Source organism: Triticum dicoccoides, chromosome 5A, assembly GCF_002162155.2.
Source record: "Triticum dicoccoides isolate Atlit2015 ecotype Zavitan chromosome 5A, WEW_v2.0, whole genome shotgun sequence".
Classification (NCBI taxonomy): Eukaryota; Viridiplantae; Streptophyta; class Magnoliopsida; order Poales; family Poaceae; genus Triticum; species Triticum dicoccoides.
This window is the reverse complement of record NC_041388.1, coordinates 26,793,999-26,866,087: the sequence shown is the minus strand read 5'-3', so window position 1 is coordinate 26,866,087 and position 72,089 is coordinate 26,793,999.

Below are 72,089 nucleotides of genomic sequence, written 5' to 3'. Positions count from 1 at the left end.
ATAGACGTGGATTGGGATTGAGTGAATCCATGACAGATGTGAGATTGTTAATTAATGGTTCAACTTAAGGTGGCAACTTTAATACACATCTAGGTGGATTGCTTGTCGGGCACCTAGAGAATCCAGTGTTGTCCTAGGATATCCCGGAGCACCCGTGTGATAATCCTACGGTCCGCCACCTAGGCTCAAAGGGAATTGAGATATTTCATGCTAGAAACTTCCATGTGCAGCCACAAGCTATTATGGGCTCTAGCATAGTTGAGTAAGTTGCGTGAAGCTCTTGAAGAGGTAGACTAGCAGGTAGTGGGTTGTAGGTGTTGGGGAACGTAGCAGAAATTCAAAAAATTTCCTACGTAACACCAAGATCTATCTATGGAGAGACCAGCAACGAGTAGAAAGGAGGAGAATTTGCATCTACATACCCTTGTAGATCGCTAAGCGGAAGCGTTCAAGTGAACGGGGTTGATGGAGTCGTACTCGTCGTGATTCAGATCACCGATGATCCTAGTGCCGAACGGACGGCACCTCCGCGTTCAACACACGTACAGCTCGACGATGTCTCCCACGCCTTGATCTAGCAAGGAGAGAGGGAGAGGTTGAGGAAGACTCCATCCAGCAGCAGCACAACGGCGTGGTGGTGATGGAGGAGCGTGGCAATCCTGCAGGGCTTCGCCAAGCACCTACGGGAGAGGAGGAGGTGTCACGGGAGGGAGGGAGGCGCCAAGGGCTCAGGTATGGATGCCCTCCCTCCCCTCCACTATATATAGGGGCAGGGGAGAGGGGGGAGGCGCAGCCTTGCCCCTTCCTCCAAGAAAGGGGTGCGGCTAAGAGAGGGGGGAGGAGTCCATCCTCCCCAAGGCACCTCGGAGGTGCCTTCCCCCTTTAGGACTCTCCCCTTTTTTCCTTTATCTTGGCGCATGGGCCTCTAGGGGCTGGTGCCCTTGGCCCATGTAGGCCAAGGCGCACCCCCTACAGCCCATGTGGCCCCCCGGGGCAGGTGGCCCCACCCGGTGGGCCCCCGGGACCCTTCCGGTGGTCCCGGTACAATACCGATGACCCCGAAACTTGTCCCGATGGCCGAAACAGGACTTCCTATATATAAATCTTTACCTCCGGACCATTCCGGAACTCCTCGTGACGTCCGGGATCTCATCCGGGACTCCGAACAACATTCGGTAACCACATACAAGCTTCCTTTATAACCCTAGCGTCATCGAACCTTAAGTGTGTAGACCCTACGGGTTCGGGAGACATGTAGACATGACCGAGACGTTCTCCGGTCAATAACCAACAGCGGGATCTGGATACCCATGTTGGCTCCCACATGTTCCACGATGATCTCATCGGATGAACCACGATGTCAAGGACTCAATCGATCCCGTATACAATTCCCTTTGTCTAGCGGTATGTTACTTGCCCGAGATTCGATCGTCGGTATCCAATACCTTGTTCAATCTCGTTACCGGCAAGTCACTTTACTCGTTCCGTAACACATCATCCCATGATCAACTCCTTGGTCACATTGCGCATATGATGATGTCCTACCGAGTGGGCCCAGAGATACCTCTCCGTTTACACGGAGTGACAAATCCCAGTCTCGATCCGCATAAAACAATAGATACTTTCGGAGATACCTGTAGTGCACCTTTATAGTCACCCAGTTACGTTGTGACGTTTGATACACTCAAAGCACTCCCACGGTATCCAGGAGTTACACGATCTCATGGTCAAAGGAAGAGATACTTGACATTGGCAAAGCTCTAGCAAATGAACTACACGATCTTTTGTGCTAGTCTTAGGATTGGGTCTTGTCCATCACATCATTCTCCTAATGATGTGATCCCGTTATCAACGACATCGAATGTCCATAGCCAGGAAACCATGACTATCTGTTGATCACAACGAGCTAGTCAACTAGAGGCTCACTAGGGACATATTGTGGTCTATGTATTCACACGTGTATTACGATTTCCAGATAATACAGTTATAGCATGAATAAAAGACAATTATCATGAACAAGGAAATATAATAATAATACTTTTATTATTGCCTCTAGGGCATATTTCCAACAGTCTCCCACTTGCACTAGAGTCAATAATCTAGTTCACATCGCCATGTGATTAACACTCACAGGTCACATCGCCATGTGACTAATACCCAAGAGTTTACTAGAGTCAGTAGTCTAGTTCACATCACTATGTGATTGACACTCAATGAGTTTTTATGTTTGATCATGTTGCTTGTGAGAGAGGTTTTAGTCAACGGGTCTGAACCTTTCAGATCCGTGTGTGCTTTACAAATCTCTATGTCATCTCCTAGATGCAGCTACCACGCTCTATTTGGAGCTATTCCAAATAACTGTTCTACTTGGAGCTATTCAAAATTGTTGCTCCATTATATGTATCCGGTCTCTCTACTCAGAGCTATCCGGATAGGTGTCAAGCTTGCATCGACGTAACCCTTTACGACGAACTCTTTTACCACCTCCATAATCGAGAAAATTCCTTAGTCCACTAGTTACTAAGGATAACTTTGACCGCTGTCCTGTGAGCCATTCTTGGATCACTCTTGTACCCCTTGACTTGACTCATGGCAAGGCACACTTCAGGTGCGGTACACGGCATAGCATACTAAAGAGCCTACGTTTTAAGCATAGGGGACGACCTTCGTCCTTTCTCTCTATTCTGCCGTGGTCGAGCTTTAAGTCTTAACTTCGTACCTTACAACTCAGGCAAGAACTTCTTCTTTGACTGATCTATCTTGAACACCTTCAAGATCATGTCAAGGTATGTGCTCATTTGAAAGTATTATTAAGCATTTTGATCTATCCTTATAGATCTTGATGCTCAATGTTCAAGTAGCTTAATCCAGGCTTTCCATTGAAAAACACTTTCAAAATAACCATATATGCTTTCCAGAAATTCTACGTCATTTCTGATCAACAATATGTCAACATCATATACTCATCAGAAATTCTATAGTGCTCCCACTCACTTCTTTGGAAATACAAGTTTCTCATAAACTTTGTACAAACCCAAAATCTTTGATCATCATCAAAGCATACATTCCAACTCCGAGATGCTTACTCCAGTCCTTAGAAGGATCGCTGGAGCTAGCATACCTTTTAGCATCCTTAGGATCGACAAAAAACTTTCTGATTGTATTACATACAACCTTTCCTCACGAAAACTGGTAAGGAAACTCGTTTTGATATCCATCTGCCAGATTTCATAAATACAGCTAATGCTAACATGAATTCGACGGACTTAAGCATCGCTACGGATGAGAAAATCTCATCGTAGTCAACTCCTTGAACTTGTGAAAAACTTTTTGCCACAAGTCGAGCTTCATGAATGGTGACATTACCATCCACGTCCGTCTTCCTTTTAAAGATCCATTTATCTTAATGGCTTGCCGATCATCGGGCAAGTCCATCAAAGTCCATGCTTTGTTCTGATATATGGATACTATCTCGGATTTCATGGCTTCTAACCATTTGTCGGAATTCGGGCCCACCATCGCTTCTCCATAGCTCGTAGGTTCATTGTTGTCTAGCAACATGACCTTCAAGACAGGATCACCTTACCACTCCGAAGTAGTACGTGTCCTTGTCGTCCTACGAGGTTCGGTAGTGACTTGATCCGAAGCTTCATGATCACTATCATAAGCTTCCACTTCAATTGGTGTAGGTGCCACAGGAACAACTTCCTGTGCCCTGCCACACACTAGTTGAAGAGACGGTTCAATAACCTCATCAAGTTTCCACCATCCTCCCACTCAATTCTTTCGAGAGAAACTTTTCCTCGAGAAAGGACCTGATTCTCGAAACAATCCCTTATTGCTTTCGGATCTGAGACAGGAGGTATACCCAACTGTTTTGGGTGTCCTATGAAGATGCATTTTATCCGCTTTGGGTTCGAGCTTAATCCTGAAACTTTTTCACATAAGCGTCGCAGCCCCAAACCTTTAAGAAACGACAACTTAGGTTTCTCTAAACCATAATTCATACGGTGTCATCTCATCGGAATTACGTGGTGCCCTATTTAAAGTGAATGTGGTTGTCTCTAATGCCTAACCCATGAACGATAGTGGTAATTCGATAAGAGACATCATGGTACGCACCATATCCAATAGGGTGCAACTATGATGTTCGGACACACCATCAAACTATGGTGTTCCAGGCGGTATTTAATTGTGAAACAATTTCCACAATGTCTTAATTGTGTGCCAAAACTCGTAACTCAGATATTCATCTCTATGATCATATCATAGACATTTTATCCTCTTGTCACAATGATCTTCTACTTCACTCTGAAATTACTTGAACCATTCAATAATTCAGACTTGTGTTTCATCAAGTAAATATTCTCAACATCTACTCGAATCATCTGTGAAGTAAGATCATAATGATATTCACTGCATGCCTCAGCACTCATTGGATTGGACACATCAAAATGTGTTACTTCCAACAAGTTGCTATCTTGTTCCATCTTACTGAAACCGAGGCTTTTCAGTCATCTTGCCCATGTGGTATGATTTGCATATCTCAAGTGATTCAAAATCAAGTGAGTTCAAACGGTCCATTTGCATGGAGTTTCTTCATGCATATATACCAATAGACATGGTTCGCATGTCTCAAACTTTTCAAAAATGAGTGAGTCCAAAGATCCATCAACATGGAGCTTCTTCATGCGTTTTATACCATTATGACTTACATGGCAGTGCCACAAGAAAGTGGTACTATCATTACTATCTTATATCTTTTGGCATGGAAATGTGTATCACTACGATCGAGATTCAATAAACCATTCAGGTTTAATACTAATCTTGATGGTAGAGGGAGCGTGCGATGTTTGATCACATCAAACATATATCGTCAGCTCACCTTTAGCTGGTCTCCGTTTATTCCGTAGCCTTTTATTTCGAGTTACTAACACTTAGCAACTGAACCGGTATCTTAATACCCTGGTGCTACTAGGAGTACTAGTAAAGTACACATTAACATAATGTATATCCAATATACTTCTATCGACCTTGCCAGCCTTCTCATCTACCAAGTATCTAGGGTAATCCTGCTCCAGTGGTTGTTCCCCTTATTACAGAAGCACTTAGTCTCGGGTTTGGGTTCAGCCTCGGGTTTCTTCATTGGTGCAGCAGCTGATTTGCCGTTTCATGAAGTATCCCTTCTTTCCCTTGCCCTTCTGGAAACTAGTGGTTTCACCAACCATCAACAATTGATGCTCCTTCTTGATTTCTACTTTCGCGGTGTCAAACATCGTGAATACCTCAAGGATCATCTTTTTTATCCCTGATATGTTATAGTTCATCACGAAGCTCTAGCAGCTCGGTGGCAATGACTTTGGGGAAACATCACTATCTCATCTGGAAGATCAACTCCCACTTGATTCAAGTGATTGTTGCACTCAGACAATCTGAGCACAAGCTCAACGATTGAGCTTTTCTCCCTTAGTTTGCAGGCTAAGAAAATCGCCGGAGGTCTCATACCTCTTGACGTGGGCACGAGCCTGAAATCCCAATTTCAGCCCTCAAAACATCTCATATGTTCCGCGACGTTTCGAAAACGTCTTTGGTGCCTCTACTTAAACCATTTAATTGAACTATCACGTAGTTATCTAAACGTGTATGTCCGATGTTCGCAACATCGACAAACGACGTTGGGGTTCAGCACACTGAGCGGTGCATTAAGGACATAAGCTTTCTACTGATCGCATAATCGCTACTATCAACTTTCAACTATAATTTTCTCTAGGAACATATCTAAACATTAGAACTATAGCGCGAGCTACGACATAATTTGCAAAAGGTCTTTTGACTATGTTCAGGATAATTAAGTTCATCTTATGAACTCCCACTCAGATAGACATCCCTCTAGTCATCTAAGTGATTACATGATCCGAGTCAACTAGGCCGTGTCCGATCATCACGTGAGACGGACTAGTTAACGTCGGTGAACATCTTCATGTTGATCGTATCTACTATACGACTCATGCTCGACCTTTCGGTCTCCGTGTTCCGAGGCCATGTCTGCACATGCTAGGCTCGTCAAGTTAACCCTAAGTGTTTTCGCTGTGTAAAACTGTCTTACACCCGTTGTATGTGAACGTAAGAATCCATCACACCCGATCATCACGTGGTGCTTAGAAGCGACGAACTGTAGCAATGGTGCACAGTTAGGGGAGAACACTTCTTGAAATTGTTGTAAGGGATCATCTTATTTACTACCGTCGTTCTAAGCAAACAAGATGCATAAACATGATAAACATCACATGCAATCAAATAGAGTAGTGACATGATATGGCCAATATCATATAGCTCCTTTGATCTTCATCTTCGGGGCTCCATGATCATCTTGTCACCGGCATGACACCATGATCTCCATCATCATGATCTCCATCATCGTGTCTTCATGAAGTTGTCACGCCAATGACTACTTCTACTTCTATGACTAACGCGTTTAGCAATAAAGTAAAGTAGTTTACATGGCGTTCTTCAATGACACGCAGGTCATACAATAAATAAAGACAACTCATATGGCTCCTGCCGGTTGTCATACTCATCGACATGCAAGTCGTGAATCCTATTACAAGAACATGATCAATCTCATACATCACATATATCATTCATCACATCCTTTTGGCCATATCACATCACATAGCATATCCTGCAAAAACAAGTTAGACGTCCTCTAATTGTTGTTTGCATGTTTTACGTGGCTGCTATGGGTTTCTAGCAAGAACGTTTCTTACCTACGCAAAACCACAACGTGATATGCCAATTGCTATTTACCCTTCATAAGGACCCTTTTCATCGAATCCGTTCCGACTAAAGTGGGAGAGACTGGCACCCGCTAGCCACCTTATGCACCAAGTGCATGTCAATCGGTGGAACCTGTCTCACGTAAGAGTACGTGTAAGGTCGGTCCGGGCCGCTTCATCCCACAATACCGTCGAAACAAGATTGGACTAGTAACGGTAAGCATATTGAACAACATCAACGCCCACAACTACTTTGTGTTCTACTCGTGCAAAGAATCTACGCAATAAACCTGGCTCTGATACCACTGTTGGGGAACGTAGCAGAAATTCAAAAATTTTCCTACGTAACACCAAGATCTATCTATGGAGAGACCAGCAACGAGTAGAAAGGAGGAGAGTTTGCATCTACATACCCTTGTAGATCGCTAAGCGGAAGCGTTCAAGTGAACGGGGTTGATGGAGTCGTACTCGTCGTGATTCAGATCACCGATGATCCTAGTGCCGAACGGACGGCACCTCCGCGTTCAACACACGTACAGCTCGACGATGTCTCCCACGCCTTGATCCAGCAAGGAGAGAGGGAGAGGTTGAGGAAGACTCCATCCAGCAGCAGCACAACGGCGTGGTGGTGATGGAGGAGCGTGGCAATCCTGCAGGGCTTCGCCAAGCACCTACGGGAGAGGAGGAGGTGTCACGGGAGGGAGGGAGGCGCCAAGGGCTCAGGTATGGATGCCCTCCCTCCCCTCCACTATATATAGGGGCAGGGGAGAGGGGGGAGGCGCAGCCTTGCCCCTTCCTCCAAGAAAGGGGTGCGGCTAAGAGAGGGGGGAGGAGTCCATCCTCCCCAAGGCACCTCGGAGGTGCCTTCCCCCTTTAGGACTCTCCCCTTTTTTCCTTTATCTTGGCGCATGGGCCTCTAGGGGCTGGTGCCCTTGGCCCATGTAGGCCAAGGCGCACCCCCTACAGCCCATGTGGCCCCCCGGGGCAGGTGGCCCCACCCGGTGGGCCCCCGGGACCCTTCCGGTGGTCCCGGTACAATACCGATGACCCCGAAACTTGTCCCGATGGCCGAAACAGGACTTCCTATATATAAATCTTTACCTCCGGACCATTCCGGAACTCCTCGTGACGTCCGGGATCTCATCCGGGACTCCGAACAACATTCGGTAACCACATACAAGCTTCCTTTATAACCCTAGCGTCATCGAACCTTAAGTGTGTAGACCCTACGGGTTCGGGAGACATGTAGACATGACCGAGACGTTCTCCGGTCAATAACCAACAGCGGGATCTGGATACCCATGTTGGCTCCCACATGTTCCACGATGATCTCATCGGATGAACCACGATGTCAAGGACTCAATCGATCCCGTATACAATTCCCTTTGTCTAGCGGTATGTTACTTGCCCGAGATTCGATCGTCGGTATCCAATACCTTGTTCAATCTCGTTACCGGCAAGTCACTTTACTCGTTCCGTAACACATCATCCCATGATCAACTCTTTGGTCACATTGCGCATATGATGATGTCCTACCGAGTGGGCCCAGAGATACCTCTCCGTTTACACGGAGTGACAAATCCCAGTCTCGATCCGCATAAAACAATAGATACTTTCGGAGATACCTGTAGTGCACCTTTATAGTCACCCAGTTACGTTGTGACGTTTGATACACTCAAAGCACTCCCACGGTATCCAGGAGTTACACGATCTCATGGTCAAAGGAAGAGATACTTGACATTGGCAAAGCTCTAGCAAATGAACTACACGATCTTTTGTGCTAGTCTTAGGATTGGGTCTTGTCCATCACATCATTCTCCTAATGATGTGATCCCGTTATCAACGACATCCAATGTCCATAGCCAGGAAACCATGACTATCTGTTGATCACAACGAGCTAGTCAACTAGAGGCTCACTAGGGACATATTGTGGTCTATGTATTCACACGTGTATTACGATTTACGGATAATACAGTTATAGCATGAATAAAAGACAATTATCATGAACAAGGAAATATAATAATAATACTTTTATTATTGCCTCTAGGGCATATTTCCAACAGTAGGTGGTATAGTCTATCCGGAGTAGAGAGTTAATACTTCTGAAAAACTGTGTCTCGGTCATCCGTTTCTCAAACATCATGTAGTGTGAGAAATCCAACGGAGGAGATCGAGTCTTGTGGGGAAAAGTGCGCAAACCTCTACAGAGTGTACAAACTAATAATGGTTAGCCGTGTCCCCGGTTATGGACATCTTGAGTATCTAGTACTTGGATTATCATAAGTATCTCATCACTCTAAATTAATATTGTTGGGTTGATAATTACTTTTAATTGGGATTGAGTTGGAGGAACCTTCTCAATGTTGTTTCAACTACCATGATAGTTAAATAAAATCTATTCCTTTGTTGTAGGGAAAAATTGGCTTTTCGCAAAACTTTAACCGTAGAGCTTTCCACTAGCCAAATATGCATATAGTGATAGCATTATTCTGTTCTTGCTCTACTGTGTTACATTGCCAGCATATTCCATGTGCTGACCCATTTCGAGCTGCAACGTATTATGTTGCAGACTTTTCAGACGAGGAGTAAGGTTCGTTAGATCGTTGTCGTGTAGCTCAGCAATGCCGTTGGAGTTGATGGACTCACTTTATCTTCCAAGCCTTCCGCTTTTATCATATTAGATGGCCTTCAGCCATATTTATTGTAATAAGTTCTCTTTTGAGACATTCGATGTAATAAGTGTGTGACTGCTACCTGATACGTCCATTTTGCATCATGCTTTTATATCGATATTTATTGCATTATGGGATGTTATTACACATTATGTCACAATACTTATGCCTAAGCTCTCTTATTTTACAAGGTTTACATGACGAGGGAGAATGCCGGCAGCTGGGATTCTGGGCTGGAAAAGGAGCAAATATTAGAGACCTATTCTGCACAGCTCCAAAAGTCCTGAAACTGCACGGAAGACGTTTTCAGAATATATAAAAAATACTCAGCGGAAGAGATTCACCAGGGGGGCCACACCCTGCCCACGAGGGTGCATCTTCTGCTATATGAAGTCTTTCGATGGAAAAAATAAGAAGCCATCTTCTCGGACGAAACTCCACCGCCACGAGGCGGAACCTTGACGGAACCAATCTAGGGCTCCGGTAGAGCCGTTCTGCCGGGGAAACTTCCCTCCCGGAGAGGGAAATCATCGCCATCGTCATCACCAATGGTCCTCTCATCAGGACAGGGCAATCTCCATCAACATCTTCATCAGCACCACCTCCTCTCAAAACCCTAGTTCATCTCTTGTATCCAATTCTTGTCTCCAAGTCCAGGATTAGTGCTAGTAGGTTGCTAGTAGTGTTAATTAGTCCTTGTAGTTGATGCTAGTAGGTTTATTTTGCGGAAGATCATATGTTCAGATCCTATATGCATATTAATACCCCTCTGATTATGAACATTCTTATGCTTTGTGAGTAATTACGTTTGTTCCTGAGGACATGGGAGAAGTCTTCATATTAGTAGTCATGTGAATTTGGTATTCGTTCGATATTTTGATGAGATGTATGTTGTCTCTCCTCTAGTGGTGTTATGTGAACGTCGACTACATGACACATCACCATTATTTGGGCCTAGAGGAGGGCATTGGGAAGTAATAAGTAGATGATGGGTTGCTAGAGTGACAGAAGATTAAACCCTAGTTTATGCGTTGCTTCGTAAGGGGCTGATTTGGATCCATATGTTTCATGCTATGGTTAGGTTTACCTTAATACTTTTGTTGTAGTTGCAGATGTTTGCAATAGAGGTTAATCATAAGTGGGATGCTTGTCCAAGTAAGGGAAGTACCCAAGCACCGGTCCACCCACATACCAAATTATCAAAGTACCGAACGCGAATCATATGAGCATGCTGAAAACTAGCTTGATGATATTCCCATGTGTACTCGGGAGCGCTTTTCTCTATATAAGAGTTTGTCTAGGCTTGTCCTTTCCTACAAAAAGGATTGGACCACCTTTCTGCACTTTATTTACTTTTGTTACTTGTTTCTCATTACAAATTATCCTATCACAAAACTATCTGTTACCACTTGTTTCAGTACTTGCAGAGAATACCTTGCTGGAAACCGCTTATCATTTCCTTCTGCTCCTTGTTGGATTCGACACTCTTACTTATCAAAGGACTACGATAGATACCCTATACTTGTGGGTCATCAAGACTCTTTTCTAGTGCTGTTGCCGGGGAGTGAAGCGCCTTTGGTAGGTGGAATTTGGTAAGGAAAAATTTATATAGTGTGCTGAAATTTACCGTCACTTGTTAAAGTAATCCTCTGAGGGGCTTGTTCGGGGTATCTTCACCCCGACCGGTAGAGCAAAGAGTTGCTCCTCAACCTACTGAACCTACTGAAAATGAAAATGTCTCCTTTGAAATTCCTTCGGGTATGATAGAAAACCTGCTAGCTAATCCCTTTTTAGGAGATGGAACAAAACATCCTGATGAACATCTAATATATGTGGATTAAGTTTGTGGATTATTTAAGCTTGCAGGTGTACCCCGAGATGTTGTTAAGAAGAAGGTCTTCCCTTTATCTTTGAAGGGAGATGCATCGACATGGTATAGGCTATGTGATGATATGGGGTCATGGAATTACAAACGATTGAAATTGGAATTTCATCAGAAGTTTTATCCTATGCATCTTGTTCATCGTGATCGCAATTATATATATAATTTTTGGCTTCGCGAAGGAGAAAGCATCGCTCAAGCTTGGGGGAGGCTTAAATCAATGTTATATTCATGCCCCAATCATGAGCTCTCAAGAGAAATGATTATTCAAAATTTTTATGCTCGGCTTTCTGATAGCAATCGCACCATGCTTGATAATTCTTGCGCTGGCTCTTTTATGATGAAGACTATTGAATTCAAATGGGATTTATTGGAAAGAATTAAATGAAACTCTGAAGATTGGGACCTCGACAAGGGTAAGGAGTCAGGTATGACACCTAGTTTTGATTGTGTTAAATCTTTTATGGATACCGGTGTTTTCCATAAATTTAGCACTAAATATGGACTTGACTCTAAGATAGTAGCTTCTTTCTGTGAATCTTTTGCTACTTATGTTGATCTCCCCAAGGAGAAGTGGTTTAAATATCATCCTCCCATAGAAGTAAAAGTAGCTGCACCTATTAAAGTTGAAGAAAAGATTATCACTTATAATGATCCAATTGTTCCTACTTCTTATGTTGAGAAACCACCTTTCCCTGTTAGGATAAAGGATCATGCTAAAGCTTCAACTGTGGTTCGTAAAAGCAATATTAAAACTTATACACCTTCTGAGCAAATAAAAGTTCAACCTGATATTGCTATTGTTAAAGATCTTTTGTCTGATAATATTGATGGGCATGTTATTTATTTCTGTGATGAAACTTCTAGAATTGCTAAACCTTGTGCTAAAGATAAACCTAGACCTGTGGTAGGCATGCCTGTTATTTCTGTTAAAATAGGAGATCATTGTTATCATGGCTTCTGTGATATGGGTGCTAGTGCTAGTGCAATACCTATTAGCCTATATAGAGAAATCATGCATGATATTGCACCTGTTGAGTTAGAGGATATTGATGTCACAATTAAACTTGCCAATAGAGATACTATTTCACCAATGGGAATTGTTAGAGATGTTGAAGTCTTGTGTGGGAAAACTAAATATCCTGCTGATTTTCTTGTTCTTGGTTCCCCACAAGATAGCTTTTGTCCCATTATATTTGGTAGATCCTTCTTGAACACTGTTAATGCTACCATAGATTGCAAAAGGGATGTTGTTACTATCGGTTTAGATGATATGACTCATGAATTTAATTTCTCTAAATTTAGTAGACAACACCGTGAAGAAGAATTATCTAGTAAGGATGAAATTATTGGTCTTTCTTCCATTTTCGTACCTCCTAGTGATCCCTTAGAACAATATTTTCTAGACCATGAAAATGATATGTTTATGAATGAAAGGAGGGAAATAGATGAAGTATTCTTTAAACAGGAACCTATTATGAAACACAATTTGCCTGTTGAAATCCTAGGGGATCCCCCTCCACCCAAGGGTGATCCCGTGTTCGAGCTTAAACCGTTGCCTGATACTCTGAAATATGCTTATCTTGATGAAAAGAAGATATATCTTGTTATTATTAGTGCTAACCTTTCAGAGCATGAAGAAGAGAGATTATTGAAAACTCTAAAGAAGCACCGTGCTGCTATTGGGTATACTCTTGATGATCTTAAGGGCATTAGTCCCACTCTATGTCAACATAAAATTAATTTGGAAGAAGATGCTAAACCAGTTCGTGATCATCAACAACGGGTGAATCCTAAAATGAAAGAAGTGGTAAGAAAGGAAATACTAAAACTCCTTGAGGCAGGTATAATCTATCTCGTTGCTGATAGTCAGTGGGTAAGTCCTGTCCATTGTGTCCCTAAGAAGGGAGGTATTACTGTCGTTCCAAATGATAAAGATGAATTGATTCCTCAAAGAATTATTACAGGTTATAGGATGGTAATTGATTTCCGCAAATTAATTAAGGCTACTAAAAAGGACCATTACCCCTTACCTTTTATCGATCAAATGCTAGAAAGACTATCCAAACATACACACTTTTGCTTTCTAGATGGTTATTCTGGTTTCTCTCAAATACCTGTGTCATCCAAAGATCAATCAATGACTACTTTTACTTGCCCTTTTGGTACTTTTGCTTATAGACGTATGCCTTTTGGTCTATGTAATGCACCTGCTACCTTTCAAAGATGCATGATGGCTATATTCTCTGACTTTTGTGAAAAGATTTGTGAGGTTTTGATGGACAATTTCTCCGTCTATGAATCTTCTTTTGATGATTGCTTGAGCAACCTTGATCGAGTTTTGCAGAGATGTGAAGAAACTAGTCTTGTCTTGAATTGGGAAAAGTGCCACTTTATGGTTAATGAAGGTATTGTCTTGGGGCACAAAGTTTCTGAAAGAGGTATTGAGGTTGATAAAGCCAAGGTTGATGCTACTGAGAATATGCCATGTCCCAAGGACATCAAAGGTATAAGAAGTTTCCTTGGTCATGCTGGATTTTATAGGAGGTTCATTAAGGACTTCTCAAAAATTTCTCCGCCTCTGACTAATTTATTTCAAAAAGATATACCATTTGTTTTTGATGATGATTGTGTAGAAGCATTTGAAATACTTAAGAAAGCATTAATCTCTGCACCTATTGTTCAGCCACCTGATTGGAATTTACCCTTTGAAATTATGTGTGATGCTAGTGATCATGCTGTAGGTGCTGTTCTAGAGCAAAGAGTTGATAAGAAATTAAATGTTATTCAATATGGTAGTAAAACCCGAGACAATGCTCAAAGAAATTATGCTACTACTGAAAAAGAATTTTTAGCAGTTGTATTTGCTTGTGATAAGTTTAGACCTTATATTGTTGATTCTAAAGTAACTATTCACACTGATCATGCTGCTATTAAATATCTCATGGAAAAGAAAGATGCTAAACCTAGACTTATTAGATGGGTTCTCTTGCTACAAGAATTTGACTTACATATTGTTGATAGAAAGGGAGCTGAGAACCCCGTTGCAGACAACTTGTCTAGGTTAGAAAATGTGCTTGATGACACACTTCCTATTGATGATAGCTTCCCTGATGAGCAATCTCTCCCAAATAATAAAGCACGGATTGAGTCTCCGGGTTCATCATCGCGGCACTTTTGCAGAAAAGCCCCTGCTGTTGTGGATATTGAACCCGTGCTCCCTTTTTAAGTGGCTAAGATGAAAAAAATTTCAATCTTGCAAAAAGACCATGTAGTTTTTTGGTATTCAACCCACACTCCTTTTTGAAGTGGCAGCACACACGAGCATATGCGTGCTCTCCTTGATGCATACAGGCGGCGCTGTCGTGGGCGCTCCTCGATCCATACGGGCGGTGCCGCCGCCACCTGCGATTGGTGTTCTTCTACAGCCATCTGCCGCCCTTCTCCCGTTCCCATTCGCTGCCCTCCTCTACCCTCCCGCCCCTAATCTTCTCTGGCACTACCCCCAGCCTCCTGCTGCCGTGCCTCGATCCATACGGGCATCACCGCCGGCGGGGGGTGGTCTTCTTCTCCGGCCATTCGCCGCCCTCCTCCCCTCCCCCTCCCTCCTAATCTTCTTCTTCTTCTCCGGCCATCCGTCGCCCTCCTCAAATCCCGCGGAGTTCGCGGGAGGAAGAACATCCGCCGTCCGAATGTGTTACACCAGAGGTATGTATCGGCTTTTCCCAAATTAGTTCAACGGTGTTGGATTTTGCTTGGATATTTTACTTGAATCAATATCAATTTGTGTAACCTGGGCGTGTACGAATGTTGCTACTTTTTTCCTCTTTAATCTGAGCGTTCAATCTCTGTAAGCTAGGTGCTGGGTGATGCCTGTACATGACATTAGTCCAATGTTTGCCAAACTATGACAAATTCCTGTGCCATGTGTGTTGGTTTAGATACTTCAAGTTTAATTTGAGACATCAGTAGTTAATCCACTGTTTATTTCCCTTTCTGGACCAGGGACAAATTGCTCAATCATAATTGTTTGTTCTTCTTTCTGTTACAGGGAAGCACCGGAAAGAGGATGTTTCTATGCAGCATAACCCAAAAGTTTAATTTGAGGTATTCCATCAAGCGTATGTTCCATAGCCTCCATCCTATAGTTTATTTCCTTTGATTTAGGTTGTATAGAGGATTTCCTTTGTTTCAGGTTGTACAGAGGAGCTCAGGGACAACTGAGGTGCTGCTAGAATTACATCAGCTACTAATTTACATACATATCAAAATAAACTGCAGCTTTAGCTCCATGTAGTAATTACTAAGTATATTCTAATGCTCATAGGGACTGATTACTATTTTTTACAGGTTAATTTAATCAATTCCTTGGCGTACTTTAGGAAATGAGGATATATTGGGTGGTCTCCGACAGCCCGACGACAATACAGAGTCGTCGTAGTTGGGTTGTGTTCATGTAACACTGAAACTTGACATAGTTAGTATAAGAAGGTTTGGTTTACTTCCACTACGTTACTATTCAGTCTATTTTATAAACATGTTGATTAGCCATTCTGGCAAAGAGGCATCTTCAATATTTCAGAAATCTCTTTTCTAGAAACTCCAATTCTCCTCATAGGAATTGAGATGCCCAATATTTCTCAATTTGCTGACAAGGTTGTAATATAATCATGTTTTGCTATCGACGTAATGCTATATTCCTTGACTGAAAGCAAACCCTTTAAATGCATCTGTACTAAGCATTCTTTCCGTCTATATCCTGTCATGATTTTTTACTAGCTGTAGTGGTGTTCTTATTATTGTTATTTTCCAGAATTATTGTCATTTCACATATGGTATAAACCTTGTTCACGGCTAACTTATAGAATAGCAAACCTGGTTCATGGCTAAATTATAGAATAGCAAACCTTGTTCATGGCTAACTTATACAATAGCAGTAACTGATTTGAAACCATCAATCTCAGGAACACTCTGACCATGTATTTGATTCTGTTAAAGACCCAATATGTCATGTGGTCCTGCATCTCCTGATGTTGGTATTTCCAGTAAATTTTATTGACAGGCACTTTGGTGTCTCAGCAACCAGGTTGCTGATACGTCTCCAACGTATCTATAATTTTTGATTGCTCCATGCTACTTTATCTACTGTTTTGGACTATATTGGGCTTTATTTTCCACTTTTATATTATTTTTGGGACTAACCTATTAACCGGAGGCCCAGCCCAGAATTGCTGTTTTTTGCCTATTTCGGTATTTCGAGGAAACAGAATATCAAACGGAGTCCAAATGGAATGAAACCTTCGGGAACGTAATCTTCTCACCGAACGTGATCCAGGAGACTTGGACCCTACTCCAAGAAGTTTCCGGGGAGGTCACGAGGGTGGAGGGCGCGCCCCCTGCCTCGTGGGCCCCTCGGAGCTCCACCGACGTGCTCCTTCCTCCTATATATACCTACGTACCCCCATTAGACCAAAGACGGAGCCAAAAACCTAATTCCACCGCCGCAACTTCCTGTATCCACGAGATCCCATCTTGGGGCCTGTTCTGGAGCTCCGCCGGAGAGGGCATCCATCACGGAGGGCTTCTACATCAACATCATAGCCCTTCCGATGAAGTGTGAGTAGTTTACTTCAGACCTTCGGGTCCATAGCTAGTATCTAGATGGCTTCTTCTCTCCTTTTGGATCTCAATACAATGTTCTCCCCCTCTCTCGTGGAGATCTATTCGATGTAATCTTCTTTTTGCGGTGTGTTTGTTGAGATCGATGAATTGTGTGTTTATGATCCAACTTATCTATGAATAATATTTGAATCTTCTCTGAATTCTTTTATGTATGATTGAGTTATCTTTGCAAGTCTCTTCGAATTATCCGTTTGGTTTGGCCAACTAGATTGGTAGTTCTTGCAATGGGAGAAGTGCTTAGCTTTGGGTTCAATCTTGCGGTGTCCTTACTCAGTGACAGAAAGAGTTGCAAGGCACGTATTGTATTGTTGCCATCGAGGATAACAAGATGGGGTATTTATCATATTGCATGAATTTATTCCTCTACATCATGTCATCTTGCTTAAGGCGTTACTCTGTTTTTAACTTAATACTCTAGATGCATGCTGGATAGCGGTCGATGAGTGGAGTAATAGTAGTAGATGCAGGCAGGAGTCGGTCTACTTGTCACAGACGTGATGCCTATATACATGATCATACCTAGATAATCTCATAATTATGCTCAATTCTATCAATTGCTCAACAGTAATTTGTTCACCCACCATAAAATATCTATGCTCTTGAGAGAAGCCACTAGTGAAACCTATGGCCCCCGGGTCTATTCTCATCATATCAATCTCCATTACTTTATTTTACTTGTTTTGCTTTTACTTTTCACTTTGCATCTTTATACCAAAAATACCAAAAATATTATCTCTATCAGATCTCACTCTCGTAAGTGACCGTGAAGGGATTGACAACCCCTAAGCGTTGGTTGCGAGTTGCTACCGTTTTGTGCAGGTACAAGGGACTTGCGCGTGACCTCCTACTGGATTGATACCTTGGTTCTCGAAAACTAAGGGAAATACTTACGCTACTGTGCTGCATCACCCCCTCCTCTTCGGGGAAAACCAACGCTAGCTCGAGACGTAGCAAGAAGGATTTCTGGCGCCGTTGCCAGGGAGGCCTACGCCAAGTCAAGTCAAGATTTACTCTCCCGTCAACGAGCCATTTCTGGCGCCATTGCCGGGGAAGCCTACGCAAAAGTCAACATACCAAGTACCCATCACAATCTCTATCTCTCGCATTACATTATTTGTCATTTGCCTCTCGTTTTCCTCTCCCCCACTTCACCCTTGCCGTTTTATTCGCCCTCTCTTTCCCTTTGCCTTTTGTTTGCTCGTGTGTTAGTTTTCTTGCTTGTCGTGATGGCCCAACATGCTACCAAATTGTGTGACTTCACCAATACCAATAACAATGATTTCTTTAGCACTCTGATTACTCCTCTTGCCAATACTGAATCTTGTGAAATCAATACTGCTTTGTTGAATCTTGTTATGAAAGATCAATTCGCCGGCCTTCCTAGTGAAGATGCCGCTACTCATCTAAATGGCTTTGTTGATTTATGTGATATGCAAAAGAAAAAGGATGTTGATAATGATGTCGTTAAATTGAAGCTATTTCCTTTTTCGCTTAGAGATCGTGCTAAAGCGTGGTTTTCATATTTTCCTAAAAATAGTATTGATTCTTGGAACAAGTGCAAAGATGCTTTTATCTCTAAGTATTTTCCTCCCGCTAAGATTATCTCTCTTAGGAATGATATTATGAATTTTAAGCAACTTGATCATGAACATGTTGCACAAGCTTGGGAGAGAATGAAATTAATGCTACGTAATTGTCCTACTCATGGTTTGAACTTATGGATGATTATACAAAAAAATTATGCTGGATTGAATTTTGCTTCTAGAAATCTTTTAGATTCGGCCGCGGGAGGAACTTTTATGGAAATCACTTTAGGAGATGCTACTAAACTCCTAGATAATATTATGGTCAATTATTCTCAATGGCATACTGAAAGATCTACTAATAAAAAAGTGCATGCTATAGAAGAAATCAATGTTTTGAGTGAAAAGATGGATGAACTTAGGAATTTATTTGTTAAGAGTGTTTCTTCTGATCCCAATAATATGCCTTTATCTACTTTGCTTGAGAATAATAATGAATCTATGGATGTGAATTTTGTTGGTAGGAATAGTTTTGGTAACATGGCATATAGAGGGAATTTTAATTCTAGGCCTTATCCTAGTAATCCTTCTAATAATTATGCAAATTCCTACAACAACTCTTATGGAAATTTTAATAAGATGCCCTCTGAATTTGAGAGTAGTGTTAAAGAATTTATGAATTCGCAAAAGAATTTCAATGCTTTGCTTGAAGAGAAGTTGCTTAAAGTTGATGATTTGGCTAGGAACGTTGATAGAATTTCTCTTGAGGTTGATTCTTTAAAGCTTAGATCTATTACTCCTAAGCATGATATCAATGAGTCTCTCAAAGCCATGAGAATTTCCATTGATGAGTGCAAAGAAAGAACCGCTAGGATGCGTGCTTACAAAGATGCCTTTATTAAAGCGTGTTCTTCTAAATCCTATGAAAATCAAGATGAAGATCTGAAAGTTATTGATGTGTCCCCTATTAAATCATTGTTTTGCAATGTGAATCTTGATGAATCTGATTATGATCTTCCCTTACCTAGAAGGCGTTCTAAGAATTCTGAGTTTTTAGATCCTGATGATGAAATTGATAAAAAAGGGATTGAAAGAAATAAAAATCTAGATATTGCTAAACCCACTATTTTGGATCTCAAGTAATTTAACTATGAAAATTGCTCTTTAATTGATTGTATTTCCTTGTTGCAATCCGTGTTAAATTCTCCTCATGCTTATAGTCGAAATAAGGCCTTTACCGAACACATTGTTGACGCCTTAATGCAATCTTATGAAGAAAAGCTTGAGTTGAAAGTTTCTATCCCTAGAAAACTCCATGATGAGTGGGAACCTCCAATTAAGATTAAAATTAAAAATTACGAGTTTCATGCTTTGTGTGATTTGGCTGTTAGTGTCTCTACTATCCCCAAAGCTTTGTGTGATTTGTTAGATTTCCGTGACTTTGATGATTGCTCTCTAAACTTGCATCTTGCGGATTCCACTATTAAAAAGCCTATGGGAAGAATTAATGATGTTCTTATTGTTGCAAATAGGAATTATGTGCCCGTATATTTTATCATTCTTGATATAGATTGCAATCCTTCATGTCCTATCATTCTTGGTAGACCTTTCCTTAGAACGATTGGTGCAATTATTGATATGAAGGAAGGGAATATTAAATTCCAATTTTCCTTAAATAAGGGCATGGAACACTTTCCTATAAAGAAAATAAAATTACCATATGAATCTATCATGAGAGCCACTTATGGATTGCCTACCAAAGATGGCAATACCTAGATCTATCCTTGCTTTTATGCCTAGCTAGGGGCGTTAAACGATAGCGCTTGTTGGGAGGCAACCCAATTTTATTTTGTGTTTTTTGTTTTTGGTTCTGTTTAGGAATAAATAATCCATCTAGATTCTGTTTAGATGTGGTTTTATCTTTTAATTAGTGTTTGTGCCAAGTTAAACCTATTAGATCTTCTTGGAAGATAGTTATTTGATCTTGCTGTAATTTCCAGAATCTTTGCGCTCAGTTCCCGAATTTTCAAAAATCACCAGAATGAGATAAAATAGTGATTCCAATTGCTTCTGATCAATAAGAAAATTTCCCAGGTCGTCTAATTTTGGTAGAATTGTTTGGGTTCCAGAAGTTTGCGTTAGTAACAGATTACTACAGACTGTTCTGTTTTTGACAGATTCTGTTTTGCGTGTGTTGTTTGCTTATTTTGATGAATCTATGGCTAGTAAAATAGTTTATAAACCATAGAGAAGTTGGAATACATTAGGTTTAACACCAATACAAATAAAGAACAAGTTAACTACAGTACCTTAAAGTAGTCTTTTGTTTTCTTTCTCTAACGGAGCTCACGAGATTTCTATTGAGTTTTGTGTTGTGAAGTTTTCAAGTTTTGGGTGAATTCTTTTGATGGATTATGGAACAAGGAGTGGCAAGAGCCTAATCTTGGGGATGCCCATGGTACCCCCAAGATAATCCAAGGACACCAAAAAGTCAAAGCTTGGGGATGCCCCGGAAGGCATCCCCTCTTTCGTCCACTTCCATCGGTAATTTACTTGGAGCTATATTTTTATTCAGCACATGATATGTGTTTTGCTTGGAGCGTCTTGTATTATTTGTGTCTTTGCTTGTTAGTCTACCACAATCATCCTTGCTGTACACACCTTTTGAGAGAGCCATGTATGAATTGAAATTTGTTAGAATACTCTATGTGCTTCACTTATATCTTTTGAGCTTGATAGTTTACTATATGTGCTTCACTTATATCTTTTTGAGCGTGACAATTTTTGCTCTAGTGCTTCACTTAGATCTTTTAGAGCACGGTGGTGGTTTGTTTTAAATAAACTTGATCTCTCATGCTTCACTTAGATTATTTTGAGAGTCGTTAATAGCATGGTAATTTGCTTAATGTTAATATACTTGGTATTCAAGATATGCGAAACTTTCTTTTTAGTGGGTTGAATACTAAGATAAGTTTGATGCTTAATAATTGTTTTGAGATATGGAGGTGATAATATCATAGTCGTGCTAGTTGAGTAGTTGTGAATTTGAGAAATACTTGTGTTGAAGTTAGCAAGTCCCGTAGCATGCACGTATGGTTAAAGTTGTGTAACAAATTTGAAGCATGAAGTGTACCTGGCTTGTGCATCCTTATGAGTGGCGGTCGGGGATGAGCGATGGTCTTTTCCTACCAATCTATCCCCCTAGGAGCATGCGCGTAGTACTTGATTTTTGATGACTTCTAAATTTTTGCAATAAGTATATGAGTTCTTTTGACTAATGTTGAGTCCATGGATTATACGCACTTTTACCTTTCCGCCATTTGCTAGCATCTTCGGTACCGTGCATTGCCCTTTCTCACATTGAGAGTTGGTGCAAACTTCACCGGTGCATCCAAACCCCGTGATATGATACGCTCTTTCACACATAAACCTCTCTATATCTTCCTCAAAACAGCCACCATACCTACCTATCATGGCATTTCCATAGCCATTCCGAGATATATTGCCATGCAACTTCCACCACCATCATCATCATCATCATCATCATCATCATCATCATCATCATCATCATCATCATGACATGCTTTACTTTTGTCATATTGCCATTGCATGATCTTGTAGTTGACATCGTATTTGTGGAAGATGTTTCAAGAGTTGTTCAGTATGTTTTTTCTTTGGATCCTTTGCCTTTGAAGTTTTGACATTCTATTCTTATTATCTCCAGCTGACCAAGATGCTATCTAGTACATATGTGGAGAGCTTGGAAACTGCTGATTGCTCATGTGTAGTCCCCAAGTCATCATGGGATGTGTGAGAGAAGATTGATGAGCACCAATACTATATAATGCATCTTACTTTTATATATTTGTCACTAAAAATACTTTATTCCTTTTTGAGTTTTATATATTTGTCACTAAAAATATAGTATCTTATTTTGTTGACATACTATTTTTAACATTTTGGGGCTAGGTTAAAAAACATAACATGTAGTGATGTCTTAAGCACGTGATGTGTTGTTTTTACTGCTAAGAGATCATTTGCGCTGTAAACTTGCCTCTATCATTAGCTCGGGTAGTCCCCGTTTCAGGTGTTTCAAATAATTGACTCATTTACAATCTTTTTTGTAACGACGTTGTTATATCTGCAATAATAATTGTACGTTTTTGAATTATTACGCCCCATGATATTTTATTTTTTCCCGTTGCAACGCACGGGCATTTTTGATAGTTAAATGTCATAAATGCTTCTCATACTGCTCCATGGTATGCTGATTATGCTAATTACATTGTTGCTAAATTTATACCACCTAGTTTCACATACCAGGAAAATAAAATGTTCTTCTATGATTTGAGGCATTACTTTTGGGATGACCCACATCTTTATAAAGAAGGAGTAGATGGTGTTATTAGACGTTGTGTACCTGAGCATGAACAAGAACAGATCCTACGCAAGTGTCACTCTAAAGCTTATGGAGGACACCATGCTGGTGATAGAACTGCATATAAGGTATTGCAATCTGGTTTTTATTGGCCTACTCTCTTCAAGGATGCCCGTAAGTTTGTCTTATCTTGTGATGAATGTCAAAGAATTGGTAATATTAGTAGACGTCAAGAAATGCCTATGAACTATTCACTTGTTATTGAACCATTTGACATTTGGGGCTTTGACTATATGGGACCTTTTCCCTCCTCTAATGGATATACACATATTTTAGTTGCTGTTGATTACATTACTAAGTGGGTAGAAGCTATTCCAACTAGTAGTGCTGATCATAACACTTATATTAAAATGCTTAAAGAAGTTATTTTTCCAAGATTTGGAGTCCCTAGATATTTAATGACTGATGGTGGTTCACATTTTATTCATGGTGCTTTCCGTAAAATGCTTGCTAAATATGATGTTAATCATAGAATTGCATCTCCTTATCACCCACAGTCTAGTGGTCAAGTAGAATTGAGTAATAGAGAGCTCAAATTAATTTTGCAAAAGACTGTTAATAGATCTAGAAAGAATTGGTCCAAGAAACTTGATGATGCATTATGGGCTTATAGAACTGCATATAAAAATCCTATGGGTATGTCTCCGTATAAAATGGTTTATGGAAAAGCATGTCACTTACCTCTCGAACTAGAACACAAGGCATATTGGGCTATTAAAGAACTCAATTATGATTCCAAACTTGCCGGTGAGAAGAGGTTATTTGATATTAGCTCACTTGATGAATGGAGAACCCAAGCCTATGAAAATGCCAAGTTGTTTAAAGAAAAAGTTAAAAGATGGCATGACAAAAGGATACAAAAGCGTGAGTTTAATGTAGGTGACTATGTATTGCTATACAACTCTCGTTTAAGATTTTTTGCAGGAAAACTTCTCTCTAAATGGGAAGGTCATTACGTTATCGAGGAGGTCTATCGTTCCGGTGCCATAAAAATCAACAACTTCGAAGGCATAAATCCGAAGGTGGTGAACGGTCAAAGAATCAAACATTATATCTCAGGTAATCCCATAAATGTTGAAACCAATATTATTGAAACCGTAACCCCGGAGGAATACATAAGGGACACTTTCCGGAACATTTCAGACTCCGAAAAGGAATAGGTATGTGGTACGGTAAGTAATCCGACTCCAAAACAGTTTTAAGGCAATATTTCTCCGTTTTGGAATATTTAGAAAAATAGAAAAATAAGAAGCAGTCCGGGAAGGACATGAGGCTCCACGAGGGTGGAGGGCGCGCCCTACCCCCATGGGCGCGCCCCCCTACCTCGTGGGCACCTCGTGTGCTCTCTGGACTCCGTTTTCGTACACACACGTATTTTGGTCGGTAAAAATTCATTATATAATCTCCCAAGGGTTTTGACTCCCGTATCACGCAAAAATCTCCTGTTTTTGTTTCGAGCTGTTTTTCTGACAGATCCAGGTCGTCATGTCGTCTTCAAGCGCCCCCAAGGACCAGTTCTTCAAGAAGGTCATCAACCCCTACCTCGCAGAAGTGCTGCAACACCCTCAAACCATTGAGATGCGTGAGGGGTTGTTGCACAGCCGTGATGCTGAGGGACCAAGGAAGACCGGAAGCACGGAGGCAAGGCTCGAGGCATTGGAGCAAGAAGTTTTCAAGTGCCAGGAGATGGTGGAGCGTGGACTCGATTCCAATCACATTATGATCATGGAGTTCACTAACAACCACAAGCTGGACGTCAAGGACATTGGGGAGGCCATCTTCAAACTTCATGAGAAAAACGAGCACCTCCAAGCCCAGATCTATGACCTGCAAAATCAAAACTGTGAGTATGAATATAGATTCAAGAGGATGAGTTTGGCTGCAGATTTGAGGTTTCAGGAGACTCGATCATCCTTCTGTGATGGTGAGCCCATGCCATGGAATAAGGATGACAAGCCTACGCCATCAACAAAACCATCACCTTATCCACCAACAAAGAAGAACTGAGTATATGGTATGGGCACTCCCCTTGGCAACTGCAAAGCTTGGGGCAGTGCCCCGGTATATTATCACCATCACCTTTATCTTTACCGTTTTTCTTAGTTCGATCCTTTTGGTAATATCTTGATCTAGTAGAATAAAAGTCTTAGTATGATCTAGTTGTGAGTTTTGCTTTATAATTCCTCTATGTAATCGAGTTCGTGAGCTATATAATAGTGTTGAGTCAAGGGCTTGATTATTTTTCCATGATCCTAAGGGAATAAAAGGAAAGAGAAAGAAATAAAAAGAAACAAAGAGATCATGTGAGTCTTATGGAGAGTAATGAGATCACATAGAAAAAGGTATGATGAATAAAAGTTGTTGAGGGTTGAAAAACATAGTTTTGGTCATCCTTGCAATTAATAGGAAGTAATAAAGAAAGAGAGGTCTTCACATATAAATATACTATCTTGGACATCTTTTATGATTGTGAGCACTCATTAAAATATGACATGCTAAAGAGTTGACGTTGGATAAGGAAGACAACGTAATGGGTTATGTTTTCTTACATCTGAGATAAATTATATTGTCATGGATCATCCAACATGGTTGAGCTTGCCTTTCCCCCTCATGCTAGCCAAATTCATCGCACCAAGTAGAGATACTACTTGTGCTTCCAAATACCCTTCAACCAGTATTGCCATGAGAGTCCACCATACCTGCCTATGGATTGAGTAAGATCCTCCAAGTAAGTTGTCATCGGTGCAAGCAATAAAAATTGCTTCCTAAATATGTATGACTTATTAGTGTGGGAGAAATAAGCTTTATACGATCGTTTGATATGGAAGAAATAAAAGCGACAAATTGCATAATAAAGGTCCATATCACAAGTGGCAATATAAAGTGACATTCTTTCGCATTAAGATTTTGTGCATCCAACTATAAAAGCACATGACAACCTCTGCTTCCCTCTGCGAAGGGATTATCTTTTACTTTTATCTCCTACATTGCATAAGAGTCATGGTGACCTTCACCCTTCCTTTTTACATTTTATCCTTTGGCAAGCACAGTATGTTGGAAAGATCCTGGTATATATGGCTGATTGGATGTGAGTTTTCATGAACTATTATTGTTGACATTACCCTTGAGGTAAAACATTGGGAGGCAAAACTGTAAGCCCCTATCTTTCTCTGTGTCCGATTAAAACTCCATACACATAAGTATTGCGTGACTGTCAGCAATTGTGAAAGACTATATGATACTTGAGTATGTGGACTTGCTGAAAAGCTCTTATACATTGACCCTTTCCTATGTTATGATAAACTGCAATTGCTCCAATGACTGAGATTATAGTTTGTTAGTTTTCAATGAAGTTTACGATTCATACTTGAAATTGTGATCGAATTATTACTCTAGCATAAGAAATCATATGACAAGAATTATATAAGTTGTTGTTCTAAGAATGATCATGATGCCCTCATGTCCGTATTTTATTTTTATCGACACCTCTATCTCTAAACAGGTGGACATATTTTTCGATTTCGGCTTTTCGCTTGAGGACAAGCGAGGTCTAAGCTTGGGGGAGTTGATACGTCCATTTTGCATCATGCTTTTTTATCGATATTTATTGCATTATGGGCTATTATTACACATTATGTCACAATACTTATGCATATTCTCTCTTATTTTACAAGGTTTACATGAAGAGGGAGAATGCCGGCAGCTGGGATTCTGGGCTGGAAAAGGAGCAAATATTAGAGACCTATTCTGCACAGCTCCAAAAGTCCTGAAACTTCATGGAAGATGTTTTAAGAATATATAAAAAATACTCAGCAGAAGAGATTCACCAGGGGGGCCACACCCTTCCCATGAGGGTGGGGGCGCGCCCTACCCCCTGGGCGCGCCCCCTACCTCGTGGGCCCCCTGGTGGCCTTCCAGTGGCCATCTTCTGCTATATGAAGTCTTTCGATGGAAAAAAATAAGAAGCCATCTTCTCGGACGAAACTCCGCCGCCACGAGGCGGAACCTTGGCGGAACCAATCTAGGGCTCCGTCAGAGCCGTTCTGCCGGGGAAACTTCCCTCCTGGAGGGGGAAATAATCGCCATCGTCATCACCAACGCCCCTCTCATCGGGAGAGGGCAATCTCCATAAACATCTTCATCAGCACCACCTCCTCTCAAAACCCTAGTTCATCTCTTGTATCCAATTCTTGTCTCCAAGTCCGGGATTAGTGCTAGTAGGTTGCTAGTAGTGTTAATTACTCCTTGTAGTTGATGCTAGTAGGTTTATTTGGTGGAAGATCATATGTTCAGATCCTATATGCATATTAATACCCCTCTGATTATGAACATGTTTATGCTTTGTGAGTAATTACGTTTGTTCCTGAGGACATGGGAGAAGTCTTGTTATTAGTAGTCATGTGAATTTGGTATTCGTTCGATATTTTGATGAGATGTATGTTGTCTCTCCTCTAGTGGTGTTATGTGAACGTCGACTACATGACACTTCACCATTATTTGGGCCTAGAGGAGGGCATTGGGAAGTAATAAGTAGATGATGGGTTGCTAGAGTGACAGAAGCTTAAACCCTAGTTTATGCGTTGCTTCATAAGGGGCTGATTTGGATCCATATGTTTCATGCTATGGTTAGGTTTACCTTAATACTTTTGTTGTAGTTGCGGATGCTTGCAATAGAGGTTAATCATAAGTGGGATGATTGTCCAAGTAAGGACAGTACCCAAGCACCGGTCCACCCACATACCAAATTATCAAAGTACCGAACGCGAATCATATGAGCGTGATGAAAACTAGCTTGATAATATTCCCATGTGTCCTCGGGAGCGCTTTTCTCCATATAAGAGTTTGTCTAGGCTTGTCCTTTCCTACAAAAAGGATTGGGCCACCTTGCTGCACTTTATTTACTTTTGTTACTTGTTGCTCGTTACAAATTATCCTATCACAAAACTATCTGTTACCACTTGTTTCAGTACTTGCAGAGAATACCTTGCTGGAAACCGCTTATCATTTCCTTCTGCTCCTCGTTGGGTTCGACACTCTTACTTATCGAAAGTACTACGATATATCCCTTATACTTGTGGGTCATCCCTACTCTGTTATAAATCCTTCGAGTACTGTGTGTGTCAGCATTACCGATCCAGGGATGACACTTAAGTAGAGAGACTTGACCGTTTGAGGTCGGGTCACTACAAGATGGTATCAGAGCACATGCTGAGTGTAGGACACGACCACTAAGCTAAAGCCCTAGATCACCACTCTCTTCCATTTCTGACTTCTCTCCATTTTCTACTCTTTAGGATGGCGGACGCAAGGAACAAGTTTGCACAACCAGATGAAGAAGCACCTTTTGGACGACACTTGAAGGAAGTCAGTAAGTACCTAAACATTGGAATACCAAGCATCATCGGGACTTACAACACCACTTTACTAGAAGAGGAGCGATGGATGATTGAAGTTCAAGTTCCATGAAGGACATTCGCGCCAGTCACCAAAGCCATAGAGTTTTCCTTTGATGCACCAACCTGGAGCCTAGGAAAGAGTATGGAAGCTCACATCCCCATGGGACGCATTGGAGAAGTTTACCATAAGGAGCTTCAGGATACTATCTATCATATTTGTGGGCGCCGAGATGAGCAATTGGAGATGATCAGCACCAGGAAGGATAGATCAATCGCAGCTTTCATCCAGGAGTTAAACCAGCACATTCGTCGCCAGGAGAACCAGATGTGTGCAGGCATGATAGATCTGAAGAAGGCAATGACAAGGATCACGGAACTAGAGGAAGAACTCAAGGCTACTCGCAAAGTTTATGAGGAGGAAATCGTCGTTATAGTGGAGAAGAATGATCATCTGGAAAGGAAGTCGGGAGTATTCATGGGAGACCCCGCGCCAGGAGGAGAAGATCAAGAACCCAAGGAGATTCGTTCTGAGGACTACATCAGCATTAACGACACCGACTCGGACCCCGACGATAGCGATGATGACTATGAAGATGAATCTGGAGCAGACATTATTGAGTCTTTGACCGATCAATATTTCTAGCAGACCACCACATCAGTAGTACTATTCCACCATGTATATAGTATAGTCCAAGCACTTTTTGTAATGATAGTTAGATCGATTGTATGCCCTGCTTGATTGATTGAGTGATATGATTGTGTTTGTCTCATGTGCATATGGGTAGTGTTTTCTCACTAGACCTCATTCAATTCTATTCTCTTCCCTCTAAACCCTCAGATGCCTCCGAGACGTGACCCCAATTTACTTTCCCACCGGAGCTCACTCAGTTGATCCAGCAGCAGAATACCCTGATGCAGTTGTTAGTTCACAATCAAGGCAACAACAACAACCCACCACCACCACCAGTTGACAACTTAGCCCGCTTCTTGAGGTTGAAGCCGCCGGTGTTTTCCAGTAGCACCGAGCCGATAGTGGCAGATGATTGGCTCCGTGGGATTGGAAGGGAGTTAACCACTGCAGGATGTACAGATGCTGAGAAGGTGCATTTTGCCGCACATCAGTTGGATGGACCAGCAGCCTCATGGTGGGAGAATTAGATAGTCACCTATCCCATAGCCACTGTTACATGGGATCAGTTTCAGCAAGCATTCCGCACCGCTCATGTCTCAACAGGAGCTATGAGCATGAAGAAGCGTGAGTTTCGCAACTTGCGCCAAGGGAACCGTACTGTGGGGCAGTACGTCGATGAGTTTAGTAAGCTGTCTTGTTATGCCCCTGACAATGTGGCCATAGATGCCGCGAAGAAGGAGAAGTTTATGGAAGGGCTGAACGATGAGATGAGCATGCAGTTGATGGTGGCAACATTTAACAACTACCAGGAGTTGGTAGACAAGGCTCTTATGATTGAAGGGAAGCAGCAGCAAATTGAGAGCCACAAAAGGAAGTATGGACAAGGAAGGTACAACTCATGAGCTCATCAGAAGCCTTGTCTAACCCCGAACTCGGGAGCACTTGTTCATAACCATGGAGGCCACATGCACAATGGAGGAAGTACCCATAATCATACTGTCCCAAGGAATGGGAATGGGAATGGAGCAAGCAGCAATCAGACCCGCTCCAATCCAGCCACACCCGCCAAGAGAGACCTAAGACAAGTTACTTGTTTCAAGTGCGGGAAGACTGGACACTATGCCACGGAGTGCCCTGAAGCGAAGAATGGAAACGGTAATGGGAGCGCTGGGAAGAAGCCCAATCTATTCAACAAGGGACAATTGAACCATGTTAACGTGGAGGATGTTGAAGGGCAGCCAGACGCAGTTATCTGTATGTTTTTGGTTAAGTCTTTTACCGTTCTTGTTCTTTTTGATACTGGTGCATCACATTCATACATATCAAGGGGATTCGTGGATAAGTTTAAACTACCAACCCAAACCCTTAGAACCCCTCTGTTAGTAAGTTCACCTGGAGCAGAGTATATGGTCAGCCGATGTTGCGACCAGATACCCGTAACCATTGGTAGCCATGTTTTTCCGTCGGACCTAATAATCCTGGAGTCACAAGGATTGGATGTGATATTAGGCATGGACTGGATGTCAAAGTATGGAGGAAGCATTGACTGTGTTAGTAAATCAATTTGTCTCACCACCCCGGAGGGAAAAAGGATCAAGTACGTATCTAGACATGCGCCTAGGAGTAGCCAAGTAAATAACCTCACGGGAGTTGTTCAGGAGGAAGTGCCTGTAGTGAAGGATTACCCAGATGTTTTTCCATAGGAGTTACCAGGCATGCCGCCGGATCGAGACATCGAGTTTTTGATAGAGTTATTGCCAGGTATCGGGCCAATATCAAAGTGACCCTACCGGATGCCCGCAAATGATCTGGAGGAGATTAAGAAGCAGACCAAGGAATTATTGGAGAAAGGTTACATCCGACGGAGTTCATCACTATGGGGAGCCCCAGTGCTTTTGGTTGAGAAGAAGGATAAATCTCTAAGGATGGATGTTGATTATTGTGCACTGAATGAGGTGATGATCAAGAACAAATACCCATTGTCGATAATCAATGATTTGTTTGACCAGTTGCAAGGAGCTAAGTTGTTCACGAAGATCGATCCGCGATCAGGATATCACCAGCTGAAGATCCGGGAAAAGGATATACCTAAAACCGCATTTACCACAAGGTATGAGTTATATGAGTATACGGTCATGTCATTTGGACTGACTAACGCCCCTGCCTATTTCATGAGCATGATGAAAAAGGTGTTCATGGAATATTTGGATAAGTTTGTTGTGGTATTCATTGATGATATAATGGTATACTCGAAGAATGAAGAGGAGCACAAGGAGCATTTGCGTTTAGTTCTCGAGAAACTCAGGGAACATCAGTTGTATGCCAAGTTCAGCAAATGTGAGTTTTGGTTGAAAGAAGTTGGATTCCTCGGACATGTTATACCAGGAGAAGGTATAGCAGTAGACCCCACCAAGGTTCAGTCAGTCACTGAATGGTTGGTACCCACTTCAGTTAGCGAGATCCGTTGTTTTCTTGGACTCGCAGGATACTACCGGAGATTCATTGAAATTTTTTCCAAGATTGCGAAGCCAATGACGAAACTATTGAAGAAGGATACCAAATTTAAATGGACAGAAGAATGCGAAGCGAGTTTTCAAGAGTTAAAGAAACGTCTGACTACAGCCCCAGTACTGATTCTGCCGGATATATGCAAGGATTTCCAAGTGTATTGCGACGGCTCTCGCTTAGGACTTGGAGGAGTACTGATGCAGGACAGAAGAGTTGTTTCGTATGCCACGCGACAACTGAAACCGCATGAGTTAAATTATGCGACGCATGAATTGGAGTTAGATGTCGTAGTGCATGCATTGAAGACTTGGAGACACTATCTTATTGGAAACCATTGCAATGTATACACTGACCATAAGAATTTGAAGTACATTTTCACACAGAAGGAGCTGAACCTTAGGCAGAGGAGATGGTTGGAGCTTATAAAGGATTATGACATGAAGCTTCAATATCATCCAGGCAAGGCCAACATCGTAGCAGACGATTTGAGCTGGAAGAGTTATGCCAACACACTCATAAGCGCATGATTGCCAAAGGAGTTGGCGGAGGATCTCAGGGAACTTCGATTGGAGATTGTCCCTAGAGGTTTTGTTGCAACAATGGAGGTTCAGTCTACATTGTTAGGAAAGATTCGAGAAGCTCAAAAGTATGACAAAGAGATCGCCGAGAAAAAAGAGAGAATGAGAAAAGGAAAGGCCAAAGGTTTTCGTGAGGATGAATACGACACCTTGTGGTTTGAGGACCGAGTTTATGTGCCCAATAATACAGAGATCAGGAAGTTAATACTTCAAGAGGCTCATGACTCACCATACTCGATACACCCCAGAAACACCAAGATGTATGTGGACTTAAAGGAACATTTCTGGTGGACTGGTATGAAGAAGGATATTGCCGAGTATGTAGTCGTGTGTGATGTATGCCAGAGAGTGAAGGCAGAACATCAAAAGCCAGTCGGATTGTTACAACCCAAGCCGATACCCGAGTGGAAGTGGGATAAGCTTGGCATGGATTTCATCACGGGATTGCCCAGGACTAAATCAGGATATGATTCTATATGGGTAGTAGTTGACCGCTTGACCAAAGTAGCTCACTTTATCCCAGTGAAAACCACATATACAAGTGCCAAGTTGGCCAAGATATACATGACCAGGATCGTATGTTTGCATGGAGTTCCAAGGACCATCGTATCGGATAGAGGAACCCAGTTTACCTCAAAGTTTTGGAATCAGTTGCATGAAACTTTGGGAACCAAACTGGAGTTCAGCACAGCTTTTAACCCGCAAAGATATGGACAAACCGAGAGAGTCAACCAGATTCTAGAGGATATGCTGAGAGCTTTTTCACTAGATTATGGATCTAGTTGGGATGACAACTTGCCCTATGTAGAGTTCTCATACAACAACAGTTACCAGGCTAGTTTGAAGATGGCACCTTTCGAAGCTTTATACGGAAGGAAGTGCAGGACACCGTTGTTGTGGGATGAAGTTGGAGACCGTCAGTTGTTTGGACCAGATTTGATTAAGGAATCAGAAGAGAAGGTTAAATTGATTAGAGATAGACTGAAGGTAGCTCAGTCCTAATAGAAGAGTTATGCAGATTCAAAACGCAAGGAGGTAGTCTATGAAATTGGAGACAGAGTGTATCTTCGGGTATCACCACTCCGAGGAGTTAAGCGCTTTGGAGTTAAAGGAAAGTTAGCACCACGTTTTGTGGGACCATACAGAGTTTTGGAACGTATGGGAGAGGTTGCTTATAAGTTGGAATTACTCGAAGGATTGTCAGGAGTTCATGATGTGTTCCATGTTTCTCAGTTGAAGAAGTGTCACGCAGAGATGGCTGACATTCCCCTAAGAGATACAGTACCACTGGAGGCGATTCAGTTGGATAATGATTTGACCTATGAGGAGAAGCCAGTCAGGATTCTTGAATTTGCCAGCCGAGTTACCCGCAGCAAGGTTATTAAGTTTTGCAAAGTTCAGTGGAGCCACCATACTGAGGACGAAGCCACCTGGGAACGAGAGGATGATCTTCGCAAGGACCACCCACACCTATTTTCTAACCAACCCGAATCTCGAGGGTGAGATTCATCTTAAGGGGGAGGTTTGTAACATCCCAAATTTTCAATTTGGAATGTTATACACTAGGTCATCCTTGCATATCATATTTTATTGCATTTTGGCTTGATCCTCGAAATCCTAAGCAACTCAAGGACACTCGGAGAGAGAGTTTGGGATTTCACTGTTTTCATATTTGAGATTTTATCAGATATTGAAACGAGGTTTTTTGGTTTTAATTATTTTTCTCCCCAAAAATATTTCATGCTAAGATATATGAGAGGAGATAATATGACTTCTCCAAAATAAATGAAATATTGGATGAAAAATATTAAAATCAAATATTTGATTTTATTCAGATTTTATTGCTATTTTATTTTGCTTTAGAAAATTGCACGTTTTCAAAATTGCATTTTAGGGCCAAGAAAATGTTCATCTTGTTCTAAATTTTTTATTTAGACAGTGAAAATTTGTTTTGGCATTTTTAGATTTTTATTTATTTTTCTAGGATTTATTTTCGGTGGAATATGTTTTAAAAAAAACTTCCGCGCCCGACTAGGCCGAGGCCCAGCCGAGCCAGGCCGTCGGCCCGCAAGCCGTAGACAGCGAACGTTCATTCGTTAGCTTGTTTGTCAGTTTTTCTTTTTCTCGGATTTTTCCGCGATTATTTCCGATCGCGATTTCTGATTCGATTTTCGTTTTAGTTTATCTTTTCGCTCGTTTATCGGCATTGGGCGATTCAAGCGCCTAGAGTTTCTTCTCGAAACCCTCTTTCCATTTAACCAACTTGAACAAGATTTTGATACAGAAAAATTTGACCTTAGTCCAGATTAGTAATCGAATCTTGTTTCTTTCGCAGTTTGAGTTTCGTTCCTCCGTTTGATTTGATTCTTTTTGCAAACCAGAGTTCTTAAGTTGAAGTTTCTGGCTAGATCTCTTATTTGAGTTTTACCCATGCTTCTTTGCTTGATTGTTTATGTATGATATTGTTTGTTTGCGATAGAATACCCGGAGTGCGAAGCATGCTACTACGAGTCTCTAGGTTTTGTGGATCATCAGCAAGGCAAGTAACACTTTGATCATATCCCTTTATCACCCAGTTTTTATGCATTAGTTTCAACCCTCACACATTGCATGGTTAGGACTTGATAATATGTGGGATTGGGAAGTAGTTGATGAGGTAGAACCTATTGCCATGTTATTATCAAACCCCTGGGAGTTACTTCTGCGTATTGCTTATATTGCTATGCTATGCTCGTAGACGTGGACTGGGATTGAGTGAATCCATGACAGATGTGAGATTGTTAATTAATGGTTCAACTTAAGGTGGCAACTTTAATACACATCTGGGTGGATTGCTTGTCGGGCACCTGGAGAATCCAGAGTTGTCCTAGGATATCCCGAAGTACCCATGTGATAATCCAACGGTCCGCCACCCAGCCTCAAAGGGAACTGAGATATTTCATGCTAGAAACTTCCGTGTGCAGCCACAAGTTATTATGTGCTCTAGCATAGTTGAGTAAGTTGCGTGAAGCTCTTGAAGAGGTAGACTAGCAGGTAGTGGGTTGTAGGTGGTATAGTCTATCCGGAGTAGAGAGTTAATGCTTCTGAAAAACCGTGTCTCAATCATCCGTTTCTCAAACATCATGTAGTGCGAGAAATCCAACGGAGGAGATCGAGGCTTGTGGGGAAAATTGTGCAAACCTCTGCAGAGTGTACAAACTAATCATGGTTAGCCGTGCCCACGGCTATGGACATCTTGAGTATCTAGTACTTGGATTATCATAAGTATCTCATCACTCTAAATTAATATTGTTGGGTTGATAATTACTTTTAATTGGGATTGAGTTGGAGGAACCTTCTCAATGTTGTTTCACCTACCATGATAGTTAAATAAAATCTATTCCTTTGTTGTAGGGAAAAATTGGCTTTTCGCTAAACTTTAACCATAGAGCTTTCCACCAGCCAAATATGCATATAGTGATAGCATTATTCTGTTCTTGCTCTACTGTGTTACATTGCCAGCATATTCCATGTGCTGACTTGTTTTGTGCTGCAACGTATTATGTTGCAGACTTTTCAGACGAGGAGTAAGGTTCGTTAGGTCATTGTCGTGAAGCTCAGCTATGCCGTTGGAGTTGATGGAGTCACTTTATCTTCCAAGCCTTCCGTTGTTATCGAATTAGATGGCCTTCAGCAATATTATTGTAATAAGTTCTCTTTTGAGACATTCGATGTAATAAGTGTGTGATTGCTACTCTGTTATAAATCCTTCGAGTACTATGTGTGTCAGCATTACCGATCCAGGGATGATACTAAAGCATAGAGACTTAACCGTTTGAGGTCGGGTCACTACAAGATGGTATCAGACCACACGCTGAGTGTAGGACACAACCACTAAGCTAAAACCCTAGATCACCACTCTCTTCTTATTTCTGACTCCTCTCCATTTTCTACTCTTTAGGATGGCGGACGCAAGGAAAAAGTTTGCACAACCGGATGAAGAAGCACTAATAACCCACAAGTATAGGGGATCGCAACAGCTTTCGATAAGTAAGAGTGTCGAACCCAACGAGGAGCTAAAGTTAGAACAAATATTCCCTCAAGTTCTATCGACCACCGATACAACTCTATGCACGCTTGACGCTCGCTTTACCTAGAACAAGTATGAAACTAGAAGTACTTTGTAGGTGTTGTTGGATAGGTTTGCAAGATAATAAAGAGTTCATAAATAAAAAGTAGGGGCTGTTTAGATAAAGAAACAATAAAGTAAATATAGCGAGTGTGGAAAAGTGGTGGTAGGAGTTGCGAAATTGCCCCTCAAGAAATTGACTACTTTACTAGACCGATAGCAAGTATTATGTGGGAGAGGCCACTGCTAGCATGTCATCCCTGACTTGGAATTCTATGCACTTATGATTGGAACTATTAGCAAGCATCCGCAACTACTAACGTTCATTAAGGTAAAACCCAACCATAGCATTAAGATATATTAGTCCCCCTTCAATCCTGTATGCATCAATTTCTATGCTAGGTTGAAGCTTCTGTCACTCTTGCCCTCCAATACATAGTCCTATCAACATACAACTAACCCTAGGGTGTGATCCACGCGCGCAATCATTTGATGGGCACCAAAGGACAGCAACATAACCACAAGCAAATTAAATCAATCATAGCAATTCATCAACCACCGATAGGACAACGAAAATCTACTCAAACATCATAGGATGGCAACACATCATTGGATAATAATATGAAGCATAAAGCACCATGTTCAAGTAGAGGGTACATCGGGTTGCGGGAGAGTGGACTACTGTAGATAGAGGGGGGAAGGTGATGGAGATGTTGGTGAAGATGGCGGAGGTGTTGGTGTAGATCACGGTGATGATGATGGCCCCCGGTGGCACTCCAGTGCCACCGGAAGCGAGGGGGAGAGAGTCCCCCTCCTTCTTCTTCTTCCTTGACCTTCTCCCTAGATGGGAGAAGGGTTTCCCCTCTGGTCCATGGCCTCCATGGCACGGGAGGGGCGAGAGCCCCTCCGAGATTGGATCTGTCTCTCTGTCTCTCTCTGTTTCTGCGTTCCCAGATTCTCCCCTTTCACCGTTTCTTATATTCCCGGAGATCCGTAACTCCGATTGGGATGAAAATTTAACACGATCTCTATCCGTATATTAGCTTTCTTGCGGCAAAAGTAGGGCATCAACTGCCTTACGGGTGGCCCACGAGGGTCAGGGGCGCGCCCAGGGGTGCATGCGCGCCCCCTGCTTCGTGGCCACCTCGGGCACTGTCTCGTGTGGATTTTTCTTCCCAAAAATCATATATATTCCAAAAAAGTCTCCGTCAATGTTGATCCCATTTGGACTCCGTTTGATATGGATATTCTGCGAAACAAAAAACAAGCAAGAAACAGGAACTGGCACTGGGCACTGGATCAATATGTTAGTCCCAAAAATAGTATAAAAAGTTGCCAAAAGTATATGAAAGTTCAATAATATTGGCATGGAACAATACAAAATTATAGATACGATGGAGACGTATCAGCATCCCCAAGCTTAATTCCTGCTCGTCCTCGAGTAGGTAAATGATAAAAAATAATAATTTTTGATGTGGAATGCTACCTAGCATAATCTTGATCATGTAATCTAATCATGGCATGAATATTAATACACGAGTGATTCAAAGCAATAGTCTATCATTTGACATAAAAAAACAATAATACTTCAAGCCTACTAATAAAGCAATCATGTCTTTTCAAAATATCATGGCCAAAGAAAGTTATACCTACAAAATCATATAGTCTGGCTATGCTCCATCTTCACCACACAAAATATTCACATCATGCACAACCCCGATGACAAGCCAAGCAATTGTTTCATACTTTTGACATTCTCAAACCTTTTCAACTTTCACGCAATACATGAGCGTGAGCAATGGACATAGCACTATAGGTGGAATAGAATATGATGGTGGAGAAGACAAAAAGGAGAAGATAGTCTCACATCAACTAGGCATATCAACGGGCTATGGAGATGCCCATCAATAGATATCAATGTGAGTGAGTAGGGATTGCCATGCAACGGATGCACTAGAGCTATAAGTGTATGAAAGCTCAAACTGAAACTAAGTGGGTGTGCATCCAACTTGCTTGGTCATGACGACCTCGGGCATTTGAGGAAGCCCATCATCGGAATATACAAGCCAAGTTCTATAATGAAAATTCCCACTAGTATATGAAAGTGATAACTCAAGAGACTCTCTATATGAAGAACATGGTGCTACTTTGAAGCACAAGTGTGGAAAAAGGATAGTAGCACTGCCCCTTCTCTCTTTTTCTCTCATTTTTCTTATTTTTTTATTTTTTTGGTGGGCTTCTTTGGCCTCTTTTTTATTTGGGCTGCGTTGGCCTCTTTTTTTTGTAAAGTCTGGAGTCTCATCCCGACTTATGGGGGAATCATAGTCTCCATCAACCTTTCCTCACTGGGGCACTGCTCTAATAATGATGATCATCACACTTTTATTTACTTACAACTCAATGTCTAGAACAAAGTATGATTGTATATGGATGCCTCCAGCGGTGTACCGGGATGTGCAATGATCTAGCATAGCAATGACATCAAAAAATGGACAAGCCATGAAAACATCATGCTAGCTATCTTACGATCATGCAAAGCAATATGATAATGAATGCTCAAGTCATGTATATGATGATGATGGAAGTTGCATGGAAATATATCTCGGAATGGCTATGGAAATGACATGATAGGTAGGTATGGTGGCTGTTTTGAGGAAGATATATGGTGGGTTTAAGGTACTGGCGAAAGTTGCGATACTAGAGAGGCTAGCAATGGTGGAAGGGTGAGAGTGCGTATAATCCATGGACTCAACATTAGTCATAAAGAACTCACATACTTATTGCAAAAATCTATTAGTCATCGAAACAAAGTACTACACGCATGCTCCTAGGGGGATAGATTGGTAGGAAAAGACCATCGCTCGTCCCCGACCACCACTCATAAGGAAGACAATCAATAAATAAATCATGCTCCGACTTTGTTACATAACGGTTCACCATACGTGCATGCTACGAGAATCACAAACCTCAACACAAGTATTTCTACAAACCACAACTACCCACTAGCATGACTCTAATATCACCATATTTATATCACAAAACTATTGCAAGAAATCAAACATATCATATTCAGTGATCTACAAGTTTTATGTAGGATTTTATGACTAACCATGTGAATGACCAATTCCTGTCATCTCTCTAAATAGATATAAGTGAAGAAAGAGATTTTAATTATTTCTACAAAAGATATGCCATGCTCTAACAAATATAAGTGAAGCAAAAGAGCATTCTACAAATGATGGATTTCTATGTAAAGAGAAACAGGCAATCCAAACTTCAAATGATATAAGTGAAGCACATGAAGCATTCTATAAAGCCGTACTCAAAAGATATAAGTGAAGTGCAAAGAGCATTCTATAAATCAACCAAGGACTATATCATACCAGCATGGTGCATAAAATAAAAATGAAAACTAAATGCAAAAGACGCTCCAAGTTTGCACATATCGCATGAACGAAACGAATCCAAAAACATACCGATACTTGTTGAAGAAAGAGGGATGCCTTCCGGGGCATCCCCAAGCTTAGACGCTTGAGTCTCCTTGAATATTTTCTTGGGGTGCCTCGGGCATCCGCAAGCTTGAGCTCTTGCCTCTCTTCCTTCTTCTCACATCGAGACCTTCTTGATCATCGAACACTTGATCCACACAAAACTTCAACAGAAAACTCGGTAAGATCCGTTAGTATAATAAAGCAAATCACTACTCTAAGTACTGTTGCAAAGCAATTCATATTTATTTTTTGCATTGTGCTTACTGTAGTATAACTTTTTCATGGCTTAATACACTAATATAAATTGATAGTTTCATCAAAACAAGCAAACTATGCCTCAAAAACAGAATATGTCTAAAACAGAATAATCTGTAATAATCTGAACATTCACCATACTTATGACGCTTGAAAAATTCTACAATAATTAGGAAAAATAAACAATTTGTACAGGAAGACAGTGCAAAAAGAATCGGAACCATTTGACATTCCAGCTAAAAATTTAAAATCGCACCCTACAGCCAAAGTTTCTGTCCTGCACCGTGCAAACCATCAAGCAAATGTAAACATCCTAAAGGCAAACCTTGGCACATTATTTTTATAATACAATGGAATTGTACAAGGGGATAATTATTTTTATTGAAAAGTTTCTGTAATCAAGATTCACAAAGTTTCCATGAGCATGAACAAAGTTCAAAGCTAGCTCCCACTTCAACAATGCTTGTCTTTCTCACTTTCGCTTTCCTTTTTGAAAAGGTTTTGGGTTCCCCTCTTTATTTTTGTTGTCTTTAAACTATATAAAAGCACTCAACAGAAATAAATGACTCTCTAAAACTTCCGGGTTGTCTCCCTGGTAGCACTTTCTTTAAAGCCATTAAGCTAGGCATATAGTGCTCAAGTAATGGATCCACCCGGATCCCAAGGTATATAAAAGCCAATTTTAATTAACAATGATTTGTAATTTAGTAGTGAGAACAAAGCAACATATATCATATAATGACGAAGTCTAACTCTCTTCCTATGCATCGACATGCCATAAAAGAACAATTCATGCACACAAAGTAAAGGCAAATGCATAGTATAAACAGTTTCTTGCAATTTTATCGTGTGGGAAACGTAGAGAGGTGGAGATATAGTTTCTATCTCATAATAATTGCAAGTAGGAGCAGCAAGCACATGCATATTATATTCATCAAAATCATCATGTGCAACGGTAAAAGGCAACCCATCAATATAATCCTTAATAAGTGCAAACTTCTCCGATATAGTGTAGTTTGGAGAATTCAAAAAGATAATAGGACTATCATGTGTGGGCGCAATAGCAACAATTTCATGTTTAACATAAGGAACTATAGCAAGTTCATCTTCATAAGCATAATTCATATTGGCATCTTGGCCACAAGCATAGCAAGCATCATCAAAAAGGGATATTTCAAGAGAATCAACAGGATCATAACAATCATCATAGCAATCATCCTTCGGTATGCACAAAGGGGAATTAAACAATGTATGAGTTGAAGAGTTACTCTCATTAGAAGGTGGGCATGGGTAGCTAATCCACTCTTCCTCCTTTTGTTCTTCGCTCTCTTCCTCACAGTTTCATCAACTTCTTCTACCATAAATTCCTGTAAAATATTAGTCTCTTCTTGGACAGCGGATACTTTCTCAATAAGCGCATTAATTTCGTAATTGTATTCATAAATCTCATAACAATATTTCAGGATAGCTAAATTTTCAGGTCTATAAACAGAATCATCAAAACCTTCAAACTCTTTAAACATAGATTCAGTTTCATAAGCACCCTTAAAAGCAACAAATTCTTCTATTTGTTCCACATCATAGTAATCATATATACCATTAGCATAAGAAGCTAAGGTTTTATTATCATTAAATTTTCATAAAAAGGGAAGGTGTGGAGCCTTCATCCTAGAGCAACAAGTATAATCATAACTCAAGCATACTTGCCGAGCATACCACTTCAATATATGAATTTGATCCCATAATAGTTTCCCTTTTGGTGTCAATCGGTAATCCCTAAAGTATTCACGTTGATCCAACGTTACTCCCATTACATAATTGAATGGGGTTTTCTCGGGATTATTAAAGTAGTACATAATATCTTTCACATAACATAACCAGCATCGAGGGTTTCAGGAGGTTCCCCATCTCCATGAGTAGCAAGTACACCTAATTTGTTTGGTATTTCGTGTTCCATATCCATAACTAAAGATAAAGAACAACTAAGAACAGCAAATAAAAATTAGTTAGTGATAAAGCAAACAAGCACACACGAGAATATTCACCCCATGCTATGACTCCCCGGCAACGGCGCCAGAAAAAGGTCTTGATAACCCACAAGTATAGGGGATCGCGACAGTTTTCGATAAGTAAGAGTGTCGAACCCAAAGAGGAGCTAAATGTAGAACAAATATTCCCTCAAATTCTATCAACCACCGATACAACTCTACGCACGCTTGACGTTCGCTTTACCTAGAACAAGTATGAAACTAGAAGTACTTTGTAGGTGTTGTTGGATAGGTTTGCAAGATAATAAAGAGTATGTAAATAAAAAGTAGGGGATGTTTAGATAAAGAAACAATAAAGTAAATATAGCGAGTGTGGAAAAGTGGTGGTAGGAGTTGCGAAATTGCCCCTTAAGCAATTGGCTACTTTACTAGACCGATAGCAAGTATTATGTGGGAGAGGCCACTGCTAGCATGTCATCCCTGACTTGGAATTCTATGCACTTTTGATTGGAACTATTAGCAAGCATCCGCAACTACTAATATTCATTAAGGTAAAACCCAACCATAGCATTAAGATATGTTGGTCCCCATTCAATCCCGTATGCATCAATTTCTATGCTAGGTTGAAGCTTCTGTCACTCTTGCCCTCCAATACATAGTCCTATCAACATACAACTAACCCTAGGGTGTGGTCCACACATGCAATCATATGATGGGAACCAAAGGACAGCAACATAACCACAAGCAAATTAAATCAATCATAGCAATTCATCAACCACCGATAGGACAAGGAAAATCTACTCAGACATCATAGGATGGCAACACATCATTGGATAATAATATGAAGCATAAAGCACCATGTTCAAGTAGAGGGTACAGCGGGTTGCGGGAGAGTGGACCGCTGTAGATAGAGGGGGGAAGGTGATGGAGATGTTGGTGAAGATGGCGGAGGTGTTGGTGTAGATCGCGGTGATGATGATGGCCCCCGGTGGCACTCTGGTGCCACCGGAAGCGAGGGGGTGAGAGCCCCCCTCCTTCTTATTCTTCCTTGACCTTCTCCCTAGATGGGAGAAGGGTTTCACCTCTAGTCCATGACCTCCATGGCACGGGAGGGGCGAGAGGTCTCTCTGTCTCTCTCTGTTTCTGCGTTCCCACATTCTTCCCTTTCACCGTTTCTTATATTCCCGAAGATCCGTAACTCCGATTGGGCTGAAATTTTAACACGATCTCTATCCGGATATTAGCTTTCTTGCGGCGAAAGAAGGGCATCAACCGCCTTACAGGTGCCCACGAGGGTCAGGGGCGCGCCCCCCTGCCTCGTGGCCACCTCGGGCACCGTCTCGCGCGGATTTTTCTTCCCAAAAATCATATATATTCCAAAAAAATCTCTGTGAATTTTTATCCCGTTTGGACTCCGTTTGATATGGATATTCTGCGAAACAAAAAACATGCAATAAACAGGAACTGGCACTGGGCACTGGATTAATATGTTAGTCCCAAAAATAGTATAAAAAGTTGCCAAAAGTATATGAAAGTTCAACAATATTGGCATGGAACAATCAAAAATTATAGATACGATGGAGACGTATCAAGCACCTTTTGGACGACACTTGAAGGAAGTCACTAAGTACCTGAACATTGGAATACAAAGCTTAACCGGGACTTACAACGCCACTTTACCAGAAGAGAAGCGATGGATGATTCAAGTTCAATTTCCAGGAAGGACATTCATGCCAGTCACCAAACCCATAGAGTTTTCCTTTGATGCACCAACCTGGAGCCTAGGAAAGAGTATGGCAGGTCACATCACCATGGGACGCATTGGAGAAGTTTACCATAAGGAGCTTAAGGATACAATCTATCAGATTTGTGGGCGCCGAGATGAGCAATGGGAGATGATCAGCACCAGGAAGGATAGATCAATCGCAGTTTTCATCCAGGAGTTAAACCAGCACATTCGTCGCCAGGAGAACCAGATATGTGCAGGCATGATAGATCTGAAGAAGGCAATGACAAGGATCACGGAAGTGGAGGAATTACTCAAGGCTACTCGAGAAGATTATGAGGAGGAAATCGTCATACTAGTGGAGAAGAATGATGATCTGGAAAGGAAGCTGGGAGTATTCATGGGAGACCCCGCGCCAGGAGGAGAAGATGAAGAACCCAAGGAGATTTGTTCTGAGGACTACATCATCATCGACGACACCGACTCGGACCCCGACGATAGCGATGATGACTATGAAGATGAAGCTGGAGCAGACATTATGGAGTCTTCGACCGATTAATATTTCTAGAAGACCACCACATTAGTAGTAGTATTCCACCATGTATATAGTATAGTCCAAGCACGTTTTGTAACAATAGTTAGATCTATTGTATGCCCTGCTTGATTGATTGAGTGATATGATTGTGTTTGTCTCAGGTGCATATGGGTAGTGTTTTATCGCTAGACCTCATTCTATTCTATTCTCTTCCCTCTAAACCCTTAGACGCCTCCGAGGCGTGACCCCGGATTTACTTTCCCACCGGAGCTCACTCGGTTGATCAAGCAGCAGAATACCCTAATGCAGTTGTTAGTTCAGAATCAAGGCTACAACAACAACAACCCACCACCACCACCAGTTGACAACTTAGCCCGCTTCCTGAGGTTGCAGCCACCGGTGTTTTCCAGTAGCACCGAGCCGATAGTGGCAGATGATTGGCTCCGCAGGATTGGAAGGGAGTTAACCACTGCAGGATGTACAGATGTTGAGAAGGTGCGTTTTGCCGCATGTCAGATGGATGGACCAGCAGCCTCGTGGTGGGAGAATTACATAGTCACCTATCCTATAGCCACTGTTACATGGGATCAGTTTCAGCAAGCATTCCACACCGCTCATGTCTCAACAGGAGCTATGAGCATGAAGAAGCATGAGTTTTACAACTTGCGCCAAGGGAACCGTACTATGGGGCAGTACGTGGATGAGTTTAGTAAGCTGTCTCGTTACGCCCCTAACGATGTGGCCACAGATGCCGCGAAGCAGGAGAAGTTTATGGAAGGGCTGAACGATGAGATGAGCATGCAGTTGATGGTGGCAACATTTAACAACTACCAGGAGTTGGTACACAAGGCTCTTATGATTGAAGGGAAGCAACAACAAATTGAGAGCTGCAAAAGGAAGTATGGACAAGGAAGGTACAACTCAGGAGCTCAGCGGAAGCCTCATCTAACCCCGAACTCGGGAGGACTTGTTCATAACCATGGAGGCCACACCCACAATAGAGGAAGTACCCATAATGGCCCAAGGAATGGGAATGGGAATGGGAATGGAGCAAGCAGCAATCAGACCCGCTCCAATCCAGCCACACCCGCCAAGAGAGACTTAAGCCACGTTACTTTTTTCAAGTGTGGGAAGACTGCACACTATGCCACGGAGTGCCCTGAAGCGAAGAATGGAAACGGTAATGGGAGCGCTGGGAAGAAGCCCAATCCATTCAACAAGGGACAAGTGAACCACGTTAACATGGAGGAGGTTAAAGGGCAGCCAGACACAGTTATCGGTAAGTTTTTGGTTAAGTCTTTTACCGCCCTTGTTCTTTTTGATACTGGTGCATCACATTCATACATATCAAGGGGATTCGTGGATAAGTTTAAACTACCAACCCAAACCCTTAGAACCCCTCTGTTAGTAAGTTCACCTGGAGCAGAGTATATGGTCAGCCGATGTTGCGACCAGATACCCGTAACCATTGGTAGCCATGTTTTTCCGTCGGACCTAATAATCCTGGAGTCACAAGGATTGGATGTGATATTAGGCATGGACTAGATGTCAAAGTATGGAGGAAGCATTGACTATGTTAGTAAATCAATTTGTCTCACCACCCCGGAGGGAAAACGGATCAAGTATGTATCTAGACATGCGCCTAGGAGTAGCCAAATAGATAACCTCACGGGAATTGTTCAAGAGGAAGTGCCAGTAGTGAAGGATTACCCAGATGTTTTTCCATAGGAGTTACCAGGCATGCCGCCGGATCGAGACATCGAGTTTTTGATAGAGCTATTGCCAGGTACCGGTTCAATATCAAAGAGACCCTACCGGATGCCGGTGAATGATCTGGAGGGGATTAAGAAGCAGATCAAGGAGTTATTGGAGAAAGGTTACATCCGACAGAGTTCATCACCATGGGGAGCCCCAGTGCTTTTGGTTGAGAAGAAGGATAAATCTCTCAGGATGGTTGTTGATTATCGTGCACTGAATGAGGTTACGATCAAGAACAAATAGCCATTGTCGATGATCAATGATTTGTTTGACCAGTTGCAAGGAGCTAAGGTGTTCTCGATGATCGATCTGCGATCAGGATATCACCAGCTGAAGATCCGGGAAAAGGATATACCTAAAACCGCATTTACCACAAGGTACGGGTTATATGAGTATACGGTCATGTCATTTGGACTGACTAACGCCCCTGCCTATTTCATGAGCATGATGAACAAGGTGTTCATGGAATATTTGGATAAGTTTGTTGTGGTATTCATTGATGATATAATGGTATACTCGAAGAATGAATAGGAGCACAAGGAGCATTTGCGTTTAGTTCTCGAGAAACTCAGGAAACATCAGTTGTATGCCAAGTTCAGCAAATGTGAGTTTTGGTTGAAATAAGTTGGATTCCTTGGACATGTTATATCAGGAGAAGGTATAGCAGTAGACCCCACCAAGGTTCAGTCAGTCACTGAATTGTTGGCACCCACTTTAGTTAGCGAGATCCGCAGTTTTCTTGCACTCGCAGGATACTACTGGAGATTCATTGAGAATTTTTCCCAGATTGCGAAGCCAATGACGAAACTATTGAAGAAGGATACCAAATTTAAATGGATGGAAGAATGCGAAGCGAGTTTTCAAGAGTTAAAAAAACGTCTGACTACAGCCCTAGTACTGATTCTGTCGGATATACGCAAGGATTTCCAAGTGTATTGCGACGCCTCTCGCTTAGGACTTGGAGGAGTACTAATGCAGGATGGAAGAGTTGTTTCGTATGCCACGCGACAACTGAAACCGCATGAGTTAAATTATGCCACGCATGACTTGGAGTTGTCTGCCGTAGTGCATGCATTGAAGACTTGGAGACACTATCTTATTGGAAACCATTGCGATGTATACACTGACCATAAGAGTTTGAAGTACATTTTCACACAGAAGGAGCTGAACCTTAGGCAGAGGAGATGGTTGGAGCTTATAAAGGATTATGACATGAAGCTTCACTATCATCCAGGCAAGGCCAACGTCGTAGCAGACGCTTTGATCCGGAAGAGTTATGCCAACACACTCATAAGCGCAGGATTGCCAAAGGAGTTGGCGGAGGATCTCAGGGAACTTCGATTGGAGATTGTCCCTAGAGGTTTTGTTGCAACAATGGAGGTTCAGTCTACATTGTTAGGATAGATTCGAGAAGCTCAGAAGTATGACAAAGAGATCGAGGAGATAAAAGAGAGAATGAGCAAAGGAAAGGCCAAAGGTTTTCGTGAGGATGAACACGACAACTTGTAGTTTTAGGACCGAGTTAATGTGCCCAACAGCACTGAGATCAGGGAGTTAATACTTCATGAGGCTCATGACACACCATACTCGATACACCCCGGAAACACCAAGATGTATGTGGATTTAAAGGAACGTTGCTGGTGGACTGGTATGAAGAAGGATATTGCCGAGTATGTAGCCGTGTGTGATGTATGCCAGAGAGTGAAGGCAGAACATTAAAAGCCACCCGGATTGTTACAACCCATGTCGATACCCGAGTGGAAGTGGGATAAGCTTGGCATGGATTTCATCACGGGATTGCCCAGGACTAAATCAGGATATGATTCTATATGGGTAGTAGTTGACCGCTTGACCAAAGTAGCTCACTTTATCCCAGTGAAAACCACCTATACAAGTGCCAAGTTGGCCAAGATATACATGACCAGGATCGTATGTTTGCATGGAGTTCCAAGGACCATCGTATCAGATAGAGGAACCCAATTTACCTCAAAGTTTTGGAATCAGTTGCATGAAACTTTGGGAACCAAACTGGAGTTCAGCACAGCTTTTCACCCGCAAACAGATGGACAGACCGAGAGAGTCAACCAAATTCTAAGGATATGCTGAGAGCTTTTTCACTAGATTATGGATCTAGTTGGGATGACAACTTCCCTACGCAGAGTTCTCATACAACAATAGTTACCAGGCCAGTTTGAAGATGGCACCTTTCTAAGCTTTATACGGAAGGAGGTGCAGGACACCGTTGTTGTGGGATGAAGTTGGAGACTGTCAGTTGTTTGGACCAGATTTGATTAAGAAATCAGAAGAGAAGGTTAAATTGATTAGAGATAGACTGAAGGTAGCTCAGTCCCAACAGAAGAGTTATGCAAATTCGAAACGCAAGGAGGTAGTCTATGAAATCGGAGACAGAGTGTATCTTCGGGTATCACCACTCCGAGGAGTTAAGTGCTTTGGAGTTAAAGGAAAGTTAGCACCACATTTTGTGGGACCATACAGAGTTTTGGAACGTATGGGAGAGGTTGCTTATAAGTTGGAATTACCCGAAGGATCGTCAGGAGTTCACGATGTGTTCCAAGTTTCTTAGTTGAAGAAGTGTCACGCAGAGATGGCTGACATTCCCCTGAGAGATACAGTACCACTGGAGGCGATTCAGTTGGATAATGATTTGACCTATGAGGAGAAGCCAGTAAGGATTCTTGAATTTGCCAGCCGAGTTACCCGCAACAAGGTTATTAAGTTTTGAAAAGTTTAGTGGAGCCACCATACTGAGGATGAAGCCATCTGGGAACGAGAGGATGATCTTCGCAAGGACCACCCACACCTATTTTCTAGCCAACCCGAATCTCGAGGGTGAGATTCATCTTAAGGGGGGGTAGGTTTGTAACATCCCAAATTTTCAATTTGGAATGTTATACACTAGGTCATCCTTGCATATCATATTTTATTGCATTTTGGTTTGATCCTCGAAATCCTAAGCAACTCAAGGACTCTCGGAGAGAGAGTTGGGGATTTCACTGTTTTCATATTTGAGATTTTATCAAATATTGAAACGAGGATTTTTGGTTTTACTCCCCAAAAATATTTCATGTTAAGATATATGAGAGGAGATAATACGACTTCTCCAAAATAAATGAAATATTGGATGAAAATATTAAAATCAAATATTTTATTTTATTCGGATTTTATTGCTATTTTATTTTGCTTTAGAAAAATTGTATGTTTTCAAAATTGCATTTTAGGGCCAAGAAAATGTTCATCTTGTTCTAAATATCTTATTCAGACGGTGAAAATTTGTTTTGGCATTTTTAGATTTTTATTTTTTTTCTATGATTTATTTTCGGCGGAATATGTTTAAAAAAAACTTCTTCCGCGCCCGACTGCGTCGAGGCCCAGCCGAGCCAGGCCACCGGCCCGCAAGCCGCGTCGCCGCCTCCCGCGCCGAGTCCGGCCAGGACACGGCCGCCGCAAGCCATCGCCGTCCGGGACTTCGCCCCTCCCGCAAGCCACCGCCCCCCCCCCTTTATAAGCCGAAGCCCGAGGCCCCTCGGGACCAAAAGCCGCCCCCGAGCCGTCGTCCTCGCCGCCGCCTTCCCAAGCCGCCGCCGCACCGCTGCCCCGCCACCACAACCGAGCCCCGCCGGAGCCTCGCCGGAGGTATACACCGCCGCCGCCGTCGTTCGCTTTTATTTTAAAACTGGTTCGGTTTTTTAAGAAAACCCTAGTTTTTTTAGAATAGATCAGTTCGTCGGTTTTCTCGGTTTAATTACTTAGCGGACGTTCGTCCGTACGTTAGTTTTAATGAACGGTGTTCACTCGTTAGCCGCAGACAGCGAACGTTCATTCATTAGCCTGTTCATCAGTTTTTCTTTTTCTCGGATTTTTCCACGATTATTTCCGATCGCGATTTCTGATCCGATTTTCGTTTTAGTTTATCTTCTCGCTCGTTTATCAGAATCAGGCGATTCAAGCGCCTAGAGTTTCGTCTCGAAACCCTCTTTCTGTTTAACCAACTCGAACAAGATTTTGATACAGAAAAATTTGACCTTAGTCCAGATTAGTAATCGGATCTTGTTTCTTTCACAGTTTGAGTTTCGTTGCTCCATTTGATTTGATTCCTTTTGCAAACCGGAGTTCTTAAGTTGAACTTTCTAGTTAGATCTCTTATTTGAGTTTTACCCATGCTTCTTTGCTTGATTGCTTATGTATGCTATTGTTTGTTTGCGATACAACACCCGGAGTGCGAAGCATGCTACTACGAGTCTCTAGGTTTTGCGGATCATCAGCAAGGCAAGTAACACTTTGATCATATCCCTTTATCACCTAGTTTTTATGCATTAGTTTCAACCCTCACACATTGCATGGTTAGGACTTGATAATATGTGGGATTGGGAAGTAGTTGATGAGGTAGAACCTATTGCCATGTTATTATCAAACCCCTGGGAGTTACTTTTGCATATTGCTTATATTGCTATGCTATGCTCGTAGACGTGGATTGGGATTGAGTGAATCCAGGATAGATGTGAGATTGTTAATTAATGGTTCAACTTAAGGTGGCAACTTTAATACACATCTGGGTGGATTGCTTGTCGGGCACCTAGAGAATCCAGTGTTGTCCTAGGATATCCCGGAGTACCCGTGTGATAATCCTACGGTCCGCCAACCAGGCTCAAAGGGAACTGAGATATTTCATGCTAGAAACTTCCGTGTGCAGCCACAAGCTATTATGGGCTCTAGCATAGTTGAGTCAGTTGTGTGAAGCTCTTGAAGAGGTAGACTAGCAGGTATTGGGTTGTAGGTGGTATAGTCTATCCGAAGTAGAGAGTTAATGCTTCTGAAAAACTGTGTCTCAGTCATCTGTTTCTCAAACATCATGTAGTGCGAGAAATCCAACGGAGGAGATCGAGTCTTGTGGGGAAATGTGCGCAAACCTCTACAGAGTGTACAAACTAATCATGGTTAGCCGTGTCCCCGGTTATGGACATCTTGAGTATCTAGTACTTGGATTATCATAAGTATCTCATCACTCTAAATTAATATTGTTGGGTTGATAATTACTTTTAATTGGGATTGAGTTGGAGGAACCTTCTCAATGTTGTTTCACCTACCATGATAGTTAAATAAAATATATTCCTTTGTTGTAGGAAAAAAATTGGCTTTTTGCTAAACTTTAACCGTAGATCTTTCCACTAGCCAAATATGCATATAGTGATAGAATTATTCTGTTCTTGCTCTACTATGTTACATTGCTAGCATATTCCATGTGCTGACCCGTTTCGGGCTGCAACGTATTATGTTGCAGACTTTTCAAACGAGGAGTAATGTTCGTTAGGTCGTTGTCGTGCAGCTCAGCTATGCCGTTGGAGCTGATGGACTCACTTTATCTTCCAAGCCTTCCGCTGTTATCGTATTATATGACCTTCAACCATATTTATTGTAATAAGTTCTCTTTTGAGACATTCGATGTAATAAGTGTGTGATTGCTACTCTGTTATAAATCCTTCGAGTACTGTGTGTGTCAGCATTACCGATCCAGGGATGACACTGAAGCACAGAGACTTGACCGTTTGAAGTCGGGTCGCTACAATAGAACTCGCAACACTAGGGATTATAATCTGATGAAATCAGTAGATACTCACTCGTAATGCTTTATGTCATGACTTAGTAAAATGTGTGAGAGAGCACTTTATAAAGCAATCATAATGTCAAAATGACAAAATGTAGGCTTTATCAATAGTCATCGATAATCTGCGTAGGCAGTAGATACATGTGACTACCTTGTGATCCCAAACATCAATTTGAAGAAATCATTTCGAATTTTGCATCTATATTTGCAAGAAATTGAAAATCTCAATTGCAAATAGTCATTTTAATCTCGACATGTGTTTAACATGGAAATAAATACATCATACAATGTTCCGGAATACCTAGGACTCAACGGAGAAACAGTATTGCACATATACTGAATTTATCGTTGCAAGAGATTAAAAATATCTCAATTGCAAATGGATGTAATTAATCTCAACACGTGATAAACGTGGAAATATATTACATCAACTTAAGATCTGGAATACATCTCGGTACTCAACAGATATACACTACAATTGTAATGAATAGTAATGATGTTGCAAACTTGATGTTTAAGTGAAAAACTTGGATTGTATAGACCTCAAATTAAATGAGATGATGTTGTATCAAGTTGCAAGATAATTCAGCAGGGTGAATTAATATTTTGCGATAGAAAATTGACCTCAATAGCAATGAGATTGTTTTGTGAGAAAATATATATTTCTCAATCGCAAATCAATATTGTTGTGCGAGAAAACTTAATCTCGATCACAAAACAATGTCATTGTGGTAATAAGACATGTTATAGAGATTGCTAAAAAGCAAACATATTGAACATGCCACATAATGACCACATATTTTCTGGAATATTAAAGCTCAACAGAAAAGGGCTGAAAAGCGGCGGCCCAATCTTATTCAAATGGGCCACATTGGGGAAGCCAGCCTAGGGCCGGCCTGGTCAGCCAATTGGATAAGGAGCAAGCAGCTAGCATCCATCCCCAATCCCCACGACCGACACGGGCGGCGACTGCCATGGCCAGTCGGCCGTTTCTCCGGCAACTCGTGGAGAGACCACGACCCGGGCGGAGCGCCGGCGAGCGTCGCGTTGGAGGCCGGAGAAGGCTGCGCCAGAGGACTCCGGGGAGGGCATGCCGGCCCGATTGGGCACATGCGAAGATGCCCACGACCGGTTGGCCGCACTACCGGCGGCAAGAGGATCTCCCGCCCCGCTCGTCCTCGGAGTAGGCGCAACACCGTTGGAGGCACCATTCAAGAGTCCGAGTGCCTCTGGGCTCCATGTGCCAGAGTGGACGGAGCGTGGAGCATGGCGCAATGCGGGCGGCAGACGGGCCTTGGCGCTCCACATGGGAAAGTGTGATGTGGTGGCCGCATCCTGCAGTGTGGTGGCCGAATCTAACGGGGCGGGCGGACGCAGCGCGGTGGCCGCGTCCTGCGGCGCAGTGGCCATTCTGTCCCGTGGAGGAGCAGCCAAGGCGCATGGTTGGGGCACCGCTAGGGATGTTGATGAAAAACAGCAACAGTTGCCGCTGGATCTGGTGCAAGAGGAAGTGAATGCATGACATGGTATCTTTTTTCTTCTTTGTTTGCATCTCTCAATCGATGGGCACTCCTCTGTTTTCACTTGCTCTTCCCTGATCTTCTTTTCTGTTACTTTCCCTGATTGAAAGACTCGCCGGGCATGGCTTGTCACAGAAGAGCCTCACCGGTGTGCCGTGAACAGGCCGTGGCCATGTACGGCACGAGGCTGCCGCTTGGAAGCGCTTCTGTCGGGCCGAGGGCCACTGTGGTAGCGGGCGCCACCACGGCGAACCAAGGGTTGTAGCCATCAAACTCGCGGGCGATGTAGTAGCCAGGAACCATCGCGCCGATGGAATTGCTTCGCTGGGAGTGTGCTGACAACGTGTTAGATCTTAAAGGAGAGAGACGAGAGATAGAGATGTAAGAGTGAATGCGTGTTTTCTTTATTGATGATATGATCACATATATATACAGTTTGAGGGGATGCCATTAGAGAGGTGTCTGTGTAAAATTTGCTTTGCTGAAATCTTGCTTTTTTGTGGTTGTTGTTGCTGTTGCCGGTTGGCAACGTGGAGAGTGTGTTGTAAATCTCTCTAGAGGTTCTAGAGCATACTTTGTACTCATCATTCTCATAGTGAAGTTGCATGGACCGGTCAGTCCACAGCCGTGGTTTTTTACTCCTCAAGTTGAGGAGGTTTTTCCACGTTAAATCATGTGTCACATGTGCATGTTGTTTGTGTTATTCCGCTGCTTACTTATTGGTTGAAGTTGTCCTCAAAGTTCATCACAAGTGGAGGGGGCTGTGTAGTGTGCATATTTGTCATGTCGGTGAATTTGTGCAGCGCATTGTTGCTGTCCAGCCCCAACAAAGTGGTATCAGAGCCTTGGTTTTGTTGTGCAAATTGCTGAGTTTCTTGTGGTGAAAGATGGAAGTGAATACCAGCAGGATGATATCTTTGAATGGTACAAATTATCAAGCATGGAAGGGCAAGATGGAGGACTTGTTGTATGTGAAAGAATACTGGAAGCCAGTGTTCTCCACTGAGATGCCGGAGGGCATTGAGGAAGGTCAGTGGAAGGTACTTCATCGCCAAGCTTGTGGTTTTATTCGGCAATGGGTCTATGACAATGTTTTGAACCATATCATTGATGAGACACATGCACACACCTTATGGCAGAAATTGGAAGAGCTATTTGCCCAAAAAGAAGGTACAAACAAGATGTTCTTGATCAAACAATTGATGTGCTTGAGGTACAAAGAGGGCACTCTAATTGCAGATCATGTGAATAGATTTCAAGGCATTATGAATCAGCTTTCTTCAATGGGAATTGCATTTGAAGATGAAGTGAGAGCTTTGCTGCTACTAGGCTCATTACCGGACAGCCGGGAGACCTTTAAGGTCACGGTTTGCAATTCAGCACCTAATGGAGTTGTCACTTGGAATCTTGTGAAAACCAGGGTACTAAATGAAGAGTCCAAAAAGGTGGATGAAGTTAGTTCGTCCTCACATTCAGAGGTGCTGGTCACTCAGTCCAGGGGGGAGAAGTAAGAGCAGATGTCCAGGTAAAGAGGCAGAAAGAGGTAGGAGCAAATCAAAAAGTAAGTATGCTGATTATGAGTGCCATCACTGGGATCAGAAGGGCCACATTAAGTGGCAATGTGATAAGTGGAAGAAAGACAAAAAGAAAAGGAAGAAGCAAGATCAGAAGCAAGTTGACAGTGATAGTGACACAGAGGGCAACCGAGTTACTGCAGTAGAAGAGGACATCATGCTTGTTATGCATGAAGAAAATGAGGGCAGATTTGGTTCCACTATTGAGGAGAAGATCATTGTTGTTTCTGATGAAACCGTCAACCTTGTGGATGGTGACGAGATGATTTGGATACCGTACAGCGGTGCTACCATTCATGCTACATCTCGTAGAGAGCTCTTCACTAACTATATATTAGGTGATTTTGGTGTTGTGAAAATGGGGAACAATGATAGAGCAGCCATCATTGGAAAAGGAGATGTGCATTTGGAGACCGCAAATGGTAAAAGGTTAGTCCTCCAATCTGTGAGGCATGTTGAGGCACTTTGTCTCAATATTATTTCAGTTGTTTTGCTTGATGGAGATGATTACTTGAGTAGTTTTGGAAAAGGGCAGTACAAGCTCACCAAAGGCAACATGATTGTTGCAAGAGGTAAAATGGTCTCAGTGTTGTATCATGTTCATGCTAAGATCTTTAGTGCTTCTGTCAACGCACTTGAGAAGATTGATCATTGTGCTCTATGGCACAAGAGACTTGGGCACATGAGTGAGAAGGGGATGACAGTGCTACTGAAGGAAAAATTGTTGAAGGGTGTGAAAGGAGTTCACATCAAGAAATGTTCAGATTGTCTAGCAGGGAAGCAACACCGAGTTTCTTTCAAGACTCTACCTCCTCACAAGAAGCCCGAGAAGCTGGACTTGATATATTCCGATGTTTGCAAAATGTCGGTAAGATCTCTTGGTGGTGCTAAGTACTTTGTGACTTTTATTGATGACTTTTCCAGGAAAGTTTGGGCCTTCACTTTGAGGACCAAAGATCAAGTACTAGGTGTATTCAAGCAATTCCAAGCCTCGGTTGAGAGAGAAACTTAGAAGAAGATCAAGTGCATTCGCACTGATAATGGAGGAGAGTATATTGGGCCATTTGATGCATATTGCAAGTAGCAAGGTATTAGGCATCAATTTACTCCCTCGAAGACACCACAGCTGAATGGTCTTGCTGAGAGGATGAACAGGACAATTGTGGAGAAAGGTAGATGCTTGTTGTCAAGTGCAAAGCTACGTAAACACTTTTGGGTGAGGCTTTTATGACTGCAATTTATCTTATTAATCTCTCACCAAGTTATCCTTTACAGGGAGATGTTCCTAACAGGGTCTGGTGTGACAAGGACGTCTCATATGACCACCTGAAGGTTTTTGGGTGCAAGGCCTTTGTTCATATCCCTCAAGATGAAAGGTCAAAGCTTGATTCGAAGACACCACAATGTATCCTTCTTGGTTATGGTGGTGATGAGTTTGGCTACAAGCTGTTTGACCCTATAGTAAGAAAAGTTGTGAGAAGTCATGATGTTGTGTTTGTTGAAGACCAAACAATTGAGGATATTGTGAAGAAAAAGGGTAGGTTCCTCCTCAGCAGCAACAAGACAAGATTGATTCTCACCCAATTCCTGTAGCTCCAGCTCCTGTACAAGTTGAAGCAGATGCAGAAGATGTACAAGATGATGTACATGGTGGTGTAGGTGAAGAAGATGCTCCCCAACAGCAGCGGCAAGAGTATGATGCTAAAGTTGATAATCCAGATCAGCGGGAAGCACCAGCACCAGAAAGTCAACTAGCTGCTCCACTCAAAAGATCCAACAGGGGTCGAATTCCTTCCAGCAGGTATCCCTCAGATCAAAACATGGTGTTATTATCTGACGGTTCAGAACCTGAATGCTTTGCAGATGCAATGGAAGATGAGCACAAGGAGTGGGAAAATGCTATGCAAGAAGACATGGATTCCTTGCATAAGAATTATACTTATGAGTTGGTGAAGTTGTCCAAGGGCAAGAAAATTTTGAAGAACAAGTGGGTCTATAGAATCAAGAAAGAAGAGCACACATCACATCCAAGGTACAAGGCCAGGCTAGTTATAAAAGGATTCGGCCAGAGAAAAGGCATTGACTATGATGAGATCTTTTCTCCGGTTGTGAAGATGACATACATAAGAGTAATCCTTGGCATGGCAGCAAGTCTCAACTTGGAGGTTGAGCAAATGGATATGAAGACTGCATTCCTTCATGGTGAGTTGGAGGAAGAAATATACATGGAGCAACCTGAGGGGTTTCTTGTGAAAGGCAAAGAAGACTATGTGTGCAAGCTGATGAAAAGTCTCTATGGCCTGAAACAAGCACCAAGACAATGGTACATGAAGTTTGAAACTGTCATGGGGGAGCAAGGCTACAAGAAGTGTAGCTCAGACCATTGTGTATTTATTCAGAGGTTCTCAGGTTATGATTTCATCATATTATTGCTCTATGTTGATGATATCCTGATTGTTGGCAAGAATGTCTCTAGGATTGCTAAGTTGAAGAAGGAGTTGAGCAAATGTTTTGCTATGAAAGACTTAGGTCCAGCAAAGAACATTCTCGGAATGAGAATTGAGAGAGACAGAAATTGCAACAAGTTGTACTTGTCTCAAGAGAAGTATATTGAGAAGGTACTTCAGAAGTTCAGGATGGAAAATGCTAAAGTTGTGAGTTGTCCACAAGCAGCCCATTTCAAGTTGAGCAGAAAGCAATGTCCTACCACTGATGAGCAGAAAAAGGAAATGCATCATGTTCCTTATGCTTCAGCGGTTGGGAGTTTGATGTATGATATGGTGTGTACAAGGCCTGACATTGCTCATGCGGTTAGTACTATGAGCAGATTTATGTCCAATCCAGAAATACCTCATTGGGAAGCCGTGAAGTTGATTTTGAGATATCTTCGGGGCAGCACAAATCTGAAACTTTGCTTCGGTGATGGTGAGGCCAAGCTGATTGCTTTTTCAGATTCTAACATGGCTGGAGATGTTGACAGAAGGAAGTCTACTTCAGGTTACTTTGTTACCTATGCAGGGGGAGCGGTGTCATGGCAAAGCAGGCTGCAAAAGTGTGTGGCACTGAATACAACTGAAGTTGAATTCATTGTTGTAACAGAGGCGAGCAAAGAACTATTGTGGCTGAAACACTTGGCTTGTGAGCTTGGTTTTAAGCAAGACAAGTATGTGTTGTTTTGTGACAACCAAAGTGCTATCCATTTGAGTAAGAATGCAAGTTTTCATTCAAGGTCTAAGCATATAGAAGTCCGTTACCATTGGATTAGAGATGTGTTGTATTACAAGCAAATGCAACTTGAGAAGGTTCACACAGATGACAATGGGGTTGATATGCTGACTAAAGTGGTGACAATGAAGAAGCTTGAAGTATGCCGCCAGCTCGCTGGCATGGCTGCCAGAAGGTAGTGAGACCCTCCATGATGTCGGGAGGGGGGTTTGTTGGGCTAAGTCCCTCCACATGGAGTTGTGTTGTCAGCCCAACATCAGCCCATAAGTCCAACACATGTAAGCCGTTGATCCTCGCTGCATCCAACTATTGAGAATGCTTCCAAGTGAAGTGAAGCAAGGAGAAAACCCTAGCCACTCCACCCCTATTGGTGGCAGCTTCCATTCGTGAGAGTGAGAGTGAGAGCAAACAAGAGAAAACACAACCTGAGAGAGATGAAGAAGAAGAAGCAAAGGTTCTGTCCAGATTTGCTGCATCTGACTAGACAGTGTTCAAGCTGGTGGTTGGAGGCTCAAATGTGCTTGGATCGACCCCAAACTTGGTGAGCCCATTCCTTACTTTGAGTACTTTGATTTGGTTAGCTGGTTTGAGGATTGGGTCAGTGGAGCATCAGATTTGAGAGTGGTTTTGTCAGCTCTGACTGCTGCAGTTTCAGAACAGAGTAGTTTTGGGAGACAAACAATTTTGGTAGACAAATGATGTCCGATTGAGCTGAAATTTGGAGGGGATTTCAAGAACTCATGTGTCTATTTTTATGCCAAATTTGGTGTTGTTTGGTTCAGTGGTTTAAGAGCAGTTTGCAAAACACTGAAGGGTACAGAAGCTGTGTAAACTCTGCTTTGCTGAAATCTTGCTTTTTGTGGTTGTTGTTGTTGTTGCCGGTTGGCAACGTGGAGAGTGTGTTGTAAATCTCTCTAGAGGTTCTAGAGCAGACTTTGTAGTCATCATTCTCATAGTGAAGTTGCATGGACCGGTCGATCCACAGCCGTGGTTTTTTACTCCTCAAGTTGAGGAGGTTTTTCCACGTTAAATCCTGTGTCACATGTGCATGTTGTTTGTGTCATTCCGCTGCTTACTTGCTGGTTAAAGCTGTCCTCAAAGTTCATCACAAGTGGAGAGGGTTGTGTAGTGTGCATATTTGCCGCGTCGATGAATTTGTGCAGCGCATTGTTGCTGTCCAGCCCCAACAGTCTGTACAGAGATACGCCTGTCCGGTGAACCAACGTGACAGTTGCAAAAGCAATTGCCTATGGTTAAAGAAAGCAAGAATTAACCCCTTAATTAATCCTAACAATCACAGTAGCATGTAATCGCATCTTCATCACATGTGCGGCCGGTCTCCCAGATCAGACGGTGTGGCGCACATCACGTTGTAAGGCATGAGCAGATACGCCCGTGCATAAAGAATACAACTTGATTTATATATGAAATGCCAAGTAATAAAAAAGAAATAAAGTATTAAATATATTTTATTTCTTTAGAATTAGCTTATAGTGCTTAAGCATAAAATTTTAGCCAGTAAAATAGGACATAAGATTAAAGTTAAAGTATAATCCAATTCCAATCAGAGTAGACTATACTTTTCTTAAGAACAATAATATATTCGACAAGAAAATTTAATATCAATAGTTACTTCACCTCATATACCAAGAGATAATTTTTAAGTATGCTCCATAAATATCATAATTTTCCTATATGGTCCGAGACTTACTCAGTAAATGAGCTGATGAATTTCTTCTTTGTGCCTAAATTTGTTGAATCGCTTCGCTTGTAACTGCATTGGTAGATGTTTTGTTTAGGTGCACATGACATGGTTGAACTACTTCTTTATATTAGAATTGTTGACGTCAAGAACTAATATATGATGTTGTAATACTAACATTTGACATATCGAAATTGTTTAACTCAAGAGAAAAATATTATGTATAACACACACAAAAGAAACTATGTCTAAATCACAATAAGAAGTCATCCTTTTTTTGTTGGTCATATGCTATATTTTTCTAAGAACAAAATAAATTGTTACTCTTATTTTTCTGCTTGACTCAGAAGCCCTCATCACCAAAGTACAAGGAGTCAGACTCAGAGTCCCTGCTATGTGCGACACAAACTCCACACTTTTCTCTGTTATATTATACAAAGATGATGTCGTGATGTCAGGTGATGTGAGCCATTGCATTAGTGAAGTGAGGTTTTTGTCTCCCGTTGTAACTCATGGGCATTTGTGCTAGTTTTACCTAATCTAACCTCCCTCAAAACAAATTCTTCGTGTACTTGTACGAAGATTGGGGGGGCCATGGCCCCTGCAGAAGGTAACATAGCTCCGCCGCTGCTGCCTATGTCTAGATTGTGAGCCTCAAAATTGAAGTTTGTGCGCTCAAATAAAAATTTGCAAGAAGAAAAACTAGAGCTACGAGCTATTATTTCATATGTGATAGCTGCATTCGGACCACCCATCCCCTGGTTGATGTTCTTGACTACTCCCTGACAGTCGGAGGCAATCACCACATTGTGAGCAGCAAGGTCATCTGCCAATGCTAGCCCTTCTCTGCAAGCAAAAGTTTCTAAGATCATCGAATAAGTGATGCCCCCGTAAACCACCACAGAGGAACCAAGGTAAATTCAATTTTGGTCGCGGCAGAGTGCTACCACAGCTCCACCACGCATGTGCCTTGCTAAGGCTCCATCCACGTTCACCTTGACAGCGCCAACTTCTGGAGCGAGCCATCGTTGAGGATGGACCATGGTTGTTGTCAGACTCACCGCCATAGGTTCCCTAGTAGGGAGAGGTTGCAACTCTACTACACAATTATCCACGAATGATATGGTCTATTGCGAAGCTTGAAAGATTGCGTCATACACAGCTTTCCTACGTGTGTACCAAATAGCTAGCCCACAACGTAACAACCATCCTTGTTAACTTTGAGTGATCCAGATGTTGTTGTAGCCTACAAGTATTTTGATGAGATATAATTTGGTCCCATTCACATGATATGGCTTGGGCATCACCAATTGTCGTTATAGCCTGATTTTCAATTTATTTACGGCCTTAGGCCAGTCAAGTGCTCTATGGACTAGGTTGTTTGTTAAACTTTCACTACTAGGAAAAATCTTATATGTGGAGGCTTATCAGTAGCACGACTTATTAGTAGACGCTACTGCTAACTAGCAGCAGCAAGGGTTCAGAGCACACGCTACAGGTAAGACTTAGCAGTAGCATGGGCCCACAGCCCAGGCGCTGCTGCTAAGTGGGCCACAAGGCAACGCCGGGTCTAGCCTTAGTAGCAGTGTAGTTTCCCAAAGTGCGCTACAATTAATATGCTAGATGTAGCCTCGGGTCGACGGCCCGATGTCGTGGATCTAAGACTGACAGTAGAATGGGGGGTAGGTTCGAGGAGGCAAGATCCTAGCTATGGCGAAGTTGTACACACGGGTTTTACGAGTTCAGGCCCTTCGCAGAGGAAGTAACAACCCTACGTCTCGGTGCCCGGAGGCGGTTGACTGGATTATGTGTGTGTGTGTGTTATAGGGGGTGCGAACCCTTGTCCCAGAGGAGGGGGTGGCTTATATAGAGTGCGCTAGGACCACAGGTCCCCTCCGTTACACAGGGTTCAATGTACATAAAGATGAGGCGTTACTAGTAACGCCAGCCTTAAATGCCTTAATGGCCTTAAAGATTACGGAGTGAACACTCATCCATTGCCGTTCCAGATGACTCCTGGTCTTCAATAGGTCAAGTGGATTCTTGTATGGTCGATCAGTCGATTGGTCAAGCGACTGCAGGAAGGAGGGGTCTCCGAGTAGCTGATTGGTCGAGTGGATTGCACTCGACACCTTTGTTGGGCCCTCCCTGTGGTCTCTTGAGCTTCTTTGCTTCTATGACAGTGACACTGGATAGGACGTATAGGTCGGGCCTATGAGCCTACCCCAGGTCTATATCATCATCATTAGCCCCCGAATGGATTGAGGTCCGAGGGAAAAGAAGGTTGAAGTTGATATTGCTTCGGCTCTTGTGTTTCACAACTATTCATTTTTGAACGGAGGACAGTGTTGGAACTTCGGCTTCGTTTCAGTCGCCTTGATCGATTCGGAAATTGCCGATTGGATTTATAACGTCATCCGTCGAGTGTTATTTTTGACGCGAAATCTTTGGCGCGATTGGTTACGGCGTATCCCGGATTTTATGAGATTCAAAATTTCGAGGAAGCACGCGGGGCGGAGTGCGCCATGGTAAGTGGGGTGGATAAACAGGAATGTTTCGATTTCCGCGCCACCTTTTTCGCCACGTATCTCGCGCACGACTGTTGAGGGATTTGACAGGATCGCCCGGACCCGTGCGTCGCCACTCGGAAGTGGGCCTTTAAAAGTGACGAGGCCGAGGCGCTTGCACTGTGCGCATCCATTCTCCTTCTTCTCCCTCAATCTGTCCACCGCATCCAGGTCCTCCACTCTTGACGCCTCCGCTCCGCCACCATGGGGAAGGAAAAGACGGCGGCGCTAGAACACGCGAAGGCGACGGGGGCGATGAAAGGCAAGAAGACGAATCGGGGGTCGTCGTTACGGTCGGGGCTGCCGTCGGGTTGGATCCAGGGCGATTGGATCTGATCCTTGATTTGGCAGGAAGATTTGGATGAGGTGGCCGAGTCCGGGCTGATCGTCCATAAAGCTGTGCGGTTGCCGGAGGAGGAGACGGAGCCGCATCCGCGACCGGGTGAGTGTGTCCTTCTCACCACCCATGTCGACCGTGGTTTCTTGCTTCCTCCGCACCCTTTTTTCCGGGGTTTCTTGAACTTCTTCGGGGCCCAACTCCATCATCTTTCTCCCAACACCACCACATATCTTGCCGCGTTCGTGTCCATGTGCGAGAATTTCTTGGGGTGTCGACCGCACTGGGGTCTTTTCAAGCACATTTTCATCATCCGCTCCCAAACGGTGAAGAAAGAAAATTCGACGGACGAGAAAACCCACGTCATCCAGATGTGTGGGGGTCTGGGTATCCAGAAGAGGAAGAGGAGCTCTTTCCCTTCGATGACTCTTCCTGAGTCGGTTAGAGGCTGGCAGTCGACCTGGTTCTACTGCCAGGACACCGCGACCCTAGGCCAGTCGACTGGGCTTCCCCCTTTCTCCTTCGATCGTGTTCAGACTCCCTCCCCGTTGAAAGTGACCGCCGTGGAGAAGGCGGAGACAACCATGCTGGTCGAGAGGGTGGTCCAGCTGATCAACTAAGGCGTCACCGGCATGGATTTGTTGGAGGTATTCCTCAGTCAGCGCATTCAACCGCTCCAGGCTCGTGACCACTCTATGTGGATGTATTCCGGAGCCGGCGACACCTCTCGGGTTCATCCAAAGGAGGTACCGGCCAAAACAGTGGCCCAATGGACGAGGAGTATTACAGGAAACAAGGACAACCCCAGGGGCGCCAGGAGAGTCGATCCTTTCAGCAACAGTAATCAGCCAGACAAGGTTCGGCCGCTACAACCGATTACTCTTGGGTGATTTTTCTGATTATTTTTGAATTCGACAGATTTCCACTCGACTTCTTGTCTTGTAGATTTATACAGAGATGTACTCGATGCCCAATGGTGAACAAGCTATGGAGCATGATCATGAGGGCGAGGACAGCACGGAGGAGAGTGGTAATTGGGAGTCGTCGGACGACGATGATGAAGACGAGAGCGATGAATCAAACGACGAGGAGGTAGTCGACTCACCGCCTCGTTCAGATGTTGATCCAAGCAGCACCATGATCCAGCGGGCAGGCGCGGCAAGGCTGTGGCCTCAAGCGCTCAAGCATAGAAGCGCGCTCGGTCTTCAACTCCGGAGCTGGCGGAGAAAGTCACCAAGCAGCCCAAGATCAACCCCTCAAAGGCTCGGAAAACCTTGCCTAAGATTAAGATGGATGTTCCTGTTGCCTCTAGGTAAATGTTATTTCCGTGTTTTCTTGCTCCGATTGATTCTTCTGCTCTGACCGAGTGGATGGTGAACTTTTCCAGCCCAGCCTCTGCCGCGACTGATATGGATATCGACAAGGTCCCAAATGATGAGGAAACCGATGATGCGGCTACCTCCAAAGCTAGTAAGTCTACTCGACTCGAATTTATTCGGTCGATTGGATTGTTCGTCAGTGGCATCTCTAATTTTTTCTGTTTGTTGCAGCTCCACGAGACGTTGTCGTGCTTCCAGACGATGAAGAAGAAGTGCCTCTAAGGGAAAGAAGGAGGAGGGACAAGGGACCGAGCAGGAAAGCGCCTGAGGTTTAGGTTGCTCAGTCGACACTGATGCCTAGGACAGCGGTCGAGCGATCCACAGATCCGTCTTGCACCAACGTCACTTTCGCTATCCCGCTGTCGACTGATTGCCCATCAGGGTCGGCTGCTCAGACCCCTGCTGCTCCAATACAACCCCATGCATCAGACCCAGCGGCTGCTTCGACTGCCCTGCCATCATCGCTTTTCACTTCATACCAAACTCCAGACGACCCACCGAGTGCCGCCAAGGAAGCTCTTCTTCAGTTGAATCTTGTGATGGGGCAGATGAAAGTGGTGCACGAGGCCAGTCAGGTGACCTACAATGTCGGCGCTGCTCTGCAAACCAATGTCCAGGTTAGTTGATTTCCGACTGATCTTATTTCTCATCCGATCACACACTGGGGTTTGTCTGCCTTAAAGTTGTATAGGTCTTCCACTTGAGTCGACTTGGATTAAGTCGATTGAGTTTTTGAACCAGTGGGGGCACACTGAGTGCACCCACTGGGTGTAGTCCCCGAGACCATAGTTGACTACGGGTAGTCGACTGTGGTATGAGAATCTAAATTTTCTCACTCGTCCTGGGCAGACCATGCCGAGTGAAACCTGAACTAGTGGGAGCAGGCTAAGTGCACCCACTGGATGTAGTCCCCGAGACCGTGGTCGACTGTGGGCAGTCAACTATGGTCTGAGAACAACTTTCTTTGCCTTTTTTTACAATTCTAGCTGGATAAACCATGCCGAGTGTTGAATCAAACCAGTGGGGGCACGCTAAGTGCACCCACTAGGTGTACTCCCCGAGACTACCGTTGAATGTTTGACTCGGAGGTAGTCTTAGAGTAACTTTCACTATGATGTTCTTTTGTTTCTGTCGACTGATATGTCTTATATGTTGACTACAGAAATCTTGTGATCTTGGGGCTCAAGTTTCTACACTAAACAAGCAGCAAATCAGCCTCAATCTTGATCTGGAACTAGCCAAGAAGAACCTCAAGACTGCTCGTGACGAAGTAGCTGCCAGGGGAGGTAACCAATCGTCAAAAAGATGTTCCCTATGCTTCAGCCATAGGCTCTATCATGTATGCAATGCTGTGTACTTGATGTGTGCCTTGCTATTAGTTTAGCAGGGAGGTACCAAAGTAATCCAGGAGTGGATCACTGGACAACGGTCAAGAACATCCTGAAATACCTGAAAAGGACTAAGGATATATTTCTTGTTTATGGAGGTGACAAAGGGCTCAGCATAAATGGTTACGTTGATGCAAGCTTTGACGCTGATCCGGACGATTTTAAATCGCAAACCGGATACGTGTTTATATTGAACGGTGGAGCTATCAGTTGGAGCAATTCTAAACAAAGCATCGTGGTGGGATCTACGTGTGAAGCAGAGTACATTGCTGCTTCAGAAGCATCGAATGAAGGAGTCTGGATGAAGGAGTTCATATCCGATCTAGGTGTCATACCTAGTGCATCGGGTCCAATGAAAATCTTTTGTGACAATACTGGTGCAATTGCCTTGGCAAAGGAATCCAGATTTCACAAGAGAACTAAGCACATCAAGAGACGCTTCAATTCCATTCATGATCAAGTCTAGGTGGGAGACATAGAGATTTGCAAGATACATACGGATCTGAATGTTGCAGACCCGTTGACTAAGCCTCTCTCACGAGCAAAACATGATCAGCACCAAGGCTCCATGGGTGTTAGAATCATTACTATGTAATCTAGATTATTGACTCTAGTGCAAGTGGGAGACTGAAGGAAATATGCCCTAGAGGCAATAATAAAGTTATTATGTATTTCCTCATATCATGATAAATGTTTATTATTCATGCTAGAATTGTATTAACCAAAAACTTAGTACATGTGTGAATACATAGACAAACAGAGTGTCACTAGTATGCCTCTACTTGACTAGCTCATTAATCAAAGATGGTTAAGTTTCCTAACCATAGACATGAGTTTTCATTTGATTAAAGGGATCACATCATTAGGAGAAAATGTGATTGACCTGACCCATTCCATTAGCTTAGCACTTGATCGTTTAGTTTACTGCTATTGCTTTCTTCATGACTCATACATGTTCCTATGACTATGAGGTTATGCAACTCCCGATTACTAGAGGAACACTTTGTGTGCTATCAAACGTCACAACGTAACTGGGTGATTATAAAGGTGCTCTACAGGTGTCTCCGATGGTACATGTTGAGTTGGCATAGATCAAGATTAGGATTTGTCACTCCGATTGTCGGATAGGTATCTCTGGGCCCACTCGGTAATGCACATCGCTATAAGCCTTGCAAGCATTGTAAGTAATGAGTTAGTTGCGAGATGATGTATTACAGAATGAGTAAAGAGACTTGCCGGTAACGAGATTGAACTAGGTATTGAGATACCGATGATCGAATCTTGAGCAAGTAACATATCGATGACAAAGGGAACAACGTATGTTGTTATGCAGTTTGACCGACAAAGATCTTCGTAGAATATGTGGGAGCCAATATGAGCATCCAGGTTCCGCTATTGGTTATTGACCGGAGACGTGTCTCGGTCATGTCTACATAGTTCTCGAACCTGTAGGGTTCGCACGCTTAAAGTTCGGCGACGATCGGTATTATGAGTTTTTGTGTTTTGATGTACCGAAGGTAGTTCGGAGTCCCGGATATGATCACGGACATAACGAGGAGTATCGAAATGGTCGAGATGTAAAGATCGATATATTGGACGACTATATTCGGACACCGGAAGTGTTCCGAGTGGTTTCGGAGAGTCGGAGTGCTGGAGGGTTACCGGAAACCCCCCGGGAGAAATAGTGGGCCTTATGGGCCTTAGTGGAGATGGAGAGGGCTGGCCTAGGGCAGGCCGCGCACCCCTCCCCCTCTGGTCCGAATTGTACTAGGAGGGGGGGGGGGCGACGCCCCCCTTTCCTTCTCCCTCTCCCCCTTCCTTTCCCCCTCCTAGTAGGAGTAGGAGAGAGGGGAGTCCTACTCCTACTAGGAGGAGGAGGACTCCTCCTGGCGCGCCTACAGGGCCCGGCCGGCCTCACCCCTTCCTCCTTTATATACGGGGGCAGGGGGAACCTCTAGACACACAAGTTGATATGTTGATCTCTCCCAGCCGTGTGCGGTGCCCCCTCCATCATAATCCACCTCGATCATATCGTAGTGGTGCTTAGGTGAAGCCTTGCGTTAGTAACATCATCATCACCATCATCACGCCGTCGTGCTGATGAAACTCTCCCATGAAGCTCTGCTGGATCGGAGTTTGTGGGACGTCATCGAGCTGAACGTGTGCTGAACTCGGAGGTGCCATGCATTCGGTACTTGGATTGATCAGATCATGAAGACGTACGACTACATCAACCGCATTGTGCTAACGCTTCCGCTTTCAGTCTACGTGGGTACGTGGACACACTCTCCCCTCTCGTTGCTATGCATCACCATGATCCTGTGAGCGTAGGATTTTTTTAAAATTACTACGTTCCCTAACAGTTTGGTTGCCCGGTTTTCCTGTTGGGCCTGCATCGCACGCTCCTCAAAGCAGCCCAAAGCCTGGCTCGCTGGAAACACTTGGATCGGTAGTTTCTCGCGAGCCAGGCTGAGTGCGGCGCGAGTTCGCATGGGCGGGAGCGAGGCGAGGGCGAGGGGGATGGAGGGAGATGGAAATCTGGTGCGCCGTCCCGGCGCCAAATCTAGCCTCACCCCCTTTCACTCGCTCACCCATAGCCACTGCCCCCTTTCTTCCCTACTGCCTCACCACCAGCGCCGGCTGCGATTTCAGATCTGAGCTATAGGCGGCGGCGGAGGCGTTTGCGGCGGCGACAACGTTTACGGCGGATCTGGTGCTGGCCTTGCTGTTGGCCACCGTCTGCTCGACCTAGTCTGTGCCATGGCTCCCCCTACGTCGTCCTCATCTTCGATGTCGGTAATCAGCACCCCTACCCCCCCTTTGTTAGCTCAGTGGTTAGGCCGTTAAGCTGGGTGTAGAATCGATTTCCCACTGAATGAACCGTCGATGTCGACTAGGTTATGGACGCACGAATGAGGCTGATAATCCAGGAAGCAGCACTGATTAGTGTGATTCAGGCACGGGTCATGTTCATGCACCAAAGAGCTATTCGTCGTGCTGGGAGACCTTTGATTCATTATGGTCCATTGTTTTCCCAGGAACAGGAGAGGATCCAAAATCTGAACTACATCTACAACTGCAATGACGTTGAGGCTCTATGGATGCTTAGAATGAAAAGAGCACCATTTGCCAGGCTTGTCGAGACCTTCATGAGCATGGGGCTGTTACAAGATAGCATCAACACCAGTGTCGAAGAGCAAGTGGCCATGTTCCTCCATGTTGTTGGCCATAACCAGAGGTTCAGGGTCATTCACAACATCTTCAGGAGATCAATGGAGACCATCTCTAGACACTTCAAGCGGGTGCTTTTTGCTATTGGAGAGCTTAGAGGAGAGATGATCAGGAGACCATCTGGCCAGACTCCACCCAAGATTCGCGGAAGCCCAAGATGGTATCCATACTTCAAGGTGAGCATTGACAATATACACTTTTCATGGCTTGATATGCTTGTATTGTTCAAGTTGAGCACTAACACAGGTTTGTGATGCCATTTTCAGGATTGCATTGGGGCAATAGATGGTACTCATGTCACTGCCAGAGTTCCTAGGTCACAGTCAGCAGCATACAGGGGGAGGAAGCACTACACAAGCCAGAATGTGCTTGCTGCTGTTGACTTTGATCTAAAGTTCGCAAATGTGCTGGCTGGCTGGGAGGGGTCAGCGCATGATGCTAACACTCTCACTGACAGCATGAGTCGACCTGATGGGATCAACATCCCCGACGACAAGTTCTAGCTTGGAGATGCTGGCTATGCATGTCGGCCGGGTATTCTTCCACCCTTCAGGAAAACAAGGTACCATCTCAACGAGTTCTCTGGTAGGAACTATCCTAGGACTGCACAGGAGCTGTTTAATCTCAGACACTCCAGCCTTACAGTAACTGTTGAGAGGGCATTTGGAGCTCTGAAGAATAGGTTTAAGATCCTGGATCAGAAGCCATTCCACCTATACTCCATTCAGATTAAACTAGTTCTTGCTTGTTGCATTCTGCACAACTGGATCCTCCAGTGGGGCTTTGATGAACATGTGCCTGAGGAGGAAGATGTCGAGCCTGACGATGTTGTTAGCTCCGGCCATGGTGTCGAGGCATTTGACAATGATGCTTGGAAGAACAAAATGTTGGAATGGGCAGAGGCGATGTGGCTTAACAGAGGTCAGTGCAGGATTTGAAGAAGATGGAAGAAGAACAAGAAACAGCAGCAGCAGAAGCATAAGAGGAAGAGGAAGAGGTAGATCTGGTAGCAGCAACACCGATAAACTATCCCCTATTTAGCCAACGGCTCTTAATAATTTGAAATGTCATTTGTTTAAGTAGATGGCACTACATGTTCAGATTTTGTGTGGTAAGCCCACCACTAGTTAGAAGTGGTGACAACACCTTATGCAGGTTGCAACCAAACACCATGTCATATGTGCGCCTAATACAATGCGGGCAACCAAATGCCGGGTCGAAAATGGTTGTCTCATGCAACTAGGGGCATGCAGGCAATCAAACTATGTGCATCTGGGGTTATTTGGCCTGCATCCCCTCAAACCGGCTCAATAAAGCTAGACTCATCGGGCCAGGCTCGATCGATAATGTAACCAAACACGCCCGTAGTGTGCAAGTTGTACACAATCACGTAAGGTGGGCTAGTCATGCTGGTTGTCGTAACTCCATGTACTGTTGGAGGTTGTGGGTTCGATCCCACTCCAACCGTATTTCTTTTTCTTTTTTCAAACTACAAGCAGTGTGTGTAGAAGCGGAGAAGCCGCTTCCTTATTAGTAGGCGATTAAGACGGTGAAGTGTGCCTTATTAGTTGATTGTTGTGTTTGATCCTCGGGATGATCGACTATACACTTGTTTATACTATGGATAATGAAGCAACAAAATGATATATTTCCCCACACTTTGATGTGACAGGAATTAGAGAGGGTACCCTTGGAACCTCTCCTTAGTTCAAGCAAATGAATATGATTTACTCCCTCCGTTCCTAAATACTTGTCTTTCTAGGCATTTCAACAAGTGACTACATACGGAGCAAAGTGAGTGAATCTACACTCTAAAATATGTCTACATACATCCGTATGTAGTAGTCATTTTAAATGTCTAGAAAGACAAATATTTAGGAACGGAGGGAGTAGAAGTTATCTAAACTCTAAAAATATAGTTCATTTAGTTAGACCAAATAGGGCTAATTAGAGAATACTCTAAAGGATACCATTTGCACCTGGCCTTAAAATGAACGCAAACTAACCCTTAAATTCTGTCAAATGAGGATTTTGGCGGATATCCAACTTCAGAGAGTGGAGGCTAGATTGTTAACATAAAAGATCAATTCGTATAGCGGTTAATTATTTTCTGGCAATACCCTACCTCAGTAAAAAAAAGTGTATTCAAAAGCATGCCAGCTAGCCAAAATCCTATTTAGGGGTCCAATTCATGAGGGGAAAATGATATTGTAACATACTTTCCCGTAATAATATGGACACCCCACCTTCAAAATAATACTATAAACACCCATGTGTATGTTTAGAAACAATGGATACATATTGTCATGTACGGAATTTTGTTTTGTAGCTCAGACTCCATGTAGCCTCTTAAATGAAAATTTTCAAAAATCATTTTTCAAGTTTTAACAAATTTTAGAAAAAAAATCCACATTTCTTATGTGTAAATTTTTATTATGAATGATTTAATATGTGAGCTACAAAAATTTGTGGAGTTTTAGTGCTCTCTATTCACTATTAAAATCTAAGAATTAGTTTTTTTGTGTGTAGCTCACATCTTAAGTCATTCCAACATGAAAATTTATACGCGTGTAAAATACATTCATATTGACATGTGGATTTTTTCTGATACTTTTTTGAAAACTGTAGCTTTTGATTTTTACCTTTTTCGGAAGTGTTAGAAGGGAGAGAGGGGTTTGGTGGAATAGTTGTTCGTTATATTATTTGTGCCTCGTGGGCATATTTATAGGAGTACAACGATCAACTTGGAGTACAAGACAAGGCAGGACCAAATCATATTCTATCCTATACTTCCTAATAATCATATACTCAACATCCCCCACAGTCGCAACAGTAGCGACGCAGACGGTGAGACAAAAGAAGAATCCGAAGGCAAGCCGACGGACACCCCCCACAGTCGTAACGATTGATGCATCGCGGAGTCGTGGCTGGAGTGGAAACCGATGAGGTTGCTCAAGCAAGGCGGTAGCCCTTTGTGCCGATGTTGATGTAGCCGAGAGCGTAGGGTGGTGTAGCCATTGTTGAGGTAGCCGTGCGAGAGACGCCGTGGTCGATGTCGAGTCGGGGTGGCCGGTGTCGAGGTAGTCGCCGTGGACCTGGAAGAAGAGCGGCGACGGCGGCCCGAGGAGGTGGTGGCGGCTAGGTCAGAGGCACGGCAAAAGTGCTCGAAGTAGGCGAGGAAGAATCCGACAGCGTGACGAAGACCAGCGCAGACGGTGGCGTTCCCGCGCCTAGGGAGGCGGCACGACACATACCACGTAGAAGTCAACACGCGGGGACGACGAAGTGGGCCGCGTGTCGTGACGCTACGGCCCGAAGGGGCGACGCAGTGGCAGCGTGTGGGTCGAGGCGACGGCGGGGAAGACCTCAAGGCGATCGCAGGGACCGCATGTCACGCTCGCTAAGGCCCGACAAAGCGACACAACGGCAGCGCGATGGTCGGTGCAGCCTCGGGGACGGCCTGGAGCGGACGGCCTCGGGGCGGTGGTTGACCGCGGGCCGTGGCATTACGGCCCGAAAGGGCGATGCAACGGCATCGCGCGGATCGGTGCAGCCGCGGGGAGAACCACGGGACGGCGGCATGGACCGTGTGCCAC